Source organism: Elaeis guineensis, chromosome 12 (assembly GCF_000442705.2).
Source record: "Elaeis guineensis isolate ETL-2024a chromosome 12, EG11, whole genome shotgun sequence".
In the NCBI taxonomy this organism is placed as follows: Eukaryota; Viridiplantae; Streptophyta; class Magnoliopsida; order Arecales; family Arecaceae; genus Elaeis; species Elaeis guineensis.
Window position 1 is genome coordinate 47,693,065 of NC_026004.2, and position 72,089 is coordinate 47,765,153.

The 72,089-nt window shown below is 39.3% G+C and overlaps 1 pseudogene; it reads right to left on the reverse strand.

Annotated features, from left to right (window-relative positions):
* Positions 1 to 32,400: 32,400 nt before the first annotated feature.
* Positions 32,401 to 37,429, reverse strand: LOC140852846 (uncharacterized; annotated as a pseudogene).
* Between the last annotated feature and the right edge of the window lie 34,660 nt (positions 37,430 to 72,089).

Sequence of the window (72,089 nt, forward strand, 5' to 3'; positions counted from 1 at the left end):
AGACTTTTGACATATTATCCATTCTAAGGCGTTTACCGGAGGTTTGAACCACATTAACAGGCTGTGATAGTAAGTAAATTCCATTATTTAGTTATCCAACAAATATTGTAACACCATTTAAAATGATATTGCAAATGTTTTTTTTTTATTAAAAATTCATAACTGTACATGGTCAAAAGGCCTATAGAAATAATATTTAACAAAAAGCTTGGACAATAGTGACATTCACTCAGAATTACATTACGAGAGTTGATTACAAGGTTCATGATTCCTAAAGCTAGAATTGAAACTTTGCTTCCATCTCCAACGTTCAGGAACCTCTCATCTTCATCAAATATCCTACTGACCTGTAAATCCTGCATCGAATTACAGATATGATAAGGGCTTTCGATATCCAACACCCAGGCAGTAGTATCACAAATGAAAAAATTGTAAGATATTATCATATAATTACCTTACTTCTCCTTTGGCCTATTCGGGTCTAGGGAGGCAATGTATAGAGGACAGTTCCTCTTCCAGTACCCCTGCTTTTTGCAAAAGAAGCACTCCACTTGGCTCTGGTCAAGCTTGTGCTTCTTGGTCTGACCCTGTGCTGACGTCCCAGCATACGGCTGCACCTTCTTATTCTTCTTCTTGTTCTTCTTCCCTTTCTTAAAGGGTCGACGACTAGAAGAAGACCCTCTCACAACATTCACCGACTCCTTATAGAGCTGGTGATCATTCTCAAAGTTCTGCAGCAACCCCAACAAGCCGTGGTAGTTCACTGCAGGCTTTGTCATCCAAAAATGAGTAAGAAAAAGGAAGAAGGAATTGGGCAAAGAATTAAGGATCGCATCCTTATCGAGTTGCTCGTGCAAGGGAAAGCCCAGTTTACGTAGGTGCTCAATTATTTCGATCATGTACAGTACATGATCAGTGACTGAGGCCCCATCCCTCATCCGAGCATTGAAAATGGCACAACTAGTTTTGTGCCTTTCAACATCGTCAGGCGTGCCAAAGGAGTCATTCAATATTTGAAGCATCTCCTGTGGTTGAGTATTCTCGAACCTGCGGCTGAACTCTCATTCATTGCCGCCAGCATTATGCACCGAACGATGGTGCGATCGTTGAGCGACTTCTGGTAAGTATCTCAGACCGTCCCTCTAGCATTTGGGGCTGGCTCCTAAGGTACCGGATCCATTACTATATAAAGGATCCATTCATGCTCAAGGATAATTTTTAATTTTTGATACCAGCTATCGAAATTAGATCCCATGAGCTTGTCATTATCTAATAATGACCGGAGTGACAGAGTAGTGGCCATAGCTATATAAAAGAAAACTAGACCTTTATTAGTACATAAATTATTAATACTAAAGACTTGGACTTTAGTCTAAAGTTTCTCCCAATATTTTTACGAACTGGTAGCCTCAACCTCCAATTCGAAGAATTACTTAAATTTCTTAGTGGGTACTAGAATCCATACAGACTACACATGAGCCCAACTTTGGTTGGTCAACCCATGTGCATCTATGGGTAGGTTCATAACCAGTTGTTTCTCTAAACAATTTCTAGTAATTAATTTTGCCCCAGAATCTAATCATTAGGCTTTGGTCTCCACTGAAAAGATCTGGTTAGGTCCAACCATTAACATGACTTGATTTGGTGAATCGGATCAATAAATGATCAGGCCCGACTTTGGCCGGCCAACCTAACTACCATCAAAAAGACTCAACCAAATTATCATATTATGAATGATAATTCCATTAGTCAATAAGCACCAGGCCTTTGGGCGTCCAGTGATTATTAAACTAATGGACTCATTATCACTCACTTAATGGGAGGTGTTGGGTATAAATTATCCGCAGCCGAAATCGACAGCAGAACGGCTCCGCCCGGACTCCTACGGGAGCCGGGCTCCTCCATCAACAGCAGAACGGCTCCGCCCGGACTCCTACGGGAGCCGGGCTCCTCCATCAACAGCAGAACGGCTCCGCCCGGACTCCTACGGGAGCCGGGCTCTGCCATCGACAGCAGGGTGGCTCCGTCCGGATCCCTACTCCACCCGCGACCTCGTCCGAAAGGGGGACTTTTCCCGGACTCCTACAAAGGCCGAACTCCGACCACTGCCGAGCCTTGATCAACAGATCCGTGTCCCTTGGCAGATAACAATAACTGCCATGATCCTGTTCCACTTCCTGTAGCAGATTCCACGCGGTTCCACCTCCTCCTGCGACAGGTGCTGCACGATCCCACTACCCTCTGACAGGCTGTGTCAACAGCTATGATGTTGCTCCACTCCCTGCGGCAGGTGCTGCACGATCCCACTACTCGCTGACAACCAGCAGTAACGGACGCCGCTCCACTACCTACAACAGGCCTTATGTGGCGGGCCATGATGATGGCCACGTGTCTGCTCCTTTATCTTTCGCAATCAATTCCCCTGATCATGGGTGGCCCACTACCAGGCGGTTACAAACGTCGCCATCAGTCCGGTGCCTCCCCCGCCTATAAAAGGGAGACTCAGATACGTTATTCTTTAAGCTCTTTTGCCTTATCTCAAAATTCTGCTAAATTCTCCGTTCGAGCACTCCATTCTTGTTGAGGCAGAGAACTGACTTGGACGTCGGAGGGTCTTGCCGGAGCAACCGCACCTCCGGTTTAGACTTCCCTTGCAGGTCCCGGCGGCGACCGCGGCTTCCTCAACTCCAGCTTCTCCGGCGCAGGCGGATTTTTGCACCAACAGGATTGGCGCTAGAGGAAGGGCGTGTCTTCGCAGCACCCTTGTTCTTGAAGGAGCGCTCAACGGACCCGCTTCCGGCCATCTTTTCCGGCACCCAATCCTCTTTTTCCCATCCGATGCCCTCTCGCGAGGTTTCCGCACAACTACCTCCGGCTATGATTGATGATAAAGGGTGGCTGGATGACCAGCCTTCGTCGGATTCCGTCAACGTCATCTCGGGAGAATCCCGGTCGGAGGCAACCAGCACATCAGCTGCACCCCTCAAGCGGCAAAAAGTTGAAGAGCCCATAGCCTTCACTGAAGAGGATGCCCAGGGAGTCCAATTCCCTCATGACGACACGATCGTAGTTTCCTTGAATATAGCAGATTATGACGTCCGTCGCATTCTCGTCGACAACGAAAGTTCGGCCGACATCTTATTCTACAGTGCCTTTTCGAGAATGGCCGCTCTTGGCGGTCATCTAAGGCCGATGTGCTCCCCCTTGATAGGGTTTACTGGTGATGCCGTTCCAACGGAAGGAACGATAGCCCTAACTGTGACCGCGGGTCAGCATCCAAAGCAGTCCAGAGCCCTGGTGAATTTCCTGGTGGTAAAGGCGCCTTCTGCCTATAATGCAATTCTTGGCCGACCCGGCCTCAATGCCCTCAAAGCCGTTGTTTCAACCTATCATTTGAAGTTGAAGTTCCCCACTGACAAAGGGATTGGAGAAGTTCGGGGAGACCAGGCGCTGGCCAGGCACTGCTACAATATTGTCCTGCAAAGAAGCGATCAAGCGGACCTTTGTCCAGTCGACGGGTTGGATGCGCGCGACGACCTCGCTGAAGAGAGGGGCGGCCCGATCGAGGACCTAATACCAATTCCTTTGAATGATGGGAATGCGGAGCATGTGGTGTTGATTGGCTCCAACCTGGAGGAGGAGGTGCGGACGCATCTCGTGGACTTTCTCCGAAGGAATGCGGACGTTTTCACATGGGTCCCGGTGGATATGCCGGGGATTGAGACAGAAGTCATGGAACATCATCTGGCGGTCGACCCTAAACATCGGCCAACAAAAGAAAAAATCCGGAGTCATGCCCCAGAGAGGCAGAAGGCGATAGCCGAGGAAGTGGATAAACTTCTCAAGGCCAGATTCATCAAGGAGGTCAATTATCCAGAGTGGATCTCCAATGTTGTCTTGGTCAAGAAAGCAAACGGCAAGTGGAGGATGTGTATCGACTTCAAAAAGCTGAATAAAGCTTGCCCAAAGGACAGCTACCCCCTGCCCAAGATCGACCAACTGGTGGACGCTACCTCGAGCCACGAGCTTCTCACCTTCATGGACGCATTCTCCGGCTATAACCAGATTAGGATGGCATCGAAAGATGAAGAAAAGACTGCTTTTATCACTAATCGCAGCCTTTACTGCTACAGGGTTATGCCATTCGGCCTCAAGAATGCGGGTGCGACCTATCAACGACTGGTGAACAAAATCTTCAAGGAGCAGATCGGCCGAAATATGGAAGTTTATGTGGACGATATGCTCGTGAAAAGCAGGTCTTCCGGGAATCATGTCACCGACCTCGAAGAAACCTTTGGCGCTCTTCGAAAGTATAGAATGAAGCTGAACCCAACCAAATGCGCCTTTGGGGTAACCTCGGGGAAGTTCCTGGGCTTCATGGTATCAGGGCGCGGGATCGAGGCCAATCCGGAGAAAATCCGTGCCATCCAAGATATGATTGCCCCAAGGTCGATCAAAGAGGTTCAGTGCCTCACAGGAAGAATTGCGGCTCACAATCGCTTTGTCGCAAGGTCGGCCGAGCGATGTCTGCCCTTCTTTCAAACTCTCAAGCAGCCGAAAAACTTCTGTTGGACCCCTGAATGCCAACAGATGTTTGAAGAATTGAAAAGCTATCTTGGCTCACCCCCACTGCTGGCAAAGCCCGAGCCCAAAGAGGAATTATTTTTGTACCTGGCAGTCTCTCCCACAGCCCTTGCAGCCGTCCTTGTTAAGGAGGAAATGAAAGTCCAGCGACCGGTCTACTACATTAGTCGCGTGTTGAGGGACGCCGAGACCAGGTATACTAAATTAGAAAAACTGACCTACGCCTTGTTGATTGCAGCTCGGAGACTCCGACCTTACTTTCAAGGGCACACGGTGACGTTACTCACCGACCAACCGATCAAGGCAGTTTTACACCGAGCCGATACCTCCGGAAGAATGGCGAAATGGGCCATTGAGCTTACAGAATTCGACATCAACTACAAGCCTAGACCGGCGATAAAAGCCCAAGTGTTGGCGGATTTCATAGTGGAATGCACCATCCCCGAGGAGGCTGAACCTGAGCAAAACAAAATTGATGACCTGAGTACTCAGCCGAACTCCCCCGACGAAGAAGCCAGTTCGTCCGATAACTGTTGGACCCTCCATATGGATGGATCGTCCAACATGGCAGGCGTGGGTGCTGGCCTGATCTTGACCAGCCCGGAGGGAGTCATTGCGGAGTACGCTCTGCATTTCGAATTCCCCGCAACGAATAATGGAGTGGAGTATGAAGCTCTGATCGCAGGATTGAGGATCGCTAAGGAGCTTGGAATAGGTCAACTCCGGGTACACAGTGACTCCCAGCTGGTGGTGGGGCAGGTCAGCGGGAGCTTTGAAGCACGGGAGGACAGTATGGCCAAATATCTCGAAAAGGTGAAAGAGTTCATCCCTGCCTTTAACAATTTCGACATCAGGCAAATTCCGAGGTCGGAGAACATTAGAGCCGATCTTCTCTCCAAACTGGCGACATCGGTTCCGGCCGAATTGCCAAAGGGCGTTCTCTTTGAAGTTTTAAAACAACCGAGTACGGAAGAACCGCGACTCGTAATGGAGATCGACCACGAGCCCAGCTGGGTCGACCCGCTAATAACCTATCTTAGAGATGGGATTCTCCCCCAGGATGCGAAAGAAGCCCGAAAACTCCGAAATCAAGCCTCCCGGTACATCCTCTACGAGGGCAAATTATACAAAAGATCGCACTCCCTGCCTCTCTTAAGATGCCTCCGATCCTCCGAAGCTGACTACGCTCTATGGGAAATGCACGAGGGAGCTTGCGGAAGCCATTTAGGCGCCAGGTCTCTATCCCACAAGCTACTCCGCCAAGGATATTACTGGCCAACCATGCACCAAGATTCAATTGAATATGTCAAAAAGTGTGATCGATGCCAGAGGTATGCCAACGTCCAGAGACAGCCTGCTACTGAGCTTACACCCTTGAGCGCCCCATGGCCTTTTGCGCAATGGGGAATGGATATTCTTGGCCCCTTTCCCATGGCGTCTGGTCAAAGGAAATTCCTCCTTGTAGCGATCGACTACTTCACCAAATGGGTCGAGGCCGAGCCACTAGCCAAAATCACAGAAGCGAAAGTGCAGGATTTCATCTGGAAATCGATCGTGTGCAGGTTCGGTTTGCCTAGAACCCTCATCACTGATAATGGACGGCAATTCGTGGGAGCCAGATTTGTTGAATTCTGTGAAGACCTAAACATCTCCCACAAATTCACGTCAGTGGCCCATCCCCAGGTGAACGGCGAAGCCGAGGTAACAAACAGAACCCTTTTGCAGGGGATTAAGACCAAGCTCGAAAGAGCAAAAGGGACTTGGGCGGACGAACTTTATCATGTGCTATGGGCTTATCGGACCACCCAGAGGTTGCCTACAGGAGAGACTCCCTTTGCTCTAGCCTTTGGTATGGAAGCCGTCATCCCGATCGAGCTTAAACTCCCGTCGGCACGAGTCGTGACATTCGACGAACCTCAAAACGCGCAAAGTCTCAGAGCCAACCTCGACCTACTGGAAGAAAGGTGGGAGATTGCTCAGGTTCGAATGGCAGCCTACAGACAGAAAGTTGCCCGATATTACAACGCCCGAGTGAAGAACAAAGCATTCAAAGCAGGGGATCTAGTGCTCCGACGAGCTGCTGTCTCACAACCTCAGGGCCAGGGGAAGCTTGCCCCAAACTGGGAAGGACCTTATGAGGTCAAGGAAGTAGTCCGACCTGGAACTTATTATCTCAGGGAACTCAGGGGAGCTGACCTCCCGCGACCGTGGAGCTCAGAAAACTTACGGATGTACTACCAGTGATTTCGTCCTGACAAAAAAAAAAAAAAAATGCATGCCCATTTGTCTTAGGATAATTCAAGCAGACGGTATCAAAAACGAGAGGGCAATCTTATAAAAGTCGAAGGCCCGGTTCTTTTAGACCGGATGGGGGGAGAGGCCTTGCAACGCCCATATGTGCCCCCACAGCCCTGTTAGGGACAGGAGGAGAACCTCGCCCTAACTTGAGCAAAGTCGAAGGCCCGGTTCTTTTAGACCGGATGGGGGGAGAGGCCTTGCAACGCCCATATGTGCCCCCACAGCCCTGTTAGGGACAGGAGGAGAACCTCGCCCTAACTTGAGCAAAGTCGAAGGCCCGGTTCTTTTAGACCGGATGGGGGGAGAGGCCTTGCAACGCCCATATGTGCCCCCGCAGCCCTGTCAGGAACAGGAGGAGAACCTCGTCCTGACATGAGCAAAGTGAAAGACCAGGACTCCTACGGGAGCCGGGTCCCTACGCCAAGAAGACTTCACCCGGACTCCTACGGGAGCCGGGTTCCGCCGCAAAAAAAAAAAAAAAAAAAAAAAAAGACTTCGCCCGGACTCCTACGGGAGCCGGGTCCCTATGCAAAGAAGACTTCACCCGGACTCCTACGGGAGCCGGGTTCAGCCGCCAAGAAACCTTCACCCGGACTCCTACGGGAGCCGGGTTCCGCCGCTAAGACGGCTTCGCCCGGACTCCTACGGGAGCCGGGCTCCACCGCCAACGACAGCTATAGGACAACTCCGCCCGGACTTCTACGAAAGTCGGACTTTACTTATAACTTTAATTGGAGAAAAACTTTGCCCTGGCTCTTACGAGAATCGAGTTACTCCAACTCCCGGAGGGCTTCTCCGTTCGGACTATCAAGGGAGCCGAACTTAGCCCCGACTTCAGCGGAGAAGAATCCAGGCGAACCCGACAAGTGGGTATCCCCGAACGGCACAAAAGCCAAAAAGGAGCTCGGCAAATGACGACCCCACGTGAACTGAAAAAGTCGCCGACGACCTTGGAACAACGTAACACAGACAAAGAGAATGAAAGGAAAACGAAGAAGTCCGGCAGACAACTATTTAACATAAGATGCAAACAAGGTACTGAAATTACTTTTTCATTTAACAGAAATACACATTACAGGACCCGGTGGGTCAGGAAAAAAGAAGATACACGTCATCGCACGTATCGCGGGCACGGTTCGGGCAGGACGAACCGGAGACCGCTTCGAGCTGCGAACTCCGTCTCTATCCTTCTCAATCGCATTCTCCAGTGCGTGTAACAGCTCTCGCCCATCTCGCCTCATTCTGTTCCCGAGGTTCCAACCTTGGCAGAAGAGGGGTGGGGTAAATCCCCGGAGGCGGAGGGGGCAACGACGGCCGCCACCCGAGACACTCCGGCAAGGTCAGCATGCGTTACTTCCACCGCCCCCGCAACAAGTTCTACTGCCCCACCGTCAACGTCGACCGCCTCTGGTCTCTCGGCCCCGACGGCGTCAAGGATCTCGTCATGGCTTGTGACGTCTATTCTGCCCTCTTGACCGGTATCACCCCGCCTTGCTGCCCCGAGACTCGCGGGCAGAATAGCTTCCCCGACAGCCCCCGTTATTAAACCCCTGTTGTTGAAGGAATTCTTTCTTGGGCTCCCTTTAGAGCGACGGAGATTCTCACAGGCCGCCATTCTCCTTCTCTCTTTCCTCCAAACCCTAAGAATTCCCTCGAGGACAGCCTCCCAAGTAGATAACATGGTTTAAAGGAAGGAGACAGGGACTGGGGCGAGGGAAGCAGGGCTCTCAGATGAAAGAACAACGCCAGAATGAAGCTACGAAGGGGCCGAGGGGTTTAAATAGCCGATGGATCCTGGCGTAGTTATGGCGGCGGGTACTCCTGGGCCAACTAAGGTGTGCCGCGTGGCGCGCTTATCCCCTTCACCGCCACCGAGGGTTGACCGCTCACGAATTCCCGCAAAGCGACGCTTAGGATCGCGTTTCAGCGGGGGTTCCGAAAAGACTTTTCAAGTCACCTTCACCGAAAAGCGGACTCTGACGTGCGCGCATTTAATAGGGGCGACAGTGCGCAGGATTCGAAGGGACGATTCCGACTGCGCACATCTCTCTCTGCATACTTCCTTCGCTTGAAATTCAAACTCGAAAGTAGGGGGACTGGTGTTGGGTATAAATTACCCGCAGCCGAAATCGACAGCAGAACGGCTTCGCCCGGACTCCTACGGGAGTCGGGCTCCTCCATCAACAGCAGAACGGCTCCGCCCGGACTCCTACGGGAGCCAGGCTCCTCCATCAACAGCAGAACGGCTCCGCCCAGACTCCTACGGGAGCCGGGCTCCTCCATCAACAGCAGAACGGCTCCGCCCGGACTCCTACGGGAGCCGGGCTCCTCCATCAACAGCAGAACGGCTCTGCTCGGACTCCTACGGGAGCCGGGCTCCTCCATCAACAGCAGAACGGCTCCGCCCGGACTCCTACGGGAGCCGGGCTCCTCCATCAACAGCAGAACGGCTCCGCCCGGACTCCTACGGGAGCCGGGCTCCTCCATCAACAGCAGAACGGCTCCGCCCGGACTCCTACGGGAGCCGGGCTCCTCCATCAACAGCAGAACGGCTCCGCCCGGACTCCTACGGGAGCCGGGCTCCTCCATCAACAGCAGAACGGCTCCGCCCGGACTCCTACGGGAGCCGGGCTCCTCCATCAACAGCAGAACGGCTCCGCCCGGACTCCTACGGGAGCCGGGCTCCTCCATCAACAGCAGAATGGCTCCGCCCGGACTCCTACCGGAGTCGGGCTCCTCCATCAACAGCAGAACGGCTCCGCTCGGACTCCTACGGGAGCCGGGCTCTGCCATCGACAGCAGGGTGGCTCCGTCCGGATCCCTACTCCACCCGCGACCTCGTCCGAAAGGGGGACTCCTCCCGGACTCCTACAAAGGCCGAACTCCGACCACTGCCGAGCCTTGATCAACAGATCCGTGTCCCTTGGCAGATAACAATAACTGCCATGATCCTGTTCCACTTCCTGTAGCGGATTCCACGCAGTTCCACCTCCTCCTGCGACAGGTGCTGCACGATCCCACTACCCTCTGACAGGCTGTGTCAACAACTATGATGTTGCTCCACTCCCTGCGGCAGGTGCTGCATGATCCCACTACTCGCTGACAACCAGCAGTAACGGACGCCGCTCCACTACCTACAACAGGCCTTATGTGGCGGGCCATGATGATGGCCACGTGTCTGCTCCTTTATCTTTCGCAATCAATTCCCCTGATCATGGGCGGCCCACTACCAGACGGTTACAAACGTCGCCATCAGTCCGGTGCCTCCCCCGCCTATAAAAGGGGGACTCAGATACGTTATTCTTTAAGCTCTTTTGCCTTATCTCAAAACTCTGCTAAATTCTTCGTTCGAGCACTCCATTCTTGTTGAGGCAGAGAACTGACTTGGGCGTCGGAGGGTCTTACCGGAGCAACCCCACCTCCGGTTTAGACTTCCCTTGCAGGTCCCGGCGGCGACCGCGGCTTTCTCAACTCCAGCTTCTCCGGTGCAGGCAGATTTTTGCACCAACAGGAGGCAATGACTTAGTTATCACTATAACTTAATCATTTTTAGGGACCTAATAATTTTTGAGGATTTTATTAAAGGATAGAAGAGAAGAAATCAACCAGTCAATTTCAATCCTCCCACTAACTTCACCAAGTCAGATTAAAAAGGATTTAATTAAAACCGACATTAGGAGCACCTAAATCAGTCACACTGATTTATCTAATGACATGGGTGAGTCCTAATCACCAAGTGATCTAATCAAAACCTAACTCATCAGGTTGGCTAGGTAAGTGAGATCAGTGGTGAGGATATGCCATTAACTCATCAGAGATCGAATCAATGCGAGTAGCTTTCACTTAAAAACCACTGGTCAGACTGCCAAACTTACCTTAGACACCAACCAGTTCATTAGTTTTAATTTGATCAACTTAGTAAATAGGGTTCCACTGCATAGCCATGAATTAAGTCCATCTTGGTCTAGTTAAAGACATGGACCCATTCAACTACAACTATTGGAGTTGAATGTAGAGTGTCCTTGACCTAATCTAATTCAACTTTTGATTAGATTTGACCAATTACTCTAATTTAGTCCATTTCTTTAAGCTAACCATAGGTCTAACCCAATTATGGACCTAATCCATGTAACCCATTGACCCACAAGTTTATGCAATTGTCTTAGGTCTTAATTCACAATTCTAGACCAACTAGACAATACTTAATTCTTTTAATTAAGTATTTGGGCTGATGGGTCAGGATTTGGCATTTTGAAAATAATTTTCAAATTTGAAAGATTTTATTTTCTGTTCACCAAATGTGTTGACTCATTTCACAAACGGATCAGCACATTTCATAAACAACAATCCTATTGCTAATTACATGATAGAAAATAACTCAATCAAAATAAATCATGAATATTCCTTTAGATCTAATCTAACACATTCATGATAAATTTTACAATTGAACCTTTACAATTAAGTCCTTTCACTGCTTCGTCTGCATGGGATATAATCGTATTGGCACCCCTACCGCCATAAGAGAATCCCATCGAATGGGAGGAGAGGGCCTTTAAACCCTACTTTTCTCTTATGACCGGACGATCATGGCAACCAACCCAATTAGACTACTTGCTACTTGGATCAAGTATATCTAAATATACCAATTTCAAAATTTAAATTTTAAATTTTAAATTTTAAATTTTGAATTTCAAATTTCAAACAAATTTTAAATTCCAAATTTTTAAATTTTAAATTTTAAATTTTGAATTTTAAATTTGAAATTTTAAATAAATTTTAAATTTCAAATTTAAACTTTTAGATTACTACTTAATCTATGCATGCAAATGTATATCATATTTTAGAACCTACTTTGATACCATTTGTGAGAATTTCAATGCAGGGGTAAAACAGTAATTTTAAAACTTTTTTAAAATTATAATTTTATAGTGAAAATTATTAATTAATCTAATTAATTAATATGTATTAATCCTACACAATGATCTAAATATGATATATATAGCATGCATTTAAATTTAAAATTTAAACTTCTATAGTAAACGTTTTACTGCTATGTGTTCAGAATACATTATCTTCATGCAGGTAGTCGATCGCTGCAGTCTGATCATCATCGATAAGGTCTGATCATTGTAATATAGCCACATAGTATGTCTAACCTCTGCAGATCGTCCACACGAAGCTCCCGATTTGATTGGCTCCTCACGAATGCTAGTTCGTTGCAGAATCCTTTCGATGGCTGATGCTGATTGAACTCCTTCGATCTTGATCTGTCGACTCCTCGGATACTCTGGATCATCAGCAGATATTCTTGAGAGGTTAATGAAGCTCTCCCTAAAATTTGATGGGCTCACAACACTCGTAGCTCACTTTCTCACTTTCTGAACCCTAGGCAGAAACCCTAGGGTACATAAGAAAAATCTTGTGCCCACTCTCTCTTTTCTTTTCTCTTCTTTTCTTTTCTTTTTTCCTGCAGAGGGTCTATCTGACGCCCCCTTTTCTCTCTGAGATCAGATGTCGCACACCCCACCTTCTCATTTCTTTTAAAATAGTGCAAGACGCATCTTTACAGTGTTTTTACAGTGTGAGAGGATAAAGCTAGGTGGTTGCTCATTTGAATTCAAATCGAATTTGAATTCAAATGCCAACCAACCAATCTTTATCCACTCTTGATGTGAGAAGAGAGGGGCGTGGGCTTCTTTGTGCATGAAGAGTTTTCACGAGAAATCTTTTCTCGTGTAGAATAAGTGGTGCACAAAAGAAAGGGGTGGCGCATGAGATTTGTTGCCCATTCAAATTCAAACTGTTGGGAATAGTGTCTCAAAGCCAATCATCAGTCTGTTGACGGTTGTGCTCCTTTTTGTATTAGTATATGAATTATAAATAAATAAAAATTATTTTGATATTTTTCATCACAAAATGTTTCATCTTCTAATGAACTCCTGTGTTGTGGTGAAGTCCTTAGGACTATTTAGACTCGACAAAGGAGGATTTGTCGTTTAGTCCTTAAATCTGTTCGTGACCAAATGATATGTTGTTACCAAAGATGACAACATTTATCAAGCATAGGTCATTGTGTGCCATATGGGTTCATTGTCCTCTTAACCAAGGAGTGTGGAGACACTAGTATGGCATACAAATGAGATGTAAGGGTACATCTGCACTGAATGTGACCGACTCTGGAGCTATTTTTGCGATCAAGATTTATTTCGATGGGATATGGGTATAAATGTCCCTCCGACCTGAGACCGCCATGGTGACTTGCAAGCAACTCACTACACTTAGGCACTGGACTACCTGAATTTCTAATTCAGTGACGGAAGGATGCTGGGTGTAGTCAAGTACTTGACTTGTCGGTGCATGTGTTAAGATGGGATTGACCACTCCAGTTCTGGAGCTATGTACAGTCATGTTTTAACTTAGCAAAACCTTGGCTAGGGTAGTCCTAGTGAGGAGTCAGAGGACTGTTTGAGTTGAGCACGATTCGGATGATCTAATCAGGGTTGACAGTTTAACCCTGAGTCATCCTAAACACAGGGATCAAAAGGGATGAATTATATAGTAACCATATTCACGTAGGTTCTGAGTATTGCGATTGTGACTATTCGACCTATCCGAACATTGGGTACCATTTCTAGATGGTCACTTCAATTAGCACAGGAATTGGTTCCTATGCTACCGGCTTAGGTTCGAACCTGTGGGGTCACACACATTAGAGGTTCCTATCTGATCTGATGGCTGATGAAGAGTCCTACACATCTGAGACTCTGTGATCGAGAATCAGAATTCTCTGATCATGAATACCACATATTTTGGATACCAGGGTCAAGTGTCCCACTGGTTTGGGACTTTTTGATCAGGATTTCATATCGATGGATTCTGATGCCCGATTGCCCATCGAATTTAGACTCAGTATTAATGAAAAGTTTAATTAGTGATTTGATCACTAATTAACTAAATTTGGTTAAGTAATTATTTTTGGATCAAGTCTAATTGAATTGGATTCAGTTGGGTTTGACCCGATTAGGTTAAGTGTTGACCTAATCGCTAAGGTGTTTTGGTCACTGATTTGATCAGGGGTTGGGCTTAGTCAATTCCTAATTTAATTAGAATTTTATTGAGCCTAATTAAGCCTAATTAAGTTGGGTTTAACTTAGTCTAATTATTCCTAACCTATTTTGATTAGGTTGGCTCAATTAGGTTCAAACCACCTTAACTAATCTCCCTGCACCACCTCACTTCTCATGCACCCATTTGAATTCATGAGAAACAACATCTCATGAATTTTCTCCCATGCGGAAGCCATCCCATGCCCCTTCTTTGTGTGCCATTTTGAATGGATAAGGATGAGATTGGTTGGCCATTCAAATTCAAAAGATGTTTGAATTTGAATGGATAACAAATCTCTGCGCCCACCTTTTATCTTGTGTGCCACTTCTTCCACACGAGAAATGGTTTCTCGTGAAAATTATCCATGCACAAGAGAGCCCACACCCCTCTCTTCTCATGCATAGAGTGGATAGGAATGAGTTGGTTGGCATTTGAATTCAAATTTGATTTGAATTCAAATGAGTAACCACTTATCTTTATCCTCTCACGCGGTAAAAATGCTACAAAGATGCGGTCTTGCATCATTTTAAAAAAGAAGATAAGATAGGGCATGTGCACATAACATTTGAGAGAAAAGGGTGGCATAAGAGAGCTTTTCTGGGTGAAAAAAAAAGAAAAGAAAAGGAGAGAAAAGAAAGAAACAAGTGGGCGCAAGTTTCTTCGGAGTGTACCCTAGGATTTTGGCTTAGGGTTCGAGAAGTGAGAATGTGAGCTATGAGTGTCGTGAGCCCACCAAACTTTAGAGAGAGCATCATCAACCTCTCAAGTGCATCTGCTAATGATATGAAGTATCCGAGGAGTCGGCAGATCAAGATCAAAGGAGTTCGATCAACATCAGCCATCAAAAGGGTTCAGCCACAAACTAGCATTCGTGAGGAGCCGATCAGACCAGGAGCTTCGTGTGGATGATCCGCAGAGGCCAGACATACTATGTAGTTGTGTTGCAATGATCAGACTCTTCCAACGATGATCAGATTGCGGCGATCGACTACCCGCACAAAGGTAATATGTTCTGAACACATAACAGTAAAATATTTACTGTAGAAGTTTGAATTTCAAATTTAAATACATGCTATGTATATATTATATTTATATTCTTATGTAGGGTTTATATATATTAATTAATTAGATTAATTAATAATTTTTACTGTAAAATAGTAATTTTAAAAAAATTTTAAAATTATCGTTTTACCCCTGCATCATTTTTTCCACAAATGGTATCAGAGCGGGTTCTAAAATATGATATATATTTGCATGCATAGATTATGTTGTAATCTAATAGTTTAAATTTAAAATTTAAAATTTGAATTTTAAAATTTATTCAAAATTCAAAATTCAAAAATTTGAAATTCAAAATTTGAAATTTGAATTTCAAAATTTGAAATTCAAAATTCAAAATTTAAAAATTTGAAATTTGAAATTTGGTTAAAATTTCAAATTTAAAATTTAAAAATTAAAATTCAAAATTTAAAATTCAAAAATTTGAAATTTGAAATTTAAAATTTGAAATTTGTTTGAAATTTGAAATTCAAAATTTAAAATTTGAAATTTAAATTTTGAAATTTAAATTTTGAAATTGGTATATAAAGATATACTTGATCCAAGTAGTAAGTAGTCTAATTGGGTTGGTTGCCATGGTCGTCCGGTCATAGGAGAAAAGTAGGGTTTAAAGGCCCTTTCCTCCCATTCGATGAGGTTCTCTTATGGCGGTAGAGATATCGCTGTAATTATATCCCATGCAGATGAAGCAGTGAAAGGACTTAATTGTAAAAGTATAATTATAAAATTTATCATGAATGTGTTAAATTAGATCTAAAGGAATATTCATGATTTATTTTGTTTGAGTTATTTTCTGTTATTAGCAATAGGATTGCTGTTTATGAAATGTGCTGATCTATTTGTGAAATGAGTCAACATATTTGATGAACAGAAAATAAAACCTTTCAAATTTAAAAATTATTTTCAAAATACCAAATCCCGACCCATCAGCCCAAATACTTAATTAAAAGAATTAAGTGTTGTCTAGTTGGTCTAGAATTGTGAATTAAGACCTAAGACAATTGCATAAACTTGTGGGTCAATGGGTTAGATGGATTAGGTCCATAATTGGGTTAGACCTAAGGTTAGCTTAAAGAAATAGACTAAATTAGAGTAATTGGTCAAATCTAATCAAAAGTTGAATTAGATTAGGTCAAGGATACTCTAGACTCAACTCCAATAGTTGTAGTTGAATGGGTCCATGTCTTTAACTAGATCAAGATGGACTTAATTCATGGCTATGCGGTGGAACCCTATTTACTAAGTTGATCAAATTAAAACTAATAAACCAGTTGGTGTCTAAGGTAAGTTCGGCAGTTTGACCAGTGGTTCTTAAGTGGGAGCTACTCACATTGATTCGATCTCTGATGAGTTAATGGCATATCCCCACCACTGATCTCACTTACCTGGCCAACCTGATGAGTTAGGTTTTGATTAGATCACTTGGTGATTAGGACTCACCCATGTCATTAGGTGAATCAGTGTGACTGATTTAGGTGCTCCTAATGCCTGCTTTAATTAAATCTTTTTTAATCTGACTTGGTAAAGTCAGTGGAAGGATTGAAATTAGCTGGTTAATTTCTTCTCTTCTATCCTTTCATAAAAAATTCATAAAAATTATTAGGTCCCTAAAATGATTAAGTTATAGTGATAACTAAGTCATAGCCTCCCATTAAGTGAGTGATAATGAGTCCATTAGTTTAATAATCATTGGAGGCCCAAAGGCCTGGTGCTTATTGACTAATAGAATTATCATTCATAGTATGATAATTTGGTTGAGTCTTTCTGATGGTGGTCAGGTTGGCCGGCCAAAGTCGGGCCTGATCATTTATTAGTCCGATTCACCAAATCAAGTCATGTTAATGGTTGGACCTAACCAGATCTTTTCAGTGGAGGCCAAAGCCTACTGATTAGGTTCTGGGGCAAAATTAAATACTAGAAGTTGTTTAGAGAAACAACTGGTTATGAACCTACCCATAGATGCACATGGGTTGACCAACTAAAGTTGGGCTCATGTGTAATTTGTGTGGATTCCAGTATCCACTAAGAAATTAAAGTAATTCTTCGAATTGGAGGTTGAGGCTATCAATTCATAAAAATACTGGAAGAAACTTTAGACTAAAGTCCAAATTTTTAGTATTAAAAATTTATATACTAATAAAAGTCTGATTTTTTTTTATGCAGCTATGGCGACTACCCTATCGCTCCGATCATTATTAGATAATGATAAGCTCATGGGACCTAATTTCGATAGCTGATATCGAAAATTAAAAATCATCCTTGAGCATGAGCGGATCTTTTATGTTGTAATAGATCCGACACCTGAGGAGCCAGCCCCGAATGCTAGAGGGATGATCCGAGACACTTACCAGAAGTGGCTCAACGATCATACCACCGTTCGATGCATAATGCTGGTGGCAATGAATGATGACTTTAGCTGCAGGTTTGAGAATGCCCAGCTGCAGGAGATGCTTCAAATGTTGAACGACTCCTTTGGCATGCCTGACGATGTTGAAAGGCACAAAACTAGTTATGCCATTTCTAATGCTCGGATGAGGGATGGGGCCTCAGTCACTGATCATGTACTGTACATGATCGAAATGATTGAGCGCTTAAGTAAACTGGGCTTTCCCTTGCACGAGTAGCTCGCTGAGGATGCGATCCTTAATTCTTTGCCCAAGTCCTTCTTCCCCTTCCTTACTCATTTTCGGATGACAAAGCCTGCAGTGAACTACCACGGCTTGTTAGGGTTGCCGCAGAACATTGAGAAGGACCACCAGCTCTATAAGGAGTCGGTGAATATTGTGGGAGGGTCTTCTTCTGGTCGTCGACCCTTTAAGAAAGGGAAGAAGAATAAGAAGAAGAAGAATAAGAAGGTGCAGCCGCATGCTGGGACATCTGCACAGGGTCAGACCAAGAAGCACAAGCCCGACCAGAGCCAGGTGGAGTGCTTCTTTTGCAAGAAGCAGGGGCATTGGAAGAAGAACTATCCTCTATACATTGCCTCCCTGGACCCGAACTAGCCGAAGAAGAAGCAAGGTAATTATATGATAACACCTTGCAACTTTTCCATTTATGATACTACTGCCTGGGTATTGGATACCAGAAGCCCTTATCATATTTGTAATTCGATGCAGGGTCTGCAGGTCAGTAGGAGATTTGATGAAGGCGAGAGGTTCCTGAACGTTGGAGATGAAAGCAAAGTTCCAGTTCTACCTTTATTAAATATTATTTTTGTAGGCCTTTTGGTCATGTACAGTTATGAATTTTTAATAAAAAAAAAATATTTGCAATATCATTTTGAATGGTGTTACAATGTTTGTTGGACAACTAAATAATAGAATTTACTTACTATCACAGCCTGTTAATGTGGTTCAAACCTTCGGTAAATGTCCTACAATAGATAATGTGTCAAAAGTCTACCTTTGGCACTGTAGGCTAGGTCATATCAATAAGAACAGGATAAACAGGTTGGCTTAAGAAGAAATTCTTGAAGTTGGTGATTGTGAATCACTTCCAACCTGTGAGTCCTGTCTTCTTGGGAAGATGACCAAATCACCTTTTATTGGAAAAGGTGAGCGAGCCAGTGAACTCTTGGGTCTAATACATTCTAATGTATGTGGACCCATGAGCTCAAGTGCAAGAGGTGGATATTTCTACTTCATAACCTTCACAAACGACCTATCGAGGTATGGGTATGTCTACTTAATGAAGCATAAGTCAGAGTCATTTGAAATATTCAAACTATTCCAAAATGAGGTAGAAAAATAAACTAAAAAGTATATTAAAACTCATCGATCTGATCGAGGAAGTGAATATCTTTCCAATGAGTTTCTGACATATCTTGGAGAGAATGGGATTCTCTCTTAGTGGACTCCTCCAGAAACACCACAGCATAATGGTGTGTCTGAAAGGAGGAATCGGATCTTGTTGGACATGGTTCGATCCATGATAGGGCTTGCTGGTCTGCTGATCTCCCTCTGAAGATATGCGCTCGAATCGGTTTGTTACCTTCTAAATAGGGTTTCGAGTAAGTCTGTAACCAAAATGCCATATGAGATATGGATAGGACGTAAGCCAGTACTCTCGCACCTTAGGGTTTGGGGGTGTTCGGCTTATGTTAAATGTTTAATAATGGACAAGCTTTGATCTAGGTCTGACACGTGTTATTTCATAAGGTACCCAAAAGAGACCAAAGAGTATTATTTCTACCTAGCTGATAAGCAAAAGGTGTTTGTCAGCCTTAAGGCAATCCTTTTAGAAAAGGAGTTCCTTGGTGAAGGGACTGTTGCCTCTAAGGTCGAACGTGAGGAAGTTCGGCAGGTGGAAAAACCGACACAAATAGCTGAACCTGAACCGGATTTGGTTAGATCAAATCTGGAGCCTATTGTTCCTGCACCCTTAAGACGATCTGGTAGAGTACCATGTCAACCAGACAGATACTATGGTTTCTTGGTCCGAAACGGTGATCCTATCAAACTTGATGAAAATGATGAGGATCCAATCACCTACATGGATGCAATGCAGAGACCTGACTTTGAGAAATGGATAGAGGTGATGAAATCCGAAATGGAGTCCATGAAGGTCAACGATGTGTGGACATTGGTTGACCCACCCGAAGGAGTAAAACCCATAGGGTGTAAGTGGGTCTTCAAGAGGAAGAGGGGCACAGACGGAAAGGTGGAGACCTATAAAGCCCGTCTGGTTGTCAAGGGATATCGTCAACGTTATGGTATAGACTATGACGAGACATTTTCTCCTGTGACAATGCTCAAATCCATTTAGATTATGCTTGCGATAGCTGCCCATCTGGACTATGAAATCTGATAGATGGATGTGAAAATAGCTTTTCTAAATGGAGAGCTGGACGAAGAGGTGTATATGATACAACCTGAAGTATTCACATCCACAGATGGGTCTAAGGTGTGCAGGCTACAGAGGTCCATTTATGGACTTAAGCAGGCATCCTAGAGTTGGAACATACATTTTGATAGAACAATCAAGACATATAGCTTCGTTAAGAATGGAGAAGAGCCCTGCATTTATAAGTGGGCTAATGGTCCAGTAGTAGTATTTTTTGTATTGTATGTGGATGATATTCTCTTAATCGAGAATGATGTCCCTGCATTACAGGGAATAAAGATTTGACTGTCGTCACAGTTCTCCATGAAGGATCTGAGAGAAGCTTCCTACATCCTAGGGATGAGGATCTATAGGGATAGATCTAAAAGGTTGCTTGGCTTATCCCAGTCTACGTACATTGATACTATACTAAAAAGGTTCAGCATGGAGAATTTCAAGAAAGGCTATCTACCGATAGGCCATGGAATTTCTCTCTCGAAGAGGGATTGTCTGACAACACCTCAAGAGAGAGAGCGTATGGGTAGAATTTTATATGCTTTGACAGTGGGATCTATAATGTACACCATGACATGTACACGATCATATGTGGCATACTCACTAGGGGTAGTGAGTAGATACCAATCTGATCCAGGGGAGAATCACTAGAAGGTTGTTAAAACCATCCTGAAGTATTTAAGAAATACTAAGGGCTAGTGGCTTGTTTATGGTGAATCAGACTTGAGACTTATAGGATTTACAGACTCTAATTTTTAGTCTGATCATGATGACAGCAAGAGTGTGTCGGGATTTATTTTTACCCTTAATGGTGGGGCTGTCTGCTGGAAGAGTTTCAAGCAGCACACTGTAACTGACTCAGTTTGTGAGGTGGAGTATGTTGCTGCATCAGATGCTGCCAAAGATGCGGTGTGGCTGAAGAAATTCATCACCAAGCTCGGAGTAGCACCCTCTTTCGTTGGTCCAGTTCTGCTCTACTGTGATAGCTCTGGAGCCATTGCTCAGGCGAAGGAACCAAAGGCACACCAGCGGATGAAGCATATTCTGCGCCGCTACCATCTCATCCGAAAAATCATGGATCGAGGTGACGTCAACCTTCAGAAGATCGATGGAAAGAAGAACCTGGTCGACCCATTCACTAAAGCCATTGCGGTGAAGGAGTTCGATGACTTCAAGTCGAAGATAGGATTAGATACTGCACCGATTGGCTTTAGGTCAAGTGGGAGATTGTTGGGAATAGTGTCCCAAAGCCAATCGTCAGCCTGTTGATGGTTGTACTTCTTTTTGTATTAGTATATAAATTATAAATAAATAAAAATTATTTCGATATTTTTCATCACAAAATATTTCATCTTCTAATGAACTCCTGTGTTGTGGTAAAGTCCTTAGGACTATTTAGACTCGACAAAGGAGGATTTGTCGTTTAGTCCTTAAACCTGTTCGCGACCAAATGATACATTGTTACCAAGGACGATAACATTTATTAAGCATAGGTTGTTGTGTGCCATATGGATTTGTTATCCTCTTAACTAAGGAGTGTGGAGACATTGGTATGGCATACAGATGAGATGTAAGGGTACATCTGCACTGAATGTGACCGACTCCAGAGCTATTTCTACTGTCAAGATTTACTCTGATGGGATATGGATATAAATGTCCCTCCGACCTGAGACCGTCACGGTGACTTGCAAGTAACTCACTGCACTTAGGCACTGGACTATCTGAATTTCTAATTCAGTGATGGAAGGATGCTGGGTGTAGTCAAGTACTTGACTTCTCGGTGCGTGTGTCAAGATAGGATTGACCACTCCAGTTCTGGAGCTGTGTACAGTCGTGTTTCAATTTAGCAAAACCTTAGCCAGAGTAGTCCTAGTGAGGAGTCACAGGACTGTTTGAGTTGAGCATGATTCGGATGATCTAATCAGGGTTGACAGTTTAACCCTGAGTCATCCTAAACACAGGGGTCAAAAGGGATGAATTATACAGTAACCATATTCACATAGGTTCTGAGTGTTGCGATTGTGACTATTTGACCTATCTGGATGTCGGGTACCATTGCTAGATGGTCACTTCGATTAGCACAGGAATTGGTTCCTATGCTACCGGCTTAGGTTCGAATCTGTGGGGTCACACACATTAGAGATTCCAATCTGATCTGATGGCTGATGAAGAGTCCTACATATCTAAGACTCTGTGATCAAAAATTAGATTTCTCTGATCATGAGTACCACACATTTTGGGTACCGGGGTCAAGAGTCCCACCAGTTTTGGACTTTTTGATCAGGATTTCATATCGATGGATTCTAATGTTCGATTGCCTATTGGATTTGGACTCAGTATTAATGAGAGATTTAATTAGTAATTTTATTATTAATTAACTCAATTTGATTGAGTAATTATTTTTGGATCAAGTCCAATTGAATTGGATTCAGTTGGGTTTGACCCGATTAGGTTAAGTGTTGACCTAATCGCTAAGGTATTTTGGTCACTGATTTGATCAGGGGTTGAACAAATTAGATTTAGAGAATAAACTATAGATAGGGTCATTGATTAGATTAGGTTAAAATTCTTTTCGATTTTGAGCAATTGATCAAACCTAATCAAGAGTTGGTTAGGATTAGGTCAAAGGGGCACAAAATTGAATTTAGTTATAGTTGATCAAATTGATTCATATTTGATATGAATTGATTAAGTCAAGATCGAATTTGGCTCAGTGGTTCGAGCCCGGATCTATAGGTTAATCTAATTAATTTTAATCAACCAATTTGGTGTCTAAAGCAAGTCTTAGATGGTGGTTCTTTAATTGGTTCCATTGTCTAACCTGACCAATTCGTTGGTGTCTATGAAAAGCAATGGAAGGATCCTCACTCATCTTCACTTACTTGGTTATTTTGGGAGATTATATTTTGTATTAGGTTACTTGTTGACCCAAGTTTGCCATGTCGATTAGGTTGGTCAGACATGAAATATGCTGATCCAAATCAGATTAGTCATTACATCAGATGTATGTGACTAATTAAAAGAGATCTGAACTCAAATCTTCTCACTAAATATTAAGTCTACTGGTCTTCCACCATTATAGAGTTATGGATGCCTTTTCTGATGTTGATCATTCTTGACTGGTTACAGTAGTTCGGTTGCATCGGAAAGGCACAACTACTCTATTAGCATTAGATGCTCCGGCATAAAGATGGGGTTGTACCCAATACCTGTTAGATAAGGGATCTAATGATAGCTTTGCACTCACTGGTGAACGGTGGGTCGGACTTAACTAAGAAATGTGTCAATAACTGTTAGGTGAGGCTACAGAACTTAGAGACTAAGTCGCTACAACATGCTTGAAGATGCATCTGAATAAAGAGTTATCCACGCATTGATATATGTGTCATCAATAATGTTAGGTGAGGTGTTGTACATTGATGGGACTGCAGCATCCACTAGAACCACTTATCATGTTAGGAGTTTTATTTCTCCACCTGAGGAGTATGAGAGACTCAAAAAATTAGTGGGAGCCTTTTATTTGTTTTTAAAGTTTCTAGAACAAACTATTTCAAGTACAATCATCTAACTAAATCTTTACTCTTTATATCAATTCTGTTAGCTTCCAGCATTCTAGCTCAAATCCTAGATATCAACCACTTATCCAAAATCAATTACATATTCTGATTCAAAAATCTAAGAATAGTTCTTAGCTTTTTGAAATTAAACCATGTTCTTGACCAGATTAATCCAATGTTGTCAGCTTGTTCAATTCATAGTCAACGAGCTATACTTGACAAATGGTTGAACATTGATAATTAGGTTAGGTGCTATAAATTGGACTCCATAGTTGATGAAATCTAATATATGCATAAGGACATGTGGACTACCAGTGACATGCTGATTCATCTGCAACAATTATGAGATGATCAGAGTCACAAAGTATATGAAATGCATGATGGGCAGTTTGTCCATGATCGATGATCAAGGATGTTGAAGAGCTTAAGAAGCTCAACATGATTATGCATAAGAAATTGCTAATAAATTTGATCCTGCAATACCTGATTCATATGGGTAGTTTATGAAACTATTATATGAATATTATAGTACCTTAACTGAATTGATCAATATGCTGGTAACTAAGGGACCTTGAAAAGTTCAGAGGTACATACCTGGAGAATCTAAATAAATATTTACATACCTTTGGAAGGTATGTCAAATTGCTCAAATTTGATCTTATGATTTTCTCTTTTTTATTAGACTCTAGTGCATATTAAGCACTTTAGTATAGGGTCTAAGAAAAAAAGAGGACTGAAAGAAGGTGAAGTGACTCTTTTGAGTCAGCAATGGTGCAAAAGTTGCACTATGATCGTGGGCACCTAACCTCGATGATTATCGTTTGGAATTTAGTTCTTTATCATTTGCATGGTGATGTATTTGTGAAATTTATTTGAACAAATAGTGAATGCCATTGGGTCTGAGAGATCCAGAATCAAATAACCTAAAGTATATAGATGGTTCTTTTGGCTAGGTAATGTATGAGAAGAAACGATTTGCCGACTAGAGAAAATGGGCCTTTGGGCTCATTGACTGTTAAGTCATATCTAGTCTGTGAATCATCTCTTTAAGGATTAATAACCAAGCTATCCTTTATGGGTCAAAGGTATAAGACTACTAAGATACTTATCCTAGTACACATATGATGTGCATGGCCCATATGATGAGCCAGACTAGGAGGTTATCACTACTTCATCACCTTTACTGATGAGCAGTCATGGTATAGGTATGTATGTGAGATACAAATCTAAAAATTTTGAAAAGTTTAAAGAATTCAGATGTGAAGTAGTAAAGTAAATCAGAAAAATCCTAAAGGTACTTCGATTAGATCAAGGATGCAATATCAAATAAAAAATTTATCGATTATCTAAAGAGAATGGTATAATTTCATAATGGAATTCTCTTTGTACATCTCAGCTCAATGATGTATCTATGAGAAAGTAATGGTGCTATTTGAGATATGGTCTGATCTATCATGAATGTCACTAATTTAACTATTATTTTTTTAAAAATAAGATTTAATTTTTGAAATTTAAATTAGATTTTCTTTAAAATTGGTTTCACCACACCATATGAAATATGATATAGTGGACAGGTTAGAGGAAGGTTTGTGAAAGCTCATTTATGGGGTATCCCTAAAGTATTTGGGATGTCACTTTCTCTTTTCAGTGGTTCACAATGTGATTGTGAGCAATCATACTATTTTCTTAAAAACAGTGGGAGGATGAACTAAAAGAAAAAATCTCTAAAGAACAACGAGTCATAGGACCTCTACAACCTATTTAAGATGAGCCAGTATATGTAGTACCTCCTCCACCTCATAGATCTAGTAGGATCTCCCATCTTTTAGAAAGGTACTTGATATTGTTACAAAAGATTCAGAGAAAATATTTCTCGAGGGAGATTAGGAATATAGGAATAATTTTGAAACCTACAACACGGTGATGTTGTACATCGACCCTGAGAAATAAATGTGTAGATAACCCTACTAAATGGATATCTTTAAAAGGTATCCATTTACAGTAGCCTATAGATTCCACTTCCAGTGATAGAGATCACACTATGTAAATCCATATATGGATTTAAGCTAAAATCTTGAAGTTGGAATTGTTGTTTGATTTCATCAAAAATAAAGAGGAATCATGTAGTTATATGTAGGTCAGTGGGAGGGTCCCATACTAACATCAGTTATGATGTAGTTATATATAGAATTTTCTTATCAAAGACCTAGGTCAAACATTTTGAAAATAAAGGTCTATAGAGATAGATCCTAAAAGGATGTTTGGTTTTCACAGACAAGTACATGGAAGAGATGCTGAAAGGGTTCCACATTGAAATCTTCAAGAGAGATCTGTTATCCTCTTAAGCATGGGTGTATGCCATGCTATGTGCTTGACTTGGTATATCTTGCTGTAAAAGTTATGAGCAGATATTAGTCGAATCCAGGCTGGGAGCATTGGATTGCTGAGAAAATATCCTAAGTACTTGAGAAGCACTGAGGGATTATTCCTCATCTTTGAAGAAGAGTTAGAGCTAAGAGTGGGAGGATACGCTAATACTGATGGTAGAATGTCTACATCAGCACGTATTCTTGAGTTATGTTGGTTCAGTATGTTGGAAGGGTTCCAGACAATCGACCAATAGAAGCTGAATATGCTATAGATGTGCAGGATGCATTCTAGTTCTTATGATAGTTGCGAAATTGGATATCATACCATTGGATGCTTTGACATTACAGTATAAATATAATGGTCCATAACCCTTGCTAAGGAGTCAAAGTCTCACTAAAAGTTCATGCACATAGAACAGAGATATATGCGATTACATCAAGTAGAAATATATGGATGCACAGAGAGTAGACTCCACATAAAAATGGTGGGCTCGAGTCACTTAGCCTACTAAATATTAAAGCCTGTCTTCAGATGATGGGGCTCAGGTATATGGTAGATTGGCTTTAGTGCAAGTGCGAGTTTGTTAGATGCATGTCCTAGAAGCCAATCTTGGGTGACACATATCTTTCTTTAGGGCATGTTTTGTACTTGATGGGCAGTCTTTATAACCAATCATATCATTTGTGTCCATGATTTATTCGAAAAGTTATCAAAGATGATTTTGTATATTCTCAATGTGTTGAGAATTTGAGGCATACATCATTAGTGATTAATTTCTAAATACTTCCGATCGAAGGATCGTCACAGAGGATAGTGATCAATCTATTTAAGATCGATGTATGGATCATCTCCTTTTAGGACAGATGAGTCTCGAGTCTATGGTGTAGAGATACTGGGGTGAGAGTGCAGGTGATTGCTAGAGAACAACTTGCACTGAGTGTGACCAACATGAGAAATCACTTGGATGTCTACTCACCCGTCAGTAATTTTCTCAATACTGCAGTGGTGTGATTGGTCCTTTGACCTCTGGAGTGTTGGCTATTCATAGCGAGGTTACTTAGTTTGACTGTATATTCTCTTAGTCCCTAGCCATTCGGATCCTTACTGTATATGTTGGCTATTGTAGGATCAAGTTCGCTGTTTGGAGTAGGATGCACCTAGATAGAATCTATTAACCTTGGTAGAAAAGGAGAAGTCCTATGCGATTCGTAAGACTGAGTTTAGAAAATTTTTGACCAGAGTAAGTCTGAATACTGAAAAAAAAATTTTATGGGATTCACAGATGAACTCGAGTTGAGCCAATCTAGCGTATGACTAATGATGGAGTTTGATGAGTTCTTCATGACCTCCATCTAGTCGGGACTCAAGATAGAAAGATTGTATCACACGATAATTGCACCTAAGGATTCATCTTTTTTATTCTGTTAGGTTTCCATTACATACTACTAAGCATCACTGGTGGATCGTGAGAACTCACTAAGATCATTTTCGGATCAACAATCCTTGTTAAGGTGAGTTGGAATCGTTCTAGCCCATCGAAAAGAGTTTCGACAATAATGTGATGGTGAGAGTAAAACCTGAGGGATCATACACAAAAGAAGCATGACCTGATCAATAGCTCTGATCATATTTGAATTATCAATCGGATTGATAGTTTGAATTTTAGAAACTGTTAATTTGTAATCATTATTGTTTTGGCAGCTGCTAATTGTTAGCGCAGAAACTTAATTATAAATATTATAATTTTATTGAGACTAATTAAATTATAAATTAAATTTTAATTAATTTAAATCAAATTTAGTTTAATTAGATTAAATTAAATTTAATATTAATTGGGTTTAATTATCCAAATCAGATTTAGAATTCAAGTTTGATTGGATCATACTTGACAGCCTTTCGAATTCGACTTGATTCAGACTCGATTTGAATCCAATTGAGATCTGATTTTAACTAGATGAACCATGACACAGAGAGCCTAGGTTATCTGAGACTCTCTCTCTAAATTTCATGCCAAGAAGGGGAGGGTGTACATTAAGATGCACCCCTTTTTTCTTCTTACGTGCGTAAAGGAGAGGGGGCACCAATAGTTGGCGCCCCACCTTATCTGGGATTCTTTTTCTTTTAGATTTAATTCTTATTTGAATATGATTCAAAATAGGAAAAATTCTATCTGATATGGTGTGTAAGGAAATTTTTGTGTGAGAAAAAATTTTGGAAAAGAATTGGCATGCACTAATTTGTTGTGCCCCACCTTATCTGGGATTCTCTTTCTTCTAGATTTAATTTCTATTTGAATATGATTCAAAATAGGATAAAATTCTACCTGATACGGCATGTAAAGAAATTTTTGTGTGACAAAAAATTTTGGAAAAGAATTGGCATGCGCTAATTTGTGTGGGAGTTCTTTTCTTGCTGCACAACTTCATCTCCATGCCCTTCTAACCCTTGGTTTGGATTTGAACACCTAAGATCAAATAAGATTTGATCTTTTAGGGCATTAAGAAGAGGTTATGCATGAGATAATAAAAAAAGTGTGACAAAATAAAGAGATGGCATGAGGATTTTGGCATGTGAGAAGGGGCGACCTCTTTAGGACATAAAAAGATCTCAATGCCTGACTCTTTTCTTCCTTCTTTCTTCCTTACATCCCAATGCCTAGATCTGATAGAGATCAGATCTAAGAGAGAAAAAGAGAGAGAAATAGAGAAGAAGAAAAATTTTTCTTCCTTTCTTGGTGATTCGGTTCAGATCCCATCGGATCTGTGCGAAAGAGTTCGCGCAATGATCTCCTTCTTCAAGATTTTGAAGAAGAGTTGCAGATCTAAGACTGAGAAGTGAGATCTGCAAGGTGCTAGCACATCGATAATCTCGATGCTCTGATCAGGCATCTTCGCGTGGAGACCAGCAGAAGTCGGGTGCATGCGTGGCTACGATCAGAATCCAGGATATCTGCAGGATCCAAGGTATGGAGATCTGATCTTCGATTTGATTTTACTAATGATTATTTTTTTTTTAGATTTCAGATCATGGTAGCACATTTGTGTCAAGATCCTAGCTGTGGTTTTCAGATTAGATCTGATACATATTTGAATTAAAAATATTTTAGTTATTTTTTTTCACTACATAAGGTTTAGAAAAATATTTTTAAACTTCACGTACGAAATCATAGCATCTTCTAACAATAACCACTCAACAGTATTTTATCATAAAATATAAAATATGATAATAAGCTTCTCGTATTATTCTAATTGTGATATCATTCAAGAACTTGTCAATGGAGATGTTTAAATATATGGGCATAAGATCCATCTAGGGTTTTTGATTCGGGTTCAACTCTTGACCCATTTTTAGTCATTTAATTTGTCATCCTTTTGAGTTAAGTTGATCAATTCTTAGATTGACCCTAATTTAATTAGGTTAGCTAAGATTCGGTTAACTATGACTCAAGTCCTAATCAAATTAGGTCAATGACAATATTATCAAACTTAATTAAACATAATTTCTAATTAAATTAGAATTATGAGTTTGATTTAATCTACAATCACATTAGATTAATGAATTATACCTAAAACAAATCTATCAAGAAAAATCCTAATCCATATCTTGAAACATCCTTTTCATGATCAAAATTTTTTGGCTCCACACATACCAAGGGCAATAATTGATGTATCTTAAATTTATCGTAAGCGCACGGTGTGTAATGTAGCACATCCGATGAGTACGAGTCGATCTCACGAGGAATTAGATTTTAAATTATATTTAAATGCTTGCTCAGGCGAGCTTTAGAGAAAAAAAGAAGAGATTATTTGTGGAATTACGAACTACCAAAGCAGTAAACTAATTAATTATAAAGATAAATTATCTAAAAGATCTAGGACTCTTGAATCCACTAGACCAATGAATTAGAGAGCCTTCCTATGATTTCTCTTATAATGTCCCTGGATCAAGGTGTAAAACATGAACAAGTATGGACCATGAAAAGATTTAACTCAATTATGATCCATCAAGCATTTTATTTTTATCCTAATTAAGAGACTCTTCCTTTTGTCTCTTCTCTTATGTTGTCCAAGCATAGGCTACAAAGGGATTCTGATCTGACTATAACCCATCAAGGTTTTCATAAAAAAAGAGAAGAAATGGTTTAAAAAATTTTAAGCCTTCTACCAATCATCCACTCTTGGACCGAATCAAGTATGACTATGAAGAGATTCTAACCCAACGATAGCCCATCAAGTCTCTTGGTGAGAGAGACGAAGGGAGAAAGACTCTAAAAATTAAAAGCTTGAAAAGAGAGATTCAATAGAGCAGGCTTTTATGTATGATCTAGCTTTATCGCAAACTTCAGAGGGATTACTTAGCCAGACATAGTTGATTTGAAGTCAAAAAAAATAAAATAAAATAAAAACTAATTCTACTTGCTGGAATTAAACTTGCAAAAATTAAAAATTATAGAATTAAAAGATGTAAAAATTTAAACTATTCTATTACAGAAATTAAAATTATAAAAATTAAATAGAAAGAAAATAATAAATTTATTACTGAATAAAAATTCTGATATAAAAATTTTCAACTCCTAAGCCATTAACAAGGCTTGAAGTTTGAACAGAAAATAAAATAAAATTTCTTACAGAATCAGACTTCTCTCCTTCTCTTGGCTTGGGATCAACCTCCCCTGGCTGACTCTCCTTCTCGTGTGTTGGAAGGGTGGAAGAAAGTGAAAACAAGGTGGCTAAAAAATTTTAAGGGTGGGTATGTCTGCTTGTCACACAGACCTCCTACAAGAATTATGGAGTGGAGAGAGATACTATGAATGGAGGCATTAGGCTTTATTTATAGATGTACATAGGGAGGAGGATTTTATATTTTTCTGATGTGGGATTAAATAGAGAGGATAGATGAATGGTTAGGATTTAATTTGGAAAGTACGAATGGATAGATAGACAGTTGGTTAAATAGGAAAGATAGAAATGATTGCTTTATTTTAAAATTTTAAAAATATCTCTCTCTTCATTGCAGTTAGCGACCCAAACGAGATCCAGTCTAAGGTCTGTGTATGCCGCCTCCCCGCATTGCTCGCATCCCATCAAACTCCTATTGCCGAATTTGAATCGTTCCTGTGTTCTCATGCCACCAAGGTTAGCTTCCATGTACACACCAAGACCAAGTCCTAACTCCACGCTTGCATGCCAAAGTTCGTCCAAAGTCTCCTCTTAAGCCCATTTGAATCCAACCTTTGTTTGTTTCACAAACTCCTCAGGCATCCTATCTTTGATTTGAATCCCATACATCCCGCTGGAACCCTCTGTGAGCCATGTGAAAATTACTGTAGCATTTCATAGCTCATCAACTTTCTTATGGACCAAGTGGTCCATGGTGAACCACCAACTTGCGTATTGGATCGGATTATCATTCGGCTTTGAATTTAAATCTATTTTAACTCTATTTTTAGTCTCGTTTGATCCCTCTAAGCCTGCAGATAGGGCTCTTCATGTTAGTGCAGCTCTTTTCTATAAAATATACGAAGAAGTATCAATTTTAAAAGAATAAAGATAATTTGATCCATAAATTAATACTTTTATGGATAAATTTATACACCTATCACACCCTCCAATTTATTTATTGCTAGTTTCTTAGCAATGCAATATATAATTTTTTTTTTATTTAAGATCATCCTTGATAAAAATAGATGTAGAATTGAAAGTCAAAATGTTTAGCAAGTATCACTAATGTTGAGTTTTAGAAGTAAATTTTATGGTTAGTACAATTAGATACTTTCTTAGAATACATCGAAAGGTCTACAGCATTTGTGTTTGTGATGACCAACTTAGCATTTGAGTGCTGGCTTGTAAAGGACAAATATATCTTCTCTTATCATCTTATTTTGGTTAATTTTTTATACACTCCCAAATAAAGTTCATGAACTTAAGGTAGCTTTCACACTGCCTCTTTTTTTTTTTTTGAGCATCCTGGCCTTCCCTTTACCGTTTGACACGAACTTCCACACATGACTTAGGTGCAGAGATCCGGTTACTAAGCTTAGGGTAATCCACATATACTCTATATTTTGTATTTTTTTTTAGGCAGGTAGCTCTTTCCTCAAATTAATTTTTTTTATTGGAGTGTATGATAATTGAGTCCTCAGATGGCCTCTCAATCAGCACTTATTTGCCTTGTCAGTATGCATGTGTAATTAGAAATTCTAATAGCCTTTAGGTGATCTAAGTAAGTTGCTAAAAATCTATCCACTAATCTACTTCTTAACTTGCTACAGTAAATACTTTCTAACTCTTACTACTCTTTTTCGAGTCTATTTTGCTCACGATACATTTTTTTTTTTCATTTTTTTTTCTACCCCAACTAAATATCATTATTTTTAATGAAGGAGAAAACACAATGAATGTAAGAAAAAGAGAGATATCACTTGGTGAATATGTGTTCTTTATTGAAGGTGATCTAATATGATATTAGTCTGAAAATTTGAAGACTGGTATCTCTATTTATTCAAAAGAAAAGATATTAGTTTAAAAAAAATTGGGTTGCCTCTCAGAAGTGCTAAGTTTAATATCTTCAGTCAGACAAAATAAGCAAATTAATCGATAAAAGTTGGTTCATAGAGAACCATGGCATCATCAACAAATTCTCTGGGCAGTTTCAAGAATGGTTTTAATCTTTGACCATTAACTTTAAACAAAGCACCATTACTTGGATTTTCAATTTCTATAGCTCCATGTGGGAAGACTTCTTTAACTAAGAAAGATCCTATCCCTCTAGACCTAAGCTTTCCAAGAAATAGATATAATCTAGAATTGTACAAAAAAACTTTTTGTTTAGGAGTAAATAATTTTCTCATAATTGCCTGATCATGGAATACTTTGGTTTGTTCCTTATATACCCGAGAATTCTCGTAAGCCTCATTTTTTAGTTCTTCTAATTCATTCATTTGAAGCTTCCTGTGGTTTTTGGCTACATCCAAGTCCATATTTAAATTTTTAATAGCCCATATGGCTTTATGCTCTAGCTCAATAGGCAAGTGACAGGATTTTTCAAATACAATCCTATAGGGAGACATTCCTAGGTTGGTCTTGAAAGCAGTTTGGTATGCCCATAGTGCATCAACTAATTTCAAAGATAAATCTTTTCTATTGGCATTAACAGTTTTCTCCAAGATTTATTTGATCTGTCTGTTGGACACTTCTACTTGTCCACTAGTCTAAGGGTGATAAGGTGTGGCCAACTTGTAGGTGACATTATATTTTTTCATTAATGCGGCAAAGGGTCGGTTGCAAAAGTGTGTTCCTCGATCACTAATGATTACTCTAAGAGTGCCGAAATGGGAGAGAATATTTCTTTTAGAAATTTTATGACCACTTTGCTATTAGTAGATCTGCAAGGAATGGCTTCTACCCACTTTAAGATATAGTCGACAGCTACTAAAATATATTCATTTTCAAATGAGTTTGAAAATAGACCTATAAAATCGATCCCCCATACATCAAAAATTTCAACCATCAAGATTGGGTTGAGAGGCATCATGTTTCTCTTGGTGATTCGCCCTATTTGTTGGCATCGAGCACAACTTCTATAGTACTCATATGCATCCTAAAATAAATTAGGCCAGTAAAATCGACATTGGAGGACTTTGACTGCTATCTTCTTGGATGCAAAGTGACCACCACATGCTTGGTCATGACAAAAAGATAAAATACTTCTAACCTCATTATCTGGGACACACCTTCTAATGATTTGATCATTGCTTAAAGAGATATGGATCTTCCCAAATGAAATACTTCACTTGGGCAAAGAATTTATGTCTGTCTTGAGTGGTCCAATGAGAAGGAACTTTACCAACGACTAAATAATTGACAATATCAGTATACCATGGTTCAGTGGACACAGACATGAGCTGCTCATCAGAAAAAAATTTATTTATGGGTGGTACACCAAATGGTGCGACTATGTTTCAGGATAAGTGATCCGCTACTGTATTCTCTGTTTCTTTTTTACCTCTAATTTTTAAATCAAATTCTTGGAGTAAGATTCATCGTATCAAGCGTGCCTTGGCGTCTTTCTTTACTAAAAGATATCTAATGGCTGAGTGATTAGTATAGACAATGGTGTGTAACCCAACCAAATAGTATTGGAGCATGATCCTGGCTCCTCCCATAGACCTTGGGTGCAGCAAAACCAGCAACGAATAAATCTGGAGACTTCTGGACTCGATCGAAGGCCCTTGATGAAATCAGCCTGGTTGCTGTCTTCTTCGTCAACCTTTCGTTCCAGATGAAGAATGCCTCTAAGATCACCTTTAAAAAATCCAAGATCTAGTACCCAACTAGATCAGGCCTGGACTGAGGTCTTCCAATTTATAGATCTCAAATTGGGATATTCTATATAGGGAAGAAGGTAGATAGATCCAGATCTTGCAGATCTGTCCTGCTGCAGCCTTTCCTATAGATCTGTTGATGGAGATCTCACCCGCACCTCAAACGACCTCAGATCAACTTTAGATCTGAGAGGAACTTGTACCAATCTCGTAGCAAGAGATTCCAAGTTTTGAACCTGATGTTTGGATGGCTTCAAGAGAGGGAGAGGCAATATGGTTGGCGGCACAAAGGGGGAGGGGATCAAAACCCTAGCGCCTCCCCTACTTTTCTTGCCTTCTATGGACCTGGCAGCAAGAAACCCTAGGGTTTCTTGCTCCTGGGGTATGGAAAATAGCTGAAGAGAGAGGGAGAAGAGAGAGAGAGACTTGGGAGAAAGGGTTTTCATATTTTTTGGCTTAATCAAACCTATACAGTGCATGTATATATAAACACAAGGTCAAGTGACCCAAACCCAAAACTCCCTTGACCAACTCTATGGGAGATTAGGTTAACCCAAGCCCATGTACACCCATGACTTGACCTAATCTCACCTATCCTGGGCCCAGACCTGGCCCATAAAGAGTTGATCCCTTGAGGCCCACATAACCTAGACCTCAAGAACTCGAAAGGCCCACAGCCTTTCAACCTAGGGCCCAACTAGCCCTAGAGCCTCCATGAAGCCCTCATGAATGATGGATCTTGGCCTTAGCCTTGGTCCCCTGGGCCTTGGACACACCACCTGGATCACAACAAATAGGACCTAAATTTTTCTAAGGCAAAGACAACGGCCAGAAACTCTTTTTCAGTGGTAGTGTAATTAAGCTGTGCATTATTTAAAGTTTTGCTCGCATAGTAAATAACTGTAGGCAGCTTATTAATTTTTTGACCTATAACTGCACCCACAGCATGATCAGATGCATCACACATCAGTTCAAAAGGTTCAGACCAGACAGGAGGGTGAATGATGGGAGCTAAAATGAGTGTCTTTTTAAGAAATTCAAAAGACTCTAGGCATTCAGGAGTGAACTCAAATTTGATTTCTTTTGCTAAGAGATTTGTTAATGGGCGAGCCACTTAGCTAAAATTGACAATGAATCTTCTATAAAATTCAGCATGTCCTAAAAATGAACAGATTTCTTTGACAGATTTGGGTAGTGGAAGACTTGCAATAAGATCTACTTTAGCTTTGTCTACTTCAATTTCTTTTTTCGAAACTACATGGTCAAGAACTATCCCTTCTCTAACCATGAATTGACACTTTTTTCAGTTAAGAACTAAGTGCTTTTTCTTACATCTTTCTAGAACTAATCTCTGATGATCTAAGCATTTGGAGAAGGTCAGGCCAAAGACAGAAAAGTCATCCATAAAAATTTTCAAAAATCGTTCAACCATATCTGAAAAAATGCTGATCATGCATCTCTGAAAGGTTACCGACACATTACATAATTCAAAGGGCATACACCTATAAGCAAAGGTTCCAAATGGATAAGTAATAGTAGTCTTTTTCTGATCTTCGAGAGCTATAGAGATCTGATTATAGCTGGAATATCCATCGAGAAAATAGTAGAATTCTTATCCGGCTAATTTTTCTACCATTTGATCAATAAACGACAATGAAAAGTGATCTTTTTTTGTTGCAGCATTCAATTTTCTATAGTCTATACAGACCCTCTACTCTGTTTGTGTCCTAGTTGGAATAAGTTCATTTGCCTCATTCTGGATTACTGTTACCCCAGACTTTTTAGGTACCACTTGTACAGGACTTACCCACGAGCTATTAGAGATGGGGCAGGTGATTCCATTATCAAGTAACTTTAGAATTTTCTTTTTGACTACATCCTTCATGGCTGGGTTAAGTCTTCTCTGAGCATCTTTAGTTGGTTTGGCCTCTTCCTCTAGGTGTATCTTGTGTTGAACTATGGAAGGGCTTATTCCCTTAATATCAGCCATAGTCCCGCCTATTGCTTCACGATTCTTTTTCAAAATTGCTAGCAACTCCTCTTCTTATTTAGGATTGAGTTCAGATGCGATAATTACAGGCAATGTTTCCTCTGGACCTAAATATACATACTTAAGGTGCTCGAGGAGGGGTTTCAATTCTAATTTGGGTGCCTCCTCTATTGATGGTTTGGATGATGGATTAATCATTTTTATGATTGGTTCAATGGGAGGCTCTTGTCTCTGGCTATTCTTATTATCTATATGAATTTCTTTGATTTCCTCAGATTCATTGATTGGCCAGAAACTAGACTCGAAATCAACTTCCTCATCGCTAATATCAATGGGTTCATAAATTTTCTCTTGAATTATATTTACATCAGCATGCTGAGTAGATTCTTATTCTAGATTGAATATATTTAGCTCAATGGTCATATTTCTGAAAGATAGCTTCATAAGTCTATTTCGATAATTAATTTTAGCATTTGCAGTAGCTAAGAATGGTCTTCCTAAAATAACTAAGATATGACCTTTGGGATTCGCAACTGGTTCGGTCTCTAAAATGATAAAGTCTACAGGGAAGATAAAATTGCCAATCTTGATTAAAACATCTTCTACCATTCCTTTAGGAATCCTAAGAGATCTATTTGCTAATTATAATGTAATTTTTGTTAGTAGAAGTTTTCCTAATCCTAGTTGCTTATAAACTAAAAATAGAAGAATATTTACACTAGCTCCTAAATCTAGCAAGGCCTTCTCAATATAGGTTTCTCTAATATCACATGAAATTGTCAGAGATCCTGAATCTTTATATTTTATTAGCACATGACTAGATAAGTATGAGCTCACACTTGTTGCTAAAAATGCTCTCTTGGGTACATTGGTGGTTCTTTTTTTGGTACAAAGGTCTTTTAAAAATTTAGCATAGGTCGAAACTTGTTTAATCATATCCAGAAGAGAGATATTCACTTGGACTTGCTTAAACACCTCTAAAATTTTATCCAAATATTTCAATTTTTTATTGAACCTCAATCGATTTGAAAAAGGAGCTCTAGAAATTATGGATTTTGGGTTTGGTGTACTATCAGGATTAGGTGCTTGAGTTTGTAAGGTAGGTTGTTCATAAGGTTACTCAACAAATGAGTTTCCTCTATTATCGGATGTATCTACCTTATTATTCACTTATTTTCTAGATCTTAAGGTGTGAATAGCATTCACATGATTGACTTGATTTTCTTGTTGGGGTCATGGATCATTTTGGTTTCTCGAATTAGGTTCAGGTTGGCTTGGTAGCTTACCTCGTTCTCGCTCACTCATAGCAGAGGCTAGCTGACCCACTTGTATTTTTAAACAGACAATGGCTTGGGTGTTAGTGTTTATGAGTTGACCTGTAGTTTGTATGAAATTACCTAGTGTGGCATTGGTGTCAGTACTAGATTTGGCCAGGACTTCTATGCTTTTCTCCAGAGAACTAAGTTTCTTCTCATTATTATTAAAGCCTGATGGGTTGTTTATCATAGGGTTAGACCTTGGATTTTGCTGGTTGAAGCTAGGACCACCTACATTTGGGTTTTGTGACCATGAAAAGTTTGGATGATTTCTCCAACCTAGGTTATATGTGGGTGTATAGGGATTGTTCAGTGGTCTATAGTATGTGGCATTTACCTGTGCACATCCATTTTCTATTGGGTTTATCAAGAAGGAGCATTCTTCAAGGACATGCACTACATGCGTTGCACATGGGTGCAGAAACTTGGTTTACACTGGTGGGTCTTTGTAGTTCTAAGGCCTTTAACTTGTGTGTTAACGTTGCAATTTTAGCCTCTGCAGCTAGAAAAGTTTGAATTTGATGCATTCCTCCTCTTGAAGGTATTGGTTTCTCAGGTTCCCTAGTTGTTTCCCATTGTAAATTTTTTTCAGTTAGATCTTCTAAAAATTGTCAGGATTCAGTGGGTTTCTTATACATGAATTGATCCTGGCACATGGACTCTAGCATAATTCTAGAATTTGAATCTAGCCCTTCATAAATTATCTGGCATAGCCTCCAGATTTTTATTCCATGGTGTGGGCATTGGGTTAAGAGGTTCTTAAAGCGATCGAAGTACTTCCAGAATGATTCTCCAGCTAGTTGGTAAAATTGATTTATCTCATTCTTAATCCTAACTATTTTGTGATGGGGAAAGAACTTTTTTAGGAATACTCTTACAAAATCCTCTCAGGTTGTGATAGATTGGTTTGGAAGACTATAGAGCCACTTTTTAGCATTGTTCTTAAGGACAAAATTGATCAGTCTTAGCTTAACCTCATCCTCTGACAGTTATTATAGCCTCATGGTTGCACAAACCTCTTCAAACTATCTAATAAATTTGTATGCATCCTCTATTCTCGTAAATTTTGAAAGTATATTAATAATTTGAGGTTCAATTTCAAAGTTGTTTGTAGTGGGTTGGGGCAACCTGATGCAAGAAGGTTGGATGGAACCGACTGGATAATATAAATCCTTAAGGTTTTGAGGTTGATTGGGTTCTCCCATTGTAGAAGTTGTTGGGTTTGAAATAGAAATCTAATTAATTCTTACTAGTCGACCTGACATCCTTTTCCACGAAGAAAGTGAAAAAAGTATTTTTTCTTCTATTTTTTTTTCAATCAAGTTTTCAGTCAAAAGAAGAGAAAAGAAAAGAAGAGGGGTCCTGATTAAGGTTTTCTTAATTCTAGACTGCTCCTAACTGCCAAGATTGCCTTTGAGCACTCCAAGTTCGAAATTAGCTAACCAAATCAGTCAGGTAAGTGTAAGATTGGTGGGAGATTTTTCATGCCTTTGCAACGGACCTAATTAGATAACCACCTTTCTTTGGAACATAGTTCTTGAACCACTTTCCTAGACACCGATAGGCTAACCCACTTGAACCTAGTCCAACTCTTGAATTTTCTTATCCTAATGAGCTCGAATGTCCCTAAGGCTGACGTCTAATTCATTTTATTTAAGGATTAGGTTATGTAGATGCAAGGAGGTGATTTATGGGCTAAGGGTGATCAAATCCTCACCTTATCTGATTAATGGGTGATGTCCTTAAGATATATTATGAAAATACAATGCAAAGAAAGTAAGGTGACCAAATAAAGTGGAAGATTTTTCAAGTTTAGTTGTCTCTTTATATTAATTAAATCTTATGCGACTAGTATTTTTTTTTTATGTTAATCTAATTACAAAAGCTAAAGTAAATATTGAGTTTGGATTAGTGAGTTATGAAAAAAATAAAAAGATTCAACTAAAAAAAAATTAAATCAGCTAATAATAAAAGAAAACTTATGTAATATAAATAAAATGTGAGAATTCTAATCTATATTAAAAATAAGAAATTAACTAAGCAAATAAAATAATAATTAAAAAGAAAATATAAAAATTAAAGGTAATATTTTTTTTTGATGCAAATCAAAATCTATCGTAGGACAACCATACAACATAACTTCCTGTTACGCCAGGGCAACCTTATGTCAAGACAGATTTTGATTTAACTAAAATAACTAAAAAGACAAAATAAAATTACTAAAACTAAAATTAAGAGCACGAAGAACAAGAATCTAAAATGCAATTTAAACACGCCAAATTCTCCGACAACGACGCCAAAAACTTGATGTGTCTTAAATTTATCGCAGGCACACGGTGTGCAATATAGCACATCCGATGAATACGAATCGATCCCATAAAAAATTAAATTTTAAATTATATTTAAATACTTCCTCAGGCAAGCTTTAGAGAAAAAGAGAAGAGATTGTTTGTTGAATTACAAACTACCAAAGCAGTAAACTAATTAATTATAAAGATAAATTATCTAAAAGATCTAGGACTCTTGAATCCACTAGATCAATGAATTAGAGAGCCTTCCTATGATTTCTCTTATATTATCCCTTGATCAAGATATAAAACATGAACAAGTATGGACCATGAAACGATTTAACTCAACTATGATCCATCAAGCATTTTATTTTTATCCTAATTAAGAGACTCTTCCTTTCTTCTCTTCTCTTATGTTGTCCAAGCATAGGCTATGAAGGAATTCTGACCCGACTATAACCCATCAAGATTTTCATAAGAAAAGAGAAGAAATGGTTTAGAAAATTTTAAGCCTTCTACCAATCATCTACTCTTACATCGAATCAACTATAGACTATGAAGGGATTTTGACCCAACAATAGTCCATCAAGTCTCTTGACGAGAGAGATGAAGGGAGGACTCTAAAAATTAAAAGCTCGAAAAAAGAGATTCAATAGAGCAGGCTTCTATTCATGATCTAGCTTCATCGTAAACTTCAGAGGAATTATTTAGCCAGACATAGTTGATTTGAAGTAAAAATAAAATAAAATAAAAATTAATTCTACTTGCTAAAATTGAACTTGTGAAAATTAAAAATTATAAAATTAAAAAGTGTAGAAATTTAAACTATCCTATTGCAGAAATTAAAATTATAAAAATTAAATAAAAAAATAACTAATTTATTGCTGAATAAAAATTTTGATACAAAAATTTTCAACTCCTAAGCCATTAACAAGGCTTGAAGTTTGAACAAAAAATAAAATAAAATTTTTTTGGCTGACTCTCTTTCTTGTGTATTGGAAGGGTGGAAGAAAGTGGAAACAAGGTGGGTAAAAAATTTTAAAGGTGGATATGTCTGTCTGTCACATAGATCTAGAGAGAGATACTATGAATGGAGGCATTAGGCTTTATTTATAGATGTAGGTAGGGAGGAAGATTTTATATTTTTTCGATGTGGGACTAAAACGAGAGAATAGATGAATGGTTAGGATTTAATTTGAAAAGTATGGATGGATGGATAGACAGTTGGTTAAATAGGAAAGATAGAGGTGATTGCTTTATTTTAAAATTTTAAAAATATCTCTCTATTCGTTGCGGTCAGTGACCCAAACGAGATCCAGTCTAAGGTCCGTGTACGCCGCCTCCTCGCATTGCTCGCATCCCATCAAACTCTTGTTGCCGAATTTGAATCGCTCCTGTGTTCTCATGCCACCAACGTTAGCTTCCGTGTACATGCCAAGTCCAAGTCCTATCTCCACGCTCGCGTGCCAAAGTTCGCCCAAAGTCTCTTCTTAAGCCCATTTGAATCCAAGCTTTGTTTGTTACACAAGCTCCTCAGGCATCCTATCTTTGATTTGAATCCCATACATCCTGCCGGACCCTCTGTGAGCCATGTGAAAATTACTGTAGCATTTCACGGCTCATCAACTTTCTTATGGACCAAGTGGTCCATGGTGGACCACCAACTTGCGATTAGATCGGATTATCTTTCGGCTTTGAATTTAAATCTATTTTAACTCTATTTTTAGTCTTGTTTGATCCCTCTAAGCCTACAGATCGGGCTCTTCATGTTGGTGCAGGTCTTTTCTATAAAATATATGAAAAAGTATCAATTTTAAAAGAATAAAGATAATTTGGTCCATAAATTAATACTTCTATGGGTAAATTTATACCATCAATAATCGTAATGGAAGATCCATAATGAAGAATGCCCAATTACATGGTGGTCGGCCTTTGAAACTTGGGTGAATGCATCATATGCAAGAACCATAAATCTTGGCAATGTACATCCAACGTATCATTCCGAGGCTTCGTGCATCAGATGCACTGGATTTATAATTCCATAGAAAATTAGATCATAAGATCTAACCTAAACTTGTCTCACAAGTCTAAAGACCATGGAATCTCATATCCAAGTTTGATCATAGATTGATAACATTTATCATTAACAAAAGATGTATCAAAAACATCAATTAAACATCATTCATAAAATCTCAGTTTGACATAATATGAACTGGATCTAATCCATATCATAATAATAACAAGAGGTTTGATTGAATCAATCAAGGATGGCTCTGATACCACTATTGGATTTCAATAACATAGCAAAATATAGTTTTCAAAATTTTTTCATGCATTCAACTATTAAAAACATGTTTAACAATTAAACATGACTATTGAAACACAAAAACCTAGGAACTCCTTGATGATCACAAACAAATAATTTTAGCATGCATATTAACGAGGGAGCAGAAGTCATATACTAAATATGAAGATGAGGATCTGGTAATAGAGTGATCTCCACAAGGCCCCAAAGTAGAAGTCCTCCAATGGTGATCCACAAGGGATAGATCAGGGCCCTTCCCAATTTGATGTATTGCTGCGGCCATCTTCACAAGTCCATTGCCGATCGTTCTTCATTAGAACAGGTTGCACAACTATTTGTATGCCTTCAAATCCTTTACTAGGACCACTCTAGAGATTTTTTCCTAAAAGATCTCACCACACAAAAATCAGATTAGATGTTCAACACTTGAACAATCTGAATCTTAGGACAAACATCACATGCTTTCCAATTTTCTTTTGCCTTCCTTTCTATTTTTCTCTCCTCTTTTTCTTGTCTTTTTTTCAGACTTTTTCTATCTTTTTCCTCTCATTCTCACACCTATTCTCAACCAAAAAATGTGATGTTCCAACCTGATGTAGCACCCCCTTTAAATAGGAAAGAAAGGGGAGCTACCTACTTCCAAAGGATGCCAACTTTTGGTGTCTCTCATTCCTCACGCGGTGATTTCAATAAATCACCACAATTAATCAGCATATGGGGAAGTTTAGGAGCAGAAGAACTCTTCCTTCTCATTGTCCATAATTTTAGGTAGGTAAGAATTAAGAGATGTGGGAGAAAAAATAAGTTTGGCGCATTAAGTTCCCATGTGATGTCCCATAATTTCCCACAAAGAATAAATTCTGTATATGGAAGTTATTGGGTGTGGAAGAGCCTTCATGTAGAAGCACTCCTCCACATCTGTGCCAACATATCCCCAAGAGCCATCTGATGGCGCATGAAATAAAGGAACGCATGAAAAAAAAATAAGGAGTTTAAGATACTTCGTTAAGAAGGACTCTCCTTCTTAATGCAAAAAAGTGTGGCGCCATATTTATTCTTTGGCATGAAGAAGGAGGAATTCTAGATTAGGTGAAACACTTTCAAAATAAATTAGTTAAGCCATCTCATATCTTAAGGATTAAACCTAATCTCATTAGGTCAAGGCAACAAGTTTAGGGTTAGCACAAACACTTTTGCATTGAACCTAATTGGGAACTTAGGTTAATTCATGTGATAGCAATTTAATTAACCCATAGGATTTACAATAAATTCAAATAGATTAGATCAAGATCAAATTCCTTTTATGTATGACCCATTGGATTTCATATCTAGCCAGCAGTGGACTCAAACTCATGATCTAATCTGATTAAGTCAGCCCAAAGGCATCAATTAATCAGAACACCTTCTAATTAATTTTTGAATTAAACTCCTTTAATTTTTATAAATCTATAAGTCAAGATAGACATCTAGCAATGTGTCATGACTATCCAAAAGATATGAAATTTGATAAAAATATCAAAATTATCCTTTCATGGTGAATTACCGTGCAATTTAATTATTCAATCACATAACATCCCAGATAGGTCATGGCATGAAAACATGTCAAGCCCAAATACATATCCATATATATCTTGATCTGATGATGGTGACTCGATTGATGAACCAATAGAAATTTTTTTTACTATTCATCTCAGCTCTGGCCAGAAACTCTCAAAATCATCATTCTATGAAATCACATAAGATGTTCTCTCCTCCTACAAAGAGTGACCGATTCTATATTGATCACTCACAACTTTCATGCATACTTCATCAAATTCAGAATATTCTACATGATAAATGATATATTTTTATATTTATTAAAGATATTTTTGATAATTTATGGTGCTAACACCTTCTTAAAAATCTAATTTCATGAATAAATTAAATTTTTTTATAAAAATAAATAATTTAAAAAAAATATAAAATTAGAGAATATTTATGAAAAATAGATGTTAATTTAATTGAATAATTTAAGCATCAAAATAATAAAAAAAATTTAAAAAATTTAATACATATTTTTTCTTATTTTTCAGATAAAAATCAGAGCAAAAATCAAGCCAAAATATCCTAAAAAATAATTTTTATAGCCTCCAATGCATGGTGGACCGGTCGGTCGATCCACGAAATTAGGGCACAATCCACAGGAATAGTCACATAGTCTATAGGCGTGGTTCACAGCGAGCAAAGGATTCTGGGTGTGATCCAATGGCTGACATTCATCCCGACCAGATCCGACGGTCCACGTTTGCTGTCGATTTATAAGAGGAGGTTTTGCACGATTGAATGGCCAAAAACTCATCCATCATCAGATCCAACAATCCAAATGCATTGCCAACTTTGAATAGGACCCTTCTACATGATTCGACGACCCAAAAGTGATCTATCATGTGATTGGATGGTTGAGGACGCTCATGACTGTGATAAGAAAACCTTGTGCACGATTCGATGGCCAGAAATCAATCCGAAGCGTGATCAGATGGCTATTATTGAATCTAACTTTGATGAGGATTAAAATAGTGGATTTTGGACAAATCTGGGTAGTCCAAGCTACATCCGACGATTGGAAAAATTTTTAAGTGTTTAATACATTTTCTAAAGTTTTTAGGACTCCTTTTCCTATCAAAAAATAATAAAAAATTCATCTATAAATAGGGAGTCTGGAAATAAGTCTGGGGGGCAGACAAATTGAGTTAAAAGTTAAAAAAAATAGAAAAAAATATTAAAGCTTTAGAGACCCAAAAAGAAGAAGGAGAAAAGTCGATTCGCTCTACAGAGTACGATGGAAGACGGAGAGGTCATCAACCATCTTTCCAACAAGGCTGTGCTGATCAACTTCAGATCTTTATTATAATTTTATTTTTTTATTTTATTATTTTTTAAAAATTTTTTATACTTGAATTTTAATTTTAATTAATGTAAAATTTATTTTCTTATACTTTAAATTTCTGTCTTTTATTTTTCGCAAGTAGATGCTAAGATCTAGTTAGTAGATCTTAGTACCAATTTATTTTATGCACTTTAAATTCTTGTTATTTATTTTTATTATATGTAGATGCTAGGATCTAAATAGTAGATCTTAGTACTCGATTTATTTTTTATACTTTTAATTTTTATTTTCTGACTTAAATTATTTTTCTTCAAAATTTTATTTTTTTTACAAAATCAAAGATTTCAAATCAAAATCTTATCTTCTCTGTGGATTCGACCTGACTCACTACTTTTTATATATTTTTAATTTTTATTGATGTCAAAAATTGATTGATAATCATGATGTCCTAACGATAACATCACGATCGTATCAAATTTTTTGGCACCATTACTGGAGAAGGCAATAATTTTAATGTTCGATTTCTTTATTTTTTTTGTAAATATAGCTTACTAATTTTTTTATTTTTTTTTATCTTTGTGTAGAAAAAAAAAGAAAAAAAATTCAAAAAAGAGATAGAAAGCTTCCAATTTTGCTTGGTGAGATCAATTCTAACCTTAATCATAACTATTTTTTAGTATTAATTGCTATTCTTTTCAAATTAACCTAAAATTTATCCACATAAATCTAATAAAAATTACATGACAAGAGTAAAAATTTAATTATTTAGAAGCATTCATCATCTTAGATTTATTTTTGATGATTGCTGAAGATAAGGTAAGCTTTCAAATTTGATTAATTTCATGCATCTAATTTAGTTGCATAGAACTTTTTGTTTGAAATTGGTTGTATATATTCATCTCAAATCAATTTAAGGACAACACCTATAACAAGATAAGATAGGAATTTCATCACCCTTCCTTAGCCCAAAAATAACCAACCAGCATCTTGCATTAACCCTGTTCTAATTAAAATTCAGTAGACGTTGACCCCTAGGATCAATTGAGTTTAGTTTAAGTATTGTGGTGAAGTCAAGTGCAAAGTAAGTTTGGACTCACCCCTGAAACTGGTGTCTAAGGCAAGAGATTACAAAGGCTCTACCTAAGTGGACTCATGATTATCTAATTGGTTCCGTTAGCTTACCTGGCCAATTCAGTTGGTGTCTAAGGCAAGCAACAGGGGGACCCCTACGACCCCACCTCTTACCCGGCTATTTAAAGGAAGTGAGAACAAACCCAATTTGTATTTAGGCTAAGCCACTCTATATCAAACTGTTAGGTCTAAGAAATCCATAAGTGTCTAGGTTTAATTATCTACTAACTTGATTACAATTAACACTCAACCACAACTAATTCTTCCCGTCTTTCATCTTTAGGTCTAGAGCTTTCTTTAAGGATCTCACCTTTAGAACTTCTCTCTTCTTCCTCTTCTCTTTTCTTTCTCCTTTACAAAAAAAAATCAATCCTATATTAGGGTTTGCATTGGTATATGCATGGTAGAAGATCTCTTTACCCTAACCTAGTTGAACCTAATCCTGAAATTGAACAGCTGATTCATGCTAAACCTGAAAATCAAATGGCTGGAGATCCTAGAGAACCACCTAGGCAAATGAAGGAATATTTTATTACTTCTACCTATAATCCATCGACTTGTATCCACTTACCTGATATCCCTGCAAGCCATTATGAGATCAAGTCGACCACAATCCAGATGCTCCCATCTTTTTATGGGAACACCAATAAAGATCCTTGTAAGCATCTAGATGAGTTCTTAGAAATCTATTCCACGATGAAAATTCAAAATTTTACTGATGATGCACTTAGACTGACCCTATTCCCCTTCTCACTTAAGGACAAAGCCAAGTACTAGCTTGGCACAATAGGGAGATCGATCTGAACATGGGCTGAAATACAGCATGAGTTTCTTAAGAAATTTTATCTCATAGGTCGAACCAACACCATGAGGCGAGCCATTACTGGATTTGCTCAACTTTCAGAGGAACAAATTCACGAATTATAGGAAAGACTTAAGGAACTTCTTAGAAAATGCCTACACCATGGTCTATCTAAGTGGCAAATTATTCAAGCTTTTTATGAAGATTTAGGTAACCAATACAGATAGATGGTAGATGCATCTTGTGGAGGTGCATTCATGAGTAAGAGTAAGGATGAAGCCTATACTTTGTTTGAAATTTTGAGTGAAAATTTGATCAATCATGCTTCATTATCTTCCTATGAAAGATCAATCCCTCATCAAAAATGGACAGAAATTTTTGAGATCAAGCAAACAGACTCTAGTCCTAAGGCCGATTTGAACCTAATAGCCCAAAAATTAGATAAAGTTGACCTTCTTGTCCAAAAAATAGATCAGTTTCTAATCCAAGGTCAACAATCTCCTGCGTAATACACACAACTTTCTAATTATCAGGAGATTTGTTCTATCTGTGCTAACTCAGCCTATCATGTGAGTGAATGTCCTATGGCTGCACAGTTTCTACCTTTCATCCAAGAACAAGTTCAAGCTACCCAAGGTTACTCCAAGCCTGTCAATGATCCATTCTCTAACACATATAATTCAGGCTGGAGGAATCACTTTAATTTTTCTTGGAGACCCCAATAGATTCGGAATCAGACCCAAATTCCTCCTATGCAAAACTTTTAGAGTAGGCCTCTATACCAGAATTATGCCTACAATAGAGATTAGCCTAGTCAGCCTACCCAGCCATCATATCACAATCAACTACCATACCCACCTCCTCAACAGACTAATCTAGCTGACGATAGATTTAATCAACTTCAAGAATTGATTATGACCCAATAGTAATCTATCGCTAGGTTAAAAGCACAAATAGGATAGTTAGCTGAGTCTACCATGAGGAGAAAATCAGGTCAATTGCCAAGCCAACCAGTATCAAATCCCAGAAATAACCCATCCACCCACCAACCACATGGACCAAATCATCAATCTAATGTCCCACTTAAGAATCTCCAATTTGAGAATGCCAAAGCAATTTCTGAGCTTAGAAGTGGTAGGATTCTTAAGGAATCATATCCAGACCATGTGAGAGAGGCTAGTACTGATGCTAGCCAAAATGAGAATTTGAAAGAAGAGGTTAGTACTGAGACTAACCCAATAGAAGAATCTGAGTCCAAAATTGTTACTGGTCTGAGTGAAAAAGATAAAAAAAAGAAGAGAGCGGATGAGTTACCCAAGACATATAAACCAAAAGTCCCATTCCCTTCAGCCCTAGAAGCCGGTTCTTTTCATAAAAAATAAGGAGCACACAATGAGGAATTAATAGAATTATTTAAGCAAGTTCACATTAATCTACCCCTCCTCGATGCAATTAAACATGTCCCAGCTTACGCTAAATTTCTTAAAGAACTTTGCACCCAAAAGCGTGAGCCACAAAAAATAGAGAGAATTGTGCTATCTGAGGATGTTAGTGTGTTATCTGAGGATGTTAGTGCAGTCCTATTGAATTCATTACCTCAGAAAATGAAAGATCTTAGTGCTCCTTTGATTTCATGTGTTATAGGAGGCATCACCTTTGATCGAGCCCTGTTAGACTTAAGAGCTAGTGTCAATCTACTTCCAACCTTAGTCTATGAAAAATTTGGGATAGGAGAACTGAAACCCATGTCGGTTATTTTGCAACTAGTCGATAGATCTGTGAAGATGCCACGGGGTCTGATTGAAGATGTTATAGTCAAAGTCAACACATGTTATTTTCCAATAGACTTCCTCATACTTGATATGGAACCATCCTAAGAGCTGAATCAAAATCCCATAATTTTAGGACATCCATTCCTAGCCACTGCAAATGCCAATATCAATTATAAAACAAGAGCTATGGATATTTCTTTTGGAGATCAAAAGGTGAGAATTAATATTTTTAATACCTCAAAGTATGCTCAAAAGGAGGAAAGCTGTTCAGTAATTGATCTGATAGATGAGATAGTTGAAACTGATTTCTCCTTAGATTTAAAAAAAGAAGATTTTTTGGATGAACCCATTGAAGAAACCCAAAACCAGGAAATGAATGCCTTGTTTGATTCACCTCACCCAGCACATTCACTACCTTGGTCAATGAAAATTGAACCCTTACCTAAGCTAGAAACTGAACCACTACGTTCTTAAATTCAGGCCCCACCATAACTTGAACTGAAATCTTTGCCTGAATCACTCAAGTATGTATTTCTAGGACTTGAGAAAATCCTGCCAATAATCATTGCTTTTGATCTAACCCCCGAGCAGGAAGACCAATTGCTGAATATATTGAAAACACATAGAAAGGCCATAGGTTGGACCGTTGCTGATTTAAAAAGTATTAGTCTGTCAATATGCATGCACCATATTTATACAGAGGACAATGCCAAACCCATCCGAGATATACAAAGATGGCTCAACCCGAATATGCAAGAGGTAGTCAAGAAGGAGGTAATTAAATGGTTAGATGCTGGTATCATTTATCCTATTTCAGACAGCCACTGGGTGAGTCCTACTCAAGCTGTTCCAAAGAAATCTAGACTCACGGTTGTCCATACTGACCATGGGGATCTAGTGCCAACATGACTTTCTACTGGGTGGCGTGTCTGCATAGATTATAGAAAACTCAATGCAGCCACCCGTAAAGATCATTTTCCTTTACCCTTTATTGACCAAATCTTAGAAAGACTACCTTGCCAATAGTATTTTTACTTTTTAGATGGATACTCAGGATACAATCAGGTAGCAATCTACCCAGGAGATTAGGAAAAGACCATCTTCAGATGCCCCTATGGAACCTTTGCTTTTCGTAGAATGCCTTTCGGACTATGTAATGCACCCGCGACCTTTCAAAGGTGCATGATGTCAATATTTTTAGATATGGTAGGAGATTTTCTAGAGATATTTATGGATGATTTTTCAGTCTTTAGAGAATCTTTTGAGAGTTACCTCAATAATTTGAAGGAAATATTAAAATGATGCATTGAGGCCAATCTAGTTTTAAGTTGGGAAAAGAGCCATTTCATGGTTAAAAAGGGGATAGTATTAGGGCATATTGTGTTAAAGAGAGGAATTGAGGTTGATAGAGCAAAAGTTGAATTGATTTCTAAACTTCCTCCACCGACTTCTGTCAAACAAATCCGATCTTTTCTTGGCCATGTAGGATTTTACCATCACTTCATCAAAGATTTTTCTAAAATATCCCACCCTTTATGTAATCTGCTTGCTAAGGATGTCCCTTTTAACTTTGATGAAGAATGTCTTAAGGTTTTTAAATTTTTGAAAGAAGCTGTGACCAAAGCTCCAATCATCCAATCTCCAGACTGGTCACCACATTTTGAGATCATGTGCGATGCTTCTGATTTTGCCATAGGAGCTGTCTTGGGCTAAAGGATAAACAAATATCCTGTAGTGATTTACTATGCTAGCAGAACTCTGAATGAAGCTCAAATAAATTATACCACAACTAACAAAGAATTACTAGCTATAGTATTTGCCCTGGAGAAGTTTCGATCATACTTGTTAGGATCAAAAATCATGATTTATTCAGATCATATGACTTTGAGATATCTACTTTCAAAGAAAGATACTAAACCATGATTGATTAGATGGATCTTACTGCTACAAGAATTTGATATTGAAATTCGAGACAAGAAGGGATCTAAAAATATTGTAGCAGACCACCTATCGAGGATCTTAGTTGAAGATTGTGAACCTGCATCAATTGGAAAATCTTTTTCGGATGAACAACTTCTAGTAGTTTCACACACAAAGGCCCCTTGGTTTGCAGATATTATTAATTACTTAGCAGTTGGACAAATTTTTGATGATTGGTCTAAGAATGAAAAGGATCGATTCTTTGCTCAAATCAAGTATTATTTTTGAAAAGATCCTAAATTTTTTTGAATTTGTGCTGATCAGATCATTCGTAGATGTGTTCCTGAAACTGAACAATTGAGTATCTTGAAATTCTGTCATACTCTTGCTTGTAGAGGATATTTTTCTGGACAAAAAACCATGGCCAAAGTATTGCAAAGTAAATTTTACTAGCCCACATTGTTTAAGAATGCTTATACTTTTAGTCAGGAATGTCTTAGATGTCAAGCTTTAGGAAATATTTCAAAGAAAAACATGATGCCTTTGAACCCCATCTTGGTAGTTAAAATTTTTGATGTTTGGAGAATTGATTTTATGGGATCTTGTCCACGCTCTAATGGTTTTGAAATATTTTGGTGGCCGTCGATTATGTTTCTAAATGGATTGAGGTAATAGCAACATGAACCAATGATCATAAGGTAGTCATAAAATTTGTTCAAAGGAATATTTTTTTCAGGTTTGGATTTTCATGTGCTATCATTAGCGATTGAAGTACCCACTTCATGAACTATCATTTTCGAACACTGCTGTGAAAATATGGGGTCACACATAAGATAGCTACACCATACCACCCACAAACAAGTGCCCAAGTTGAAGTATCTAATAGGGGGATCAAGAACATCCTACAAAAGACTATTAAGCCTGATTATAGAGATTGGTCAGATCGATTAGATGATGCATTATGGGCCTATAGAACAGCTTATAAAAATTTTATTGGAATGTCTCCCTATAGATTGATTTATGGAAAAGTATGTCATCTTCCGATAGAATTAGAACATAAAGCATATTGGGCAATCAAGCAACTAAATTTTGATTTAAAACAAGCTGGTTCCAACTGGATGTTGCAACTAAGTGAATTGGATGAATTGAGATGAGAGGCTTATGAAAATTTATGAATTTATAAAGAGAAAATGAAAGCCTTTCATGATAAATACATTTCAAGGAAAATCTTTGAGCCAAATCAATAAGTCTGGTTATTTGATTCAAGGCTAAAATTATTTTCAAAAAAATTAAGATCTAGATGGGATGGACCTTACATTGTAAATCAAGTATTCCCATATGGTGTAATCAAACTTTATGATCCTAAATCAAAATTTTTTTTTAAGGTAAATGGTCAAAGATTAAAACCATACATTGAAGGGATGTCATTAAAACAAACCATTGATCAAGTAGCATTAACAGACCCATACTGAATTGAGCTGCATTGTGTTTGGCTGAAGACGGTAAACTTAGTACTTTCTGGGAGATAACCCAACTTTTACTTTTTATATTCTTTTATATTTTATTTAGGTTAATTAAGTTTTGCTTAGTGTCTTTTGTAGAGATCTGAAGATAATATTGGCTAAGTTTGGGGGAGAACCAATTTTGAAAAAAATTTTGGATCAGATGACATCTCTCTTTTTCTTTCTCTTTGCATGCACCCTTCATTTTTCCTACTCCATTGAGGACAATGTCGATTAAGTTGGAGAGAAAAATAAATTTTTTTTAAGTCCTCAAGTAAGTTAGTATTTAGTATTTAAACACCTGATTACACTTAAGAATCGAGTTAAACCAAGCATTTTTTAAAAAAAATTGATGTACAGACTAGAGAGTTTGTGAGATATTGAGGGATCAAGTATTAAGAAAACTCAATAAAGAGTTAAGTTTAGAACTTAAACAATTTTTTTTGAGCATTTCTAAATTTTTTTTACCAGCATCAAAGAAGAGTTAACTTTTTATGGGCTTGTGTAGGGTAACTATATATTTTTTCATATATATATAAAAAAAAAAGTTTCTAAGTACTTCATGCGGAGTAATCGGACTTCTTTACCTAAGCAAGCATTGAGTTTCGTGTCAAAAGGTATGAAGGATAAAGAAGCTTTGTTATAAAGCTAATTTTAACTCGTAGCTTGTTTGATTTGAACAAGTAGGTCTGAAAGATATTTTATACCTAGTGCCCTAAAATCATCTGGTTTGGGAGTCATTGGCTGAAAACTTACTACATGGGTCAAACAGAAAGCTTAAGGGGTTAAGATATTCAATAGCAATACAACATTAAAAAAAAAAAATCAATCAATAAATAAAGAACAGAAGTAACAATATACTTTTCTATATGAAGATTAATGATTTGGAGATAAAGGTAGGAATAAATTTGAAAAAGTTTAGAAAAAGTTTAGTATTCTTAGTTTAACTCTCATATTGATTAGTATTAATACTCCAATGACATACCTCACTCATGCTCTACTGAACATCAATAGCTTTTTGAAAATTATTTGATGAAATTCGAAACTTTAAGTTAAACGATACTTAATTCTCAATTCTTTCTTTACTAGAGGATGAGTAATGTTCAAGTTAGGGGGTATGATAAATGGTATATTTTTATATTTATTGAAGATATTTTTGATAATTTATGGTGCTAACATCTTCTTAAAAATCTAATTTCATGAATAAATTAAATTTTTTTGTAAAAATAAATAATTTTTTTAAAAAAATATGAAATTAGAGAATATTTATGAAAAATAGATGTTGATTTAATTGAGAAATTTAAGTACCAAAATAATAAAAAATTTTTGAAAAATTTAATGCATATTTTTTTTTATTTTTTAGATGAGAATTAGAGCGAAAATCAAGCCAAAATAACATAAAAAATGATTTTTATAGCCTCCGATGCACGATGGACCGATCGATCGATCCACGAAATCAGGGCATGGTCCATAGGAATAGTCACACAATCTACAGACGTGGTTCACAGCAAGCGAAGGATTCTAGATGTGATCCAATGGCTGACATTCATCCCGATCCAAATCTGATGGTCCACATTTGCTGTCGATTTATAAGAGGAGATTTTGCATGATCGGATGGCCAAAAACTTATCCATCATCAAATCCAATGATCCAGATGCATTACCAACTTTGAATAGGACCATTCTGTGTGATCTATCACGTGATCGGAAGGCAGAGGATGCTCCCGACTGTGTTAAGGAAATCTTTTGTACGATCCGATAGCCAGAAACCAATCTGAAGCACGATCGGATGTCTATTATTGAATCCGACTTTGATGAGGCTTAAAATAGTGGATTTTGGATAAATTTGGGTGGTCCAAGCTCCATCCAACAGCCAGAAAACTTTCTAAGTGTTTAATACATTTTCTAAGGGTATTAGGACTCATTTTCCTACCAAAAAAATATAAAAAATTCACCTATAAATATGAGGTCCGAGAATAAGTCTGGGGATAGAAAAATTGAGTGAAAAGTTAGGAAAAAATAGAGAAAAAAGATATTAGAGCTTTAGGGACCCAAAGAGAAGAAGAAGAAAAGTCGGTTCACTCTACGGAGTATGACGGAAGATGGAGAGATCATCAACCATCTTCTCGATGAGGCTGTACTGATCAATTTTAGATCATTGCTATAGTTTTATTTTTTTTATTTTATTATTCTTTTTAAATTTATTATATTTGAATTTTAATTTTAATTAATATAAAATTTATTTTTTTGTACTTTAAATTTTTATCTTTTATTTTTTGCAAGTAGATGTTAGGATCTAGTTAGTAGATCTTAGTACCAATTTATTTTATGCACTTTAAATTCTTGTAATTTATTTTTATTGCAAGTAGATGCTAGAATCTAATTAGTAGATCATAGTATCCGATTTATTTTTCATACTTTTAATTTTTATTTTCTGACTTAAATTACTTTTCTTTGAAATTTTATTTTCTTTTTGCAAAATCAAAAATTTTAAATCAAAATTTTATCTTCTCTGTAGATTCGATCTGACTCACTACTTTCTACATATTTTTAATTTTTATTAAAATTAAAATTTGATTGATAATCATGGTGTCCTAATGACAACATCACGATCGTATCACTACACACATCTCAAAGTGGCATGCTAGAGAATAAACTAAAGTAAAGATCTATATACATAAGGTACCATAGTGATCTCAGGTCAAAGGATCACTTGCACCATTTTTACTGGAGAACCATCTGTCGACATGCTGTAAGACTCTATCAGATGTTCTTTCTATGGATCAGTTCAGTGAACTCATTCTCTAATAAGTACCTATATCTTTGTATTAGTGTCACCACATAAGTAATTGTGAGATCAATCACTATCTCCATCGAGCATACATAAGATGTACCAGTTTTATCGGCATCATCGATCTCCGACTCGATGATCCAACGATTGAAAATATTTTAGATTGGAGCTATCAAGATTTTAAGTCTCACTAGCATGATCTCATCATGGCCCTAAAATCATTATCCTAATCTATAAGATTTATCATAATCATAAAAAATATAATGCAGCAAATGATAAAATACAATACCTCATAAATAAAATAACCAATGTCATACAAATGAGCAGGAAGATATCACAGGAAAGTTCGATCACATCACCCATGCGATTGGCTTGTAGGGCACTACTCTTTCAGTTTTTCATATCTATTTATCAGATTTCATAGTCCATGTGCACTGCTATCACAAGTATAATTTGAATGGACTTGAGTATTATCACAGGAGAAAATATCTCGTCATAGTCAATACCACAATGCTGACGATAATCCTTGGTAACCAAATGAGCTTTATAGTTCTCCACCTTTCCATCTATGCCCCTTTTCCTTTTGAAGACCCACTTACACTCTATGGGTTTAACCCCTTCAGGTGGATCAACTAATGTTCAAATATCATTGACCTTCATGGACTTTATTTTGAATTTTATGACTTTAAGCCATTTATCAGAATCGAACCTTTGCATTGCATCCATATAGGTGATTGGGTCATTATTGTCATCGAGTTCAACAAGATCCCCATCCTGGATTAAAAAATCATAGTATCTGTCTGGTTGATGCGATATCTATCAGATCTTCTTAATAGTGCCTCTACAATGGGTTTTGGGTTTGACATCGTCAAATTCGATTCTGTGGGTTCATTAGACTGTGTCGATTTTACTTGTTGAATTTTCTCAAGTTCAACCTTAGAGGCATTAATCCCTTTCCTAAGAAATTTCTTTTCTAAAAAAACTATCCTAAGATTGACAAATATCTTTTATTCATCAGCAAGGTAGAAATAATACTCCTTAGTTTCTTTGAGATATCCTATAAAAATACATATATCAGATCTGGCTCCAAGTTTGTCCGTTTTCAAATGTTTGACATAAGTTGGACATTCCCAAACCCTAAGGTGAGAGAGCCCTGGCTTATGTCTCATCCATATCTCATATGGTGTTTTACTTACAGATTTACTAGGAACCCTATTAAGCATATTGATAGACTAGAAAAGTCCATCATGGATTGAACCATGTCTAACAGGATTTGATTTCTCCTTTCCGACACCATTATATTGTAGCATTCTAGAAGATGTCTATTGAGAGAGAATCCCATTCTCCTCAAGATATGTCAGAAATTCACTAAAAAGATATTCACCTTCTCGATCTGATCGAAGAGTTTTAATATTCTTTTCAATTTGTTTCTCTACTTCATTACAGAATCGTTTAAATATTTCAAATAATTTAGACTTATGTTTCATCAAGTAGACATACCCATACCTAGATAGGTCATCTGTGAATGTAATAAAATAGTGGTAAACTCCTCGGCACTTATGCTCATGGGTCCACATATATTAGTATATACCAGACCTAGTGCATCACTGGCTCATTTACTTTTTTCAGTAAAAGATGACTTGGTCATTTTTTCAAGTAGGCAGGACACATAGGTTGGCAATAATTCATAATCATTATCATCAAGAATTTCTTATTGAGATAACATGTTCATCCTGTTCTTGTTAATATAACCTAGGCTACAATGCCAAAGGTAGGCATCCGTTACATTGACTATTCTAGAGTGTTTATTAGAGGTGTACATTATATTAGGTCGTGATACAACATAGATCCCATTGTTCAACTGTCCACGCATTATAGTAACACTATTCAAAATGATATCACAAAAGCTTTTCTTTATTGAAATTTTATCATTCATTTTGGCCAAAAGAACTATAGAAATAACATTCAAAAAAAAATTTGGACAGTAATGACATTCATCAAGAGCAATAAAATGAGACTCGAATACAAGTTTGATAATTCTTAAAGCTGGAACTAGAACTAATCTTCCACCTCCAATGTTTAGAAATCTCTCACCATCTCCAAATCTCCTACTGATCTGAAGATCCTATAATGAATTACAAATATTAATAGAGCTATCGATATCTAATACCCAGATCATTGTATAAAAAAAAGAGAAGTTACAAAGTGTTATCATATAATTACCTTGTTCAGCAACTAATTGCTTCTTCTTCTTTGGCCTGTTTGGATTAAGAGAAGCTAAGTATTAAGTACAGTTCCTCTTTCAATGACCTTGCTTCTTACAATAGAAGTACTCTGTCTGACTTTGATCGGCCTTGAATTTGGGCTTCTGGGTCTCGCTCCCAGCACTTTACATCTTCTTATTCTTCTTTTTCTTTATTTTCTTAAAGAGACGATGCCCACCTGAAGAAGATCCTCCCACTATATTCACCATCTCCTTGTGGAGCTGGTGATCCTTCTCAAAAGTCTGTAGCAATCCCAACATATTGTGGTAATTGACTACAGACTTTGTCATTCTAAAATGATTGAGAAATGGCAGGTAAGATTTGGGCAGGGAGTTTATGATCGCATCCTTCCCCAGCTATTCATGCAAAGAGAAGTCAAGCTTGCTCAATCGCTCGATCTGCTTGATCATATACAATACATGATCCGTGATCGATGCTCCCTCCCTCATCTGAGTATTGAAAATGATGCAACTAGTCTTGTGTCACTCAACATTGTCAGGAGTACCAAAAGACTCTCTTAACACCTTGAGCATGTGCTCTGGCCGAGCCTCTTCAAACTTTTGACTGAACTCATCATTCATAGAGACCCACATTATGCAATGAACCATGGTGCGATCGTTGAGCCACTTCAAATAATTATCTTGAATCATACCACAAGTGTTTGGAGCAAGCTCCTTAGGTGCCAGATCTATGATAACATACAAGATCTACTTGTGCTCAAGGATAATTTTATGTTTTCGATACCAATTATTGAAATTGAGTCCCATCAACTTCTCACTATCCAACAGTGATCAGAGCGACAAGTTTGAAGCCATATCTGCATAAAAAAAAATTAAAACCTAATCAATATATGAATTAATTAATCCTAAAGATATAAACTTTAGTCTAAAGGTTCTCCCACTATTTTATACGAATTGGTAGCCTTTTCCTCCAATTTGATGAATTACTTTAATTTCTTAGAGGGCACTAGAATTCGCACAGACTGCACACAAGCCCGACTTTGGCTTGCTCACCCATATACATCTATAGGTAGGTTCATTAACCAATTATTTTACTAAATAATTTTTAGTAATTGGTTTGGCCTCAGGTAACTTTCAGTTGACTTTAGTCTTCTCTTCAAGCTCTGGTTAGATCCAACTATTAACATGATTATACTTATGAATCTAACTATCAAATGATTAGACCTGACTTTGACTGGCTAACCTGACCACTAGCTAGAGAGACTCGACTAAGTCATCATATTATAAATGATAATTCTAATAGTAGATGAGCACCAAGCCTTTGGACCTCCAATTGTCATCATACTATTGGACCCATTATCACCCAACTTAATAGAAGGCTATGATTTAGTTATCACCATAACTATCTCATTTTAGGAGACCCAATAATTTGAAAAATTTAATTTATGAATTAAAGAAAGAGAAAAAAAGAGATCAATCAGTAAACCACAATCCTCCCACTGACTTCACCAAGTCATTGAATCAGACTAAGGTCATGCTGGTCGAACTGGCACCTAGATCAGTTACACTGATCAACCTTAATGATATAGGTTAACTCAAATCACTAAGGGGTCTAATCAAGACATAATTCATCAAATTGGCTAAGTAAGTGAGATTGATGAGAGGGTCTGCTAAGCTTGCCTAAGACACCATCGAAATGGCCAAGTAAGCCACTCCTAATTAAAAATCATCAGTCGAAATGCCAAACTTACCTTAGACATCAATTGATTAATTAGTTTCGATTTGACCAACCTAATGATTCAGGTTCAACCACTGAACCACGATCAAGGTCTATTTGGCCTAATCAAAGATATGGACTTGACCATCTACAACTATTGTATTAGAGAAACTCTGATTTAATCTAATTCAATATTTGGTTAGATTTAATCAATTTCTCTACATGATCAATTAATTTTTTAATTCTAACCTTAGGTCTAACTCAATTAAGAGAATCTGATTTGAGCTAACCCATGCCCCATATTTTATGCAATGTCACTAGATCTTAAATCACAATTCTAGATCTAATTGATTCAATACTTAATTCTTAATTAAGTTTAGCATCAACATGATTTAGATTTTAAAATAATTTTTTATGTAAACTTTTTATATTAAATCATAAAATTTTTTTAGATCATATCTAAACTTTTATGATTTCAAATTAAAATAATTTTGATTATTAAGATTAAATGTAACTACTTTTCTATACAACATGCATCACATTCAACAAATCATAGGGTTCCAAGATCTAGAGTACAAGAAAGTAAGTTTTTTCTTTTCACTTTCTTCTTCGTGGGACCTCACAGTAGCACCCCTACATACCATGAAAAGTACCTCATTAAATAGGAGGAGAGGGTCATATAACCCTACTTGCTTCTATGACTGAATAGCCTGATGATTACCCAATCCGAGTACTTTGCCAATCAGATCATCTAATCTAACATGTAAAAAACTACATCTAAAAATAAAATATATTTAGATTTAATCTAAATAGCAAATAATTAGATTTAAAGATATATCATCAGATCTAAAAGCATATTAAATCATATCATAAAAGAATATAGCTCTGAAACCAATAGAAGAAAACATAGGATAGTACTATGCATGTAATTTTAAAAATTTATGCAGCGAAACTATTAGATTAAATGATTTAATCTAATTTATATACATAAGATATAATCTAGACTATCATGTCAAGATCTATAATATAATTTAACATGCACATAAGATCTGAAAATAAAACATGCATCGATATAATCGGTACTACAATCTAGATCTAACCCTTAGATCTATCAAAAATGATCAAGTAAGTTCAGAAATAATTATCAAACTATATGTTGATGATCTCTGTTAATCCAATACTTGGCTAGATGCTCCTTCAAGTTGCTCATAGCCACATGAAGTCATCCAGCCTCTACAAAACATCCACATGAAGATCGACACAAATTAGGCTCTTTGGAAGTGCTAGCTTGCAAGGATCTTCGAGGCTAATTTTTTTCTTCTTCTTCAAACACCTTGGATGCTCCAAAGGAAGAGAATATTTAGAGGAGGAAGAGAGAAAGAGAGAGAGAGCTCTGGAAAAAATAAAACTAGTAAGAGATGAACATATGGGGCGTCCACTATTGGAGCCCCCTTTAAATAACAAGGGCTAGTGGGTCAAAGGGAGAGAGCGCCAAAGAGTCCACACCAACCACAATTTTGGGCATCCAAAAATTTCTAGAAAGGAGTGTTTGGCATGTGGAAGAGATTAGGAGTCTCTCACACCCAAAAACTCTCCATAGAAATTTAAGAAAAAATCCCTAGGCACCATCCTTTTTTCCAAGTTTGAAAAATCTCTTTTCTTCTTATCTTCTTATCTCTAATTCGGATCGCATTCAAATTAGGTAGGAGATAGGATCATGACTTATCATACTTTGCCACTTACTCTCATTGAGCCTTATCCCATCATACCAAAAATCTCAAGTCAAATCCAATTTGGCATTGAGATTCAGTGGATGGGTCTAGGATGGTGCAAGGATAAAGAGATAGAGCCTCTGTTGGCTTGGACTCTTTATTTTCAAATTAATTCTAAATCAAATCAAATATAGTTTGAACCTAATATTAGAAATAAATATAATCTAGTTAGAAGCTCAATTATCTTAATAAATTCCTAACCCAATTATGAATTAGCTAAGCCCAAGTCCTAATCGAATCAAAATCAAATTTTTCTTGCAATCAGGCTTGATCAAATCAAACCCAATCTAAGTCAAAATGAATCCAATTTAATTAGATTTGATCTAAAATTCTTTACTCAATCAAATAAAATCAATTAATAATCTAATTACTAATTAATTCTCCATTAATAGTAGAGTCTCAGTCTCAGTGGGACTCTTCACCAGAGTCACAATCCAATTAGACTCTTCAGCCATCAGATCTGATCGAATTTTCTAATGTGTGTGACCCCATAGGTTCAACACTAAGCCGGTAGCATAGAAATATTTTTTTATACTAATCAATATAACCATCTAGTAATGAGATCTGACTTTCAGATAGGTCGAAAGATTGCAAAGCAATATTCTAGAACCTACTGACATATGGTTACCGTATAATTTATCCCTTTGACCTTAATGCTCAAGGTGACCTAAGATTTGATTATCAACCCTAATATAGTCCATCACATTATATTTTAATATTTTAAATCTATCACATGGATTATCTTGATCAAGATTTTACTAAATTAAAATACACTGATGCATATGTCTTACTAATTCAGAGGGGTTAATTCTATCTTGACTCACACACTGACTTGATAAGTACTTGACTGCATGCAATAATCTTTCATCACTAAATTAAAAACTCAGATGGTTCCATACTAAAGTATAATGAGTTACTTACAAGTCACTGTGGTGATCTCAGGTCTGAGGGACACATACCCATACACTTCACGAGCTACTGTTGACAGCAGAGTGCTCCAATGGTCATGCTCGGTGTGAATGTACACCTACATTCTATTTGTATACTATAATAGTATCTCCATATTCTATGATTAAGAGAACAACTAACTCCTATGGCATAAAATGACCTATACTCGATATTACTATTGTCCTATTAACAGCATATCATTTGATCGTGAACACATTTTCAGGACTAAACGATAAATCCTCCTTTGTCGATTAAATATAGTCCTAAGGATTTTATCACAATACAGGAGTTTAAATAAGATAGATAAATTATGACAAAAAAGTCAAATAACTTTTATTAATAAAAATTCATATACATTTACAAATATAAGCATAATAATCAATAGGCTGATGATTGACTTTGGGACACATTTTCCAACAGTATTAAGGAGCTATTTGATTTTGAATAGGATTCTAACCTTTTACCTATTTAAAAGAGCCTTCTCTATGAGTCTTAACATCAAAATTCCAGCAGCCCCCATGCCTCTTAAGAGCCCCATGCCTCTCCCTTTCTTCTCCCTTGTAGTTCTAACACCCAAAGGTTGGGCATCCTCCATCTCCATGCCCAAGAGGAGCTTGGGTGTCCCCTCTTTCTTGCTGATTTCTAGACCTTGGTTGCTTCATAATAAAAGAAAGAAGTGCAAAAAATGAAAAGAAAAAAAGATCAAGAAAAAGATCAAAGAGTTGATCACGATTCAAACTTTATCCAAATTCATAGGGTGATTGTTCTTTGAGAAGAAAGATCAACATCAAAGAAGACTATTCCAGGCTGAGCTTGAGTGGATATCCATAGAGGTCGAGTACTTGTGTGGCTTAGAAAGAATCTACTCTCTTTCAGATTCAGATTTTAAAAAAAAAATTACAAAACAGATATGAGAGTCGATCACATATTTAATTTCTGTATAAAATTCAGTAAGTGTTCAATTTCAGCATATGATGTAGATTTATGTATTTTTTATTTTATGTATGCATGATTTAGATTAAAAAATATTTTAATCTTTTATTCTATTACATTATTTAGAAAAAAAATTTGAAGCATACATGCATACCCCGACACAAAATTCTAATAGTGGTATCAGAGCCACAGATTTTATATGCATGAAACTGACATACATGTTTTTAAAAAAAAATTTAAAATTTAATTTTTCTTAATATATATGATATATAGATGATTGTTTTGAATCTAAAATTTATTTTATATTTAATTTTTAGATCATATATTCGATATGTGAAGGCATGTATAGATCTGAAATTTATTCTAGATAGATTTTTAGTTCATGTATATATGATATATAGATGCATGCATAAATCTAAAAATTATTTTGACTTATTTTATGATTCGTATATGAGATGTATGATTATATATTTAGATCTAAATATTAGTTTCAATATTTTTTATGATTTGTATATGAGATATATGATATTATGTAATGATCTAAATTTTAGCTTAGATCTAAATTTTACATACATATTTGAGATATATATTTGCATGTTAAATTTGAAAATTAATTTCATGATTTAAAACTTATTTTTCATACAAAAAATTTTAGAATATTAAATTTATATTTGTGCATGAAGGTTTTGGTAATAGATAAATAAAAAATTAGATCATGTAATTAGATTACATCTAGAATTTTTGATTTGAACATGTTGGTGCAAAAATCCGCTTGCACCGGAGAAGCTGGAGTCGAGGGAGTCGCGGTCGCCACCGGGACCTGCAATAGAAGTCTAAACTGGAGGTGGGGTTGCTCCGGCAAGACCCTCCGACGCTCAAGTCAGTTCTCTGCTTCAACAAGAATGGAGTGCTCGAACGAAAATTTTAGCAGAGTTTCTAGGTAAGAATGAGAGCTTAGAAAATAATGTATCTGGGGTCCCCCTTTTTATAGGCGGAGGGTGCAACAGACTGATAGCGACGTTCGTAACCGTCTGGTAGTGGGTCGCCCATAGTCAGGGGGAATTTGTTGCGAAGAGTAGTGGAGTAGACCCATGGCTATCACCGAAGTGCACCACGTGGAGTCTGCCGCAGGGAGTGGGGTGGCATCCGTTGTCGCGACTTGCCAGAGGATGGAAGAATCACACGGTATCTGTCGCAGGAATTGGAGCAGGATTGTGGGAATCATAGCGGTCTGTCAGGGAGTAATGGAGCCGCACGGAATCCATCGCAGGAAGTGAAGCAAGATCGTGGCCGTTGCTGCGTCACGCCAGGGAGTGCAGACCTGTCGGCTGAAGTTCGACTGGAGTGTCTGGCAGAGGGGGGGTTAGCTATCCATTTGAGAGGAGCCCGGAGTCCGGCTCCCGTAAGAGTCTGGATGAAGTCTTCCTTTAGCCGAAGTCGGGGATGAGGCCCGACTCCCGTTGGTGTCCGGGCGGAGTCTTCCTGCAATTAAAGTCAGGGGTGAAGTCTGGCTCCCGTAGGAGTCCGGACGGAGCTTACCAGCAGTTGGAGTTGGAGATAGAGCCCGGCTCCCGTGGGAGTCTGGGTGGAGTCTTCCTTGCAGTTGAAGTTGGGGACGGAGCCCGGCTCCCGTAGGAGTCCGGGCGGAGTCTTCCTTGCGGTTGAAGCTGGGGATGGAGCCCGGCTCCCGTAGGAGTCCGGGTGAAGTCTTCCTTGCAGTTGAAGCTGGAGACGGAGCCTGGCTCCTGTAGGAGTCTGGGCGATGTCTTCCTGCAATTAAAGTCAGGTGTGAAGTCTAGCTCCCGTAGGAGTCCGGACGGAGCTTACCAGCAGCTGGAGTTATGGACGGAGCCCGGCTCCCGTAGGAGTCCGGGCAGAGTCTTCCTTGCAGCTGAAGTTGGGGATGGAGCCCGGCTCCCGTAGGAGTCTGGGCGGAGTCTTCCTTGCGGTTGAAACTGGGGACGGAGCCCGGCTCCCGTAGGAGTCCGGGCGAAGTCTTCCTACAATTAAAGTCAGGGGTGAAGTCCGGCTCCCATATGAGTCTGGACGAAGCTTACCAGCAGTTGGAGTTGGTGACAGAGCCCGGCTCCCGTAGGAGTCCGGGCGGAGTCTTCCTATAGTCGAAAGTCGGAGGGGACCTACAAGGGTCAATCCCGCTGAGAACTTTGACTGAGGGTATTTTATACCCAACACCAGTCCCCCTACTTTTGAGTTTGAATTTCAAATGAAGAAAGTACAGAGAGATTGGCATAGCCGAAGTTGTCCCCTCGAAGCCTGCGCACGACCGCCCCCAGATATTTTGGCATTAAATGCGCGCATGCTGGAGTCTTTTTGAATCGGGGCGATACGAAGGGACCCTTCAAAATTTCTGTTGGTACGCTGGCCCAGGTACGGCACAGGCAGGTGGATGAATATAAAGGGAGACTCAGGGTGGCAGCCGACGAAGTCGCCCTTCTTCAAAGGCAGCTAGCTGACAGGGCTCAGCTTACTTCTGCCCGGGATTCTAATGAACCCCAGTCCCTAAGAGGAACTGTCGAAGGGCTTTCTGTCACCCTCGGAGAGAGGACGACTGAGCTGCAGTAATTGAAGATCCAACTGGCATACGAGCAGCAGGCCATCACGGACGCGGAGGTGGAATCTGAAGTCCTGAGAAAGAGGCGTCGAGAGGCGGAGACCGAAAGCCAGCGACTTCGTCAGGCACTCCAGGATGTGCTGCTAAAAAAGGGAGAGCTAGAAGAAGAAGTTGAGAATCTGAGGCAGTCCTAGATAAGGGGTGGAGTAGATAATTCTAGGTCGGAAGGAGCAGAGCTTCCCTAGGGCTCTTCTTGGCCTTTTGTGTTTTCGTGTATACATTTTCTCTTTTGTTGTTTTGTCTTGCTTTTGTCGTTTTGCTTTTCTTCCTTTGGCCTTCTGGGCTTCGTGGTGTATATTTCGCAAATGGAATGAAAAGAAGATTTTGTGTTACCTCATCCGCATATTGTATTAAATTGTCGTCCGTTGGATTTCTCTTGTCGTTCGACTTGTCCGACGTTGACATCGTTTGGAGGTGCCCAGTCGTTGATGCGCTAGTTTGCTTTCCTCGTCGTTCGTGGCCGTGGGCTCGAGCTTGGTGGTCTGAACTCCATCTTATTTCGGAGGCATCACTGTCTTCCTGACCTATGTCGAGAGCCTTCTTAGAGGCCGGGGGGTGTTTGGTAGGAACTTCCCATCTTTGTTGAGACGAGGTTCCTTAGGTCTTTGATGTGGTTTGTCCTTCATCTGTTTTCGACGTAGTTCGTCATTTTTTCTTTTTAATTTCCCTCCTCTTTTCGGAGTGAGGGCCCTCCCCTTACTTTTTGCGGGGTTGTGCAGAAGTGTGAAGGTGCCGCTGAGGGGCCTTTCTCCTTCATCCGATCTTGTTGGGCGGTCGGGTTTCGTCACCGTCAGGACAAGGTTCTCCTTCCATTCCTGACGTAGTCGATTTCAGCTCAGGTGAGGATGAGGTTCTCCTCCTATTCCCAACGGGGCCACGGGGGCACATAAGGGCCATCGCAAGGGTCTCTCCCCCCATCCGGTCAAAAAGAATCGGGTCTTCGACTTTGCTCATGTCAGGATGAGGTTCTCCTCCTGTTCCTGACATGGTTGTGGGGGCGTATTAGGGCGTTGTAAGGCCTCTCCCCCCATCCGATCTAAGAGAACCGGGCCTTCAACTTTGCTCATGTCAGGATGAGGTTCTCCTCCTATTCCTGACACGGCTGTGGGGGCGCATTAGGGCATTGTAAGGCCTCTCCCCCCATCCGGTCTAAAAGAACCAGGCCTTTGACTTTGCTTATGTCAGGACGAGGTTCTCCTCCTGTTCCTAACATGGCTGTGGGGGTGCATTCGGGCATTGTAAGGCCTCTCCCCCCATCTAGTCTAAAAGAATCGGGCCTTCGACTTTGCTCATGCCAGGATGAGGTTCTCCTCCTGTTCCTGACATGGCTGTGAGGGCGCATTCGGGCATTGTAAGGCCTCCCCCCTAATTCGATCTCAAAATAATCAGACTTTCATTGTATTTATGTTAGGATGAGGTTCTCCTCCCGTTCCTAACATAACCTTGTCTTAATTGTTTGAAGGGGTTATCCCCAGTCGTAACAAATCCATGCCAGATGGGAGGAACACACAAAGTCGAAAGGAATTTAGATTCAGGGCAAGGTCGTAAGCGATACATTTACAAGTTTTTCGAGTTCCATGGTCGTGGAAGGTCTGCTCCTCCTTGAGGCCCTCCGGTGATGGCATCGATGGTCCCAATTGGAGGCCGATCTCCAGGCTGCTCCTCCCTTCTTGGCGGTTCAGGTTGCGGCAGGGCCCTTGGCCGATCTTCTCTATCCTCAGGCCGACGTCGGATGAACCTGTCGAGTCGACCTCGCCAGATGAGCTCCTCGATCTCATCTCGGAGCTGGATGCATTCCTCCATGTCGTGGCCGTGGTCACAGTGGTAGAGACAGAACTTGTTGGGGTTGCGCTTCCCGAGGTGTGTGCGCATCCTCCCTGGCCTAGGGAGCTGCTCCCTGACCTCCATCAGTACCTGGGTCTTCGAGGCATTGAGGGGGGCGTAGTTGCAGAATCTTTCCAATGGAGAACCCCACTGAACCCCGTGATCTAGACTTCTCTGCCTACGTACCTGGGGTGGAGTATGGGCACGCTTGTGCCCAAGAGGAGATCGAGAATGCGGCCGAGCTTCTCTCGACCTTTTTTCGACTGCGGGCTTACTCGAGTCTCCCGCCTGCCGCTCTCCCGCGGTCTCCTCATCCTTCATTTTGAAGGCTTCTTCCGCTCGGGCGTACCCTTCAGCCCGAGCCAACAAATCAGCAAAGTTCCTGGGGTACTTTTTCTCCAGAGAGAACAAGAGGTCATTCTTCTGAAGACCGCCCTTCAGAGCGGCCATTGCTACCGATTGGTCCATATTCTGGACCTCCAGTGCTGCGACATTGAAGCGGTTAATGTAGGCCCGAATGGACTCCCCCTCCCTCTGCCTGATATTCATGAGGGACTCCGAGCCCTTTCGGGGGCGCCGGCTGCTGACAAAATGGGCCATGAATTGGTGGCTCATTTGATCGAAAGAAAAAATGGCACCCGACTTCAGAGCCGAGTACTAGTTTCTCGCCACTCCCTTCAAGGTGGATGGGAAGGCTCGGCATAGAATGGCGTCGGGAGCACCATGAAGCAGCATCATCGTCCGGAAGGCTTCCAGATGATCAATTGGGTCCGAAGTCCCGTCGTAGCTTTCGAACTGGGGAAGCTTGAAGTTTGACGGGATCAGTTCCTACATGATCATTTGAGAAAAGGGAGGGTCAGTGCAAATATCCTCACCATAAGCGGGGGAGCGTGACGGAGTTCTTCGATCCGCCGGTTCATCTCTTGGAGTCTTCGATCCAGAAAATTCTCTCAACTTCGAGTCTCGAGGGTCCTCTGACAGAACGGAGGCAGGGATCTTCCAGGGGTGGAGTCGTGATCCGATTGAGGGCTCTCCACCCTCGGGTTCATTTTCCCAGGAAAGACGAGACGACTAGCCCAAGTGGCCTGCCCCACCACTAGATTCTGGTGTTCCGGTGACACCCTTTCCAGGCACACTGATGCTTGCGGCTGCTGCTGCTGCTGCATGGCCTGTACGGCCTCAGTGAGGCCTCTGACCTGCTGCGCCAGCAGATCAAATTGCTCCGCACCGACCGCCATCATCATCGGAGGAGGAGGAGGTTGGTAAACTGGAAGTGAGGCCAGAGCCTGAGATCTGGCCGTGGAGGTCGTGGATCATCGCGTGGATGCCTTGCGGGGAGGCATCGGGCAAAGACCAAGTAGAGGAGGGAGGAGAGGATGCCGGAAAAGATGCCCGGAGGCGGTCCCATTGAGCGTTCCTTTAAGAACAAGGGTACTGCGAAGGCACAGCCCCTTCCTCTAGCACCAATCCTGTTGGTGCAAAAATCTGCTTGCGCCGGAGAAGCTGGAGTCGAGAGAGTCACGGTCGCCGTCGGGACCTGCAAAAGAAGTCTAAACCGGAGGTGGGGTTGCTCCGGCAAGACCTTCCGACACTCAAGTCAGTTCTCTGCCTCAACAAGAATGGAGTGCTCGAACAGAAATTTTAGCAGAGTTTCTAGGTAAGAACGAGAGCTTAGAAAATAACATATCTGGGGTCCCCCTTTTTATAGGCGGAGGGTGCAACAGACTGAGAGTGACGTTCGTAACCGTCTGGTAGTGGGCCGTCCATAGTCAGGGAGAATTTGTTGCGAAGAGTAGTGGAGTAGACCCGTGGCTATCACCGAAGCGTGCCACGTGGAGTCTGCCGCAGGGAGTGGGGCGGCGTCCATTGTCGCGACTTGCTAGAGGATGGAAGAATCGTGCGGTATCCATCGCAGGAAGTGGAGCAGGATCGTGGGAATCATAGCGGTCTGCCAGGGAGTAATGGAGCCGCATGGAATCCATCACAGGAAGTGGAGCAGGATCGTGGCCGTTGCTGCATCACGCCAGGGAGTGCAGACCTGTCGGCTGAAGTTCGGCTGGAGTGTCTGGCGGAGAGGGGGGGTTAGCTATCCATTTGAGAGGAGCCCGGAGTCCAGCTCCCGTAAGAGTCTGGACGAAGTCTTCCTTTAGTCGAAGTCGGGGATGAGGCCCGACTCCCGTTGGTGTCCGGGCGGAGTCTTCCTACAATTAAAGTCAGGGGCGAAGTCCGACTCCCGTAGGAGTCCGATCGGAGCTTACCAGCAGTTGGAGTTGGGGATAGAGCCCGGCTCCCGTGGGAGTTCGGGCGGAGTCTTCCTTGCAGTTGAAGTTGGGGATGGAGCCCGGCTCCTGTAGGAGTCCGGGCAGAGTCTTCCTTGCGGTTGAAGCTGGGGACGGAGCCCGGCTCCCGTAGGAGTCCGGGCGAAGTCTTCCTTGCGGTTGAAGCTGGGAACAGAGCCCGGCTCCCGTAGGAGTCCGGGCGAAGTCTTCCTGCAATTAAAGTCAGGTGTGAAGTCTGGCTCCCGTAGGAGTCCAGACGGAGCTTACCAGCAGCTGGGGTTGTGGACGGAGCCTGGCTCCCGTAGGAGTCCTGGCGGAGTCTTCCTTGTAGTTGAAGTTGGGGACGGAGTCCGGCTCCCGTAGGAGTCCGGGCGGAGTCTTCCTTGTGGTTGAAACTAGGGACGGAGCCCGGCTCCCGTAGGAGTCCGAGCGAAGTCTTCCTGCAATTAAAGTCAAGGGTGAAGTCCAGCTCCCGTAGGAGTCCGGACGAAGCTTACCAGCAGTTGGAGTTGGTGACGGAGCCCGGCTCCCGTAGGAGTCCGGGCGGAGTCTTCCTATAGTCGAAAGTCGGAGGGGACCTGCAAGGGTCAATCCCGCTGAGAACTTCGGCTGAGGGTATTTTATACCCAACAGAACATAATGGGTCTAATTCGATTAAGTAATTAATCAAACTGAGTCAAGTATTGATTTGGATTAGGTCAATTAAGTTTAAGATCATACAATTATTATTGATCAAATTAATTAAATCCCATATATAGAATTGATTAACCTAAAGACCTAATTCAGTTTGATGGATTAAGCCTGATTCACTTAAGCTAATCTATTTGGAACAATTGACCTATTAGAGTCTAAGATAAGTAATTGAAAGGTGGTTATTTAATTGGTTCTATTCACTGACCTGATCAATTTATTGGTGTCTAAAAAAAATAATAGGGAGACTCCCATCGATCTTCACTTATCTGGTCAATTTGAAAGATTGAGTCTTGAATAAGGTTGTTTGGTAGTTTGGTTTAGCCCATGACAATTAGATCAGTCATATGATAACTGATTAGATGAGACCTAAACTTAAACCTCTCCATAAATATTAAAATACATAGGTCTTCCATCGTTGTAGATGTACAGGCATGGTACTGGTATTGATTATTCTCGACTGGTCACAGTGGTTCTGTTGCACCAAAAATATGCAACCACTCTATTAGCAAAGAGTTACTCCAGAGTAAGGATGGGATTGGGCCCCATAACTATTAGGTGAGAGACTCAATAACGGCTTCACACCTGCTTGTAAATGGTGGGTCAGATTTAACTAAGGAGTGTGGTCAATAATTGTTAGGTAAGCCCACATAACTTAGAGACCAAATCACTGCAACATGCTTAGAGAAGCATTTGGGCAAAGGATTGTCCATACATCGGTGTCCATATTACCAATAACTATTAGGTGAAGTGCATGACATCGATGGTACTGTAGCACCCACTAGAAATCCATGTGTCATGTTAGAATTTTCATTTCTCACCTGAGGAGTGGAGGCATCCAAAGAAATAGTGAAAGTCTATTTTTGCTTCTTAAAGTTCCTAGAGCAAATATAAATTTAAAGTATAAAAATTTAACTTAAATCTCTACTCTCGCAGTTAAACCATGTCAGCTTCAAACCCTCTAGCCTTCCTCCTTGAATCTAATCTTTGACCGAAACCAATTATAAAGATTGGCTTAGAAATCTCAAGATTGTCCTGACTTCTGAAAAATTAGGTCATGTACTCGACCAAGAACCCCTAGTGTTACCAAACTGTCATATTGCTGAGCAAAAAATAGTATATGAAAAGTGGATGGATGAAGATAGTCGGATCAAGTGCTATGTGCTGGCTTCTATGTCAAACGAGTTGCAAGGTCAGCATGAGCATATGCCCACTACCAGGGCTATGATCACTCCCCTACAAGAGTTGTATTATGAGTAGAGCCACACAATGCACTTCAAAATATCCAAGTGACTCTTCAATCTGAAGATGCATGAAGGGCAATCAGTCCATGAGCACTGTATGATAGTGATCAAGGATATTGAGGAGCTTGAGAAGCTCGGGCTTAATATGCAAAAGGAATTGCAAATAGATTTGATGCTTCAATCTCTTATGAGTTCATATAGTTAATTTATTATAAATTTACATATGAACAAATTTGATTGCACTATACCCGAACTGATTAACATGTTGGTCACTACTGAGAGAACCTTGAAGAGTTCAAGGGGCACTGTTCTTGCTATGGAGTAGACTTCTTCATCCAAGAAAAAGTCTAGTTAGAAGAAGAAGAGTAAACCTCTGAAGAAGCAAAAGAAAGAGAGCAAGCCAAAGAAAGACATTCTAAAGAAGGCTCAAGCAAAGGAAAAGTGTTTCCACTGTGATGCTGAAGACCTCTAAAGGAGGAACTGTCCATTCTACCTGAAGAGCCTGAAGACTAAAAATGATGACAAATCTTTAGAAGGTATGCTCGTAATTGAATTTAACCTTACGGGTTCTTCTACTTCTTGTTAGATATTGGACTCTGATTCAAGTGCTCATATATGTACTTTAATATAGAATCTAATAGAAAGTAAGAGGTTGAGAAAAGGTGATATGATCCTTCGAATCAGCAATAGAGCAAAAATTACTACAAAAGTTGTTGGCACTTATCCTCTTCGATTACCGTCAAAATTTAGATTAGATTTGAAAGACCGTTATTTTATTCCTATATCTAGTCGGAATTTAATTTTTGTGTCTATGCTAGCATGGGATGATTTTGATTTTAATTTTAATAAAGACTTTTATTCTATTTATTTATGAAATAAATTGATTGTATGTAATTTTTTAATTGACAGTCTTTATCAGTTGTATATTGATGCAAATATGAATCTAAACGAGCAAATAGTGTGTGTCATAGGTCAAAAAAGACTTCAAGATAAAATTAACCAAAAGTACT